Source organism: Desmodus rotundus, chromosome 2 (assembly GCF_022682495.2).
Source record: "Desmodus rotundus isolate HL8 chromosome 2, HLdesRot8A.1, whole genome shotgun sequence".
NCBI classification, from domain to species: domain Eukaryota; kingdom Metazoa; phylum Chordata; class Mammalia; order Chiroptera; family Phyllostomidae; genus Desmodus; species Desmodus rotundus.
This window is the reverse complement of record NC_071388.1, coordinates 174,612,268-174,684,356: the sequence shown is the minus strand read 5'-3', so window position 1 is coordinate 174,684,356 and position 72,089 is coordinate 174,612,268. Positions and strand designations below refer to the sequence as shown.

Genomic DNA, 72,089 nt, shown 5'->3' with positions numbered 1-72,089 from the left:
GCTCGGACGAGGGGATGGTGGCATGGATGAGGGGTATATTGTGTATGTGAAAATCGTCAGGATAAGAAAGGGTTGAAAACAGCATTTACAGGGAGCATATTCACAGCCTAAATTGACCAAATCTTCCCTCTTAAATAAAAAAATGTTTAGCCATAGAATTTCAAGTTCATTTTGACCTTGATAATCATATTCAAAATGTACAAACAGTAAAATCAGCTGGGATTACTCAGAGGTCCCAGCTAGAGTGTCAACTTCTCCAAGAAGATGAGGAATGAATTGCAGCTAACTTGACCGATAGTCTTAATGCCATCGTGGCAATGGACTTTCTCACCCACAGCTGTGGGACTCCAGTTTTTCCTGCTCACAGCTAAAATGGTTCCTAGGTTTAAAAACCAACTGCATTCTTCTACTCCTCTGGCTAGTGTGAACTGTTAAGGGTGATAATGTGGTCTGTGTCTAACAGCCACATCTCTTCTTTCCTAGTAAGTCCAGAATAAACCTCCTGCAAGACGATAGATCATAAAGTGGGTGGTAGCAGGTGCTGTCCAGGCTGTCAAGCAGCCGAGAAGGAGCAGGCAGTGACCGATGGTCACTTCCTCTCCATAACTAGTGCTGCCAAAAGATCTGTTCGTGCCACATCCTTCCACGTGACTTAGGGATACAGCTCTCCATAGTGAGCCCTGGTGCTCTCGCCCTCACCCTCCCCCCTTCAGGGCACCACTCTGATTTCTATTTTTCCTGCATCTCCTATCACAGCCTCATATTATTATTAACACAAGTCATCATGTCATGGGAGAGGTGCTTGCTTGATGGTTTGGGGAGCTCAACGGTCTCATGATTGATAAGCTCTTAAAATCACCCAGGTGAGAACAGCGGCAGCAGCTGCCTCAGATTGAATGGAACAGACAAGGAAGACCATATTTCCAAACGCCTGAGGCAACCTCTAGGTCATCTTCCTTCTCTGACCCAAAAATAAAAAAAGAAAGGAAAAGAATTCGCCAGCATAATATGACAAGAAATGCAAGGCGATGTGTCAGAAATAACAATGCAGGTCAAGCTGGCATTTGTTGTTACTGAACGTGATGAGCGGTATTCCTTCCCCTATAAGTGCTTTTGCTCCTCCAGGAAAAATAATTCTGTCTCAGTCATTATCTTCCCAGAGCAATACAATGAGAGGGTTTTTCCCTCCCATTTATGAAACGATGGCCCCATTGCAAGATAAGGATGAGCATTCTCTCTTGGTATGTGACATTGTTTTTTAAAAACAGCAATTATTCACATAATTCCACTCTCAAAAACACTTTAAATGATTCTCAAGCTTTAATGTACATACAAATCACCTGAAGAGCTTGCTGAAAATTAGATTCTGGTTTAGAGAGCCTAAGGGTTGGCCTACGATCCTGCCTTTCTAACACACTCCGCCGGGGTAAAAGTCAATGCCTTCAGTCTGCCAATCACATATCAGTTAGCAAGGCATTGAAGAGTACCTTCAAAATTATATTTCTGGTTACTCTGTATTTTGTTTTGCTTTTAGAATATTCCAGTTTCTGCTAGATTTGGATTTTGCTCAGGATTTTTGTTCTCCTAGTGCTTGGAAGCTGTGTCATGGCAGTATTTGAATATCTCGGCTTAACAACGATGGTTGGCCATGGATTACTGTTCTCAGTGTCAGCTGGATTCTTTGTGATTCATGCCCTGCATTTTATTGTTAGTATGTAAGTCACTATGCGGATAAGTTGAAGTGGGGAAATTTTCTAAACCTTTGAGAAAGTTAGTAATTAAATCCTTTAGAAATCCAGTACCCAAGAGTCAGATTGTTTAAGAAACACTGTATTTCCTTGGAAAATATTAAAGCTATAACAATCACCTTTCTAGAGGGCAAAATATAAAAATAAAAATAGTACTTTACTTGCTGCTTTGTAGGGCAAAAGCTATGAAAAATCTCAGAAGAAAACAGAATAAAAATAATTTTATTTTACATTTTGATTCAGATCCTGTAATTTCAAAGGAAGCCTTTGAAACATAGATTGATTTTGATAATTTCCTGCATTCCACTTAACATCACCTGGAGCCAATCAAGAGAAATCAGAATACCTTGCTCTGACATTTGAGTGTGAAGCAAAAACAACACCTTTATATTTTAAACTTCACTGTTTCTGAAAGTGAGAGGTTGAGAAGCTGAGAGGCGGAAAGTTCTGCTTCACCCATGCACCTAAGAAGGGAACACAGCATTGGGCCCACAGGCCAGTTCCAATCGGATTTGCTGAGCAGTAGCTCCATATGAAACCTCTTAAGTGGAATGTTGATGAAGCCAAAGTGTGTCCTGTAGTGCACAGTGTAGATAAACATCCTCTAAAGTCTGTGGCTGAGAATATTTCTTTTCCTTAAAACCCACGCCAATTTTAAGATTGTCAATTTATTTTCAAATTGCAGAGTTGGGATGGTATTTGAGTATGCAGGAGGATATATTGCTCAATTGTCATTTAACCATAGATTAAATGTCTGCATAAAAAGGAATGCATTTTACAATTTTCAAATTGATGAAAGTTTTATGGGGAGATGTAATGAGAATGAGGATGTATTTTATGCGGAAGGAAATGCTTTCTGGCTCTGAGAACCACAGACAGGGATTTAAGAGTCTAGGATGAAATTGGTGGCATCAGAAAAGATGCCTTTAGGCATGGATGCTCGAAGGTAGGTCAAAAGAGCATCCACTAAATCATAAATGCTCACTGCCTCCTTTGTAACCTCAAAGCCTTTGTGGCTCCCAGGTGAAAGGAGAGTGCAGAGTCACTCCAGATCTGGCTCTGGGAAGCCGGGCACAGTATTGAACGAGTAGAGCCTGGAGCAGAGCTATCATCACATGGTGGTCAGGGGCATGGCTTCCCAAACCGCACGACCTGTGTTGGAACCCACTCACTAGCTGTGTGACCTTGGGCAGGTTATTTAACTTTTGTGTGCCTTAGTTTCTAAGCTGTGGAAAAGGAAAAGTTTCTACCTCTTAAGGTTGGCATGAAGATTAAGTGAGTGGCATTTGATAATGCTCAGATCATTCCCTGGTGTAAGTGTATGCCACGTTATGTTTGTTGAACACATCGGGTCCTCGAATAACGTCATTCTGTTAAACATCTTTTTGGTATAACATTGAGGAGATGCTGTAGGAACTTAACTCTTGTTTATGTCAATTAGCCTATGGTAAAATTGGTTTTGTTATATGTCATATCACTTAAAGTCACAATACCTATCAACGACTTAAGTGATGACCTACTGTAAATGAAGAAATAATAAAACAAAGTGGTTGAGGCATACATTCTCTAGTTCACATTGGCTTGTTTCAAATCTCAACTCTCCCACCCTACCGGAAACGTTATTGTTCTAGCTGAAGGGTAGGTTACTCATTTAATACTATCGACCATTATACAGTCTTAGGCAAGTTCCTAGCCCATCTGAAGCTTGACTTATTCATATAGGGGAATACTTCCTAAGGTGGTTGTATATTAGCTTCACTCCCCCTTACTAGTCTTACCAAATTTGTTAAGTATCCCTTTAACTCCCTGAAAAATAGTTTAAATAAGAAAAACCAAAGAAGCAAAATAGAACAAAAATCCCCATAGTGGTACCCCAGCGGTACCGTCCGCGTCAACACACCCGCCCTGATCGGCCCTCTCTGGGCACCGTCATTGGTCAGTTTGACTCGCGCCATCACGCAGCCCATCTTTGACTATTCAGTTCACAAAAACAATCTCTTCTCACTGTGTGTTTTCTAACAGGACACAACAATGATAACACCTTACATTTATACAGCATGTTAATGTTTTGCAGAGCCGTTCACATCCATTATTTTATTTAACTAGGCACATTGTAAAAGGGTCATTTGTCTTTGAGGAAGCAGTTTTGAGGAAATTTCAAAATGTGATTTAAAACCACACCTCCACTGCTACCAGCAGTTACCGCTGGAAACAGTTACTGCCATCGGGGTTCCTGGCAGGCGATAGGCAGTAGTGACCGCACTCTGGATGTTCGCTGCGGAGGACGGAGCTACCCCCACAGGCCAATCGCTCTTTGTCCTGTCCTGTCCTCTCCTCTCTGCTTTGGTTCAATACTGTACTGCCTGTTATTTCGAAACATCTCTACTTAAAATTAAATTCTTTGTTTTCACTTATTCAGCAGCTCCGTATATTTACCATTACTATAGATTAGTCTCTAACTACCTTTTCTTGAGGCTAATAATCCCAGATATGTCTGTTGCCTCCTCCACAATTAGTTATTAACAAACATTGGTGTTACCTCAACATCCCTAAATCCACTTCCTCTTTAGCCTGAGTAGGATCTCCTGGCCCAAGACTTGTTTAATTATTTCCTAGACATCTTTTTTTTTTACTTCATTAAGTGAGTAAACATACATAGCCCACCTACTTTTAAAAAGCACCTGAGATGACTTAAAAACATGTGCAATCAGGATTTAATAGGAACAACAAAAAAGGCGACCTCTTGAGATCCTTCTCTCGTTGTCCCTCAGCTTTACCGTCTTACTCCTCACCCACATCCTGCACACAGAAACCGGTCACTTCACTTGGGTAATGTTAGTCTTACACTCACTCTATGAAATGAATATAAACTTCGTGGATGGTGAGATCTTCTCAAGACTCATCTTCTCCATCCCAGAACCCTCTGTTTCAGACAAACAGGTCTCTGGAGATTCCATGTGTCTGGTTCTGCCTCTCCTGCCTTCAAATCTTTCCCAAGAAGTTTATTTTATTGACTTAACAAAGATTTCTATCAAGTTCTTATGCTGTGCCAGTCTCTATCTGAAGAGCATTACGCAGGTTAGCTCATTTAATCCTCATAACAACACTCCTGGGTAGAATTATTATCCATCTTAGAAATGAGGAAACTAAAAGAGAAGCTAAGTGGCTTACACAAACTTTCAAGCTGAGTGGCAAAGCCAGGGTGGGACCCTGGCAACTGGTCCTAGAGTCTGTGCTGGGCGCAACTCTGTGTCCACTCAATTCACTCTGTGATATGTATTGATCTGCCTGAAGCCCCGTTAAGATGGGTATTGATCTGCCTGGGCACGGTTAAGCTCCTACAAGGTCAGAGCACATGCTTCTCTGATATCCCAAGCACTTCTGAGGCAGTTGTGTTCCTACAACATTCACTTCAGTAGCTGGTGACCCACTAGTATGGAAAAAACAAACCTTGAATGTATTGAAAATGAGTTTAATGGACCCTGGTATTTCTGTATTCTGTGAAGAATGTAATTTTTGCATTGATCCTCATGAACAACATCTGAATTTAGAGATGTGAATGCATTGTCTAGATCTGGAGAGAAGCAGAGATGAAATAGAAAAAAAAAAATGACATCCCAGACTTGTAACAAGATAAAATAGTTTTCTGAGTGTTTCTTTTGGGGGAAAAGCATAACTCCTATAGAAAAATACATAGGGAAGCAATTTAAAAAGAAATAAAAATGTCTAGAACTACTTAGTAACTGTGTTGTTCTATTCCACTAACCTATTATAGTAAAACTCTAGAAAGTTCTAACACTGATAGAGATAGACCTTCTGTTTCCCCAGTCTAAGTGCTTTATCTCTAGACTTTTATATTGTTTTTATTATTTTATACTGCCTAATAAATTACCAGCAATGCACTAGCTTAAAATATTTATTATCTGGAGCACCACATGACCAGTGTAGGATGGCAAATTTCTGTCAAAATAGCTCACTTCCATTGATTTTGCATGAAACCAAGCTTTGCCTGTTATTATCTGGCTCTGAATAAAAAAAAAAAGTTTAATACTTCCCTATTTCTCTGTTTTTCTCCACCTACGCCACTATCAAAAAGTATAAACTGTTTCTCAAGGAAATCTTTCCTGCCTACACCACTATTACAAAAAAAAAAGCACTGTGCTTCTTTAAATGTGCCAATTTATATAAAATAAATATATATTAAGACATTAAAAGACTAGTATTTTAATAGATTACCTCTGAGTAATGAGATTGCAAATAAGTTTTATGTTTTTCTTCACCCTTTTCTGCATTTTTATAATGTATTACTCTTACTATGAAGAAAAATAAGATCCTATGTAATTTTTGATAGGAGTATACCTAAAGTAGGAAGACTAGCTTTCTCGGATGACTTGGAATATCATCAACAACCTTGGAATATGGCATATTCCAGAGCAAAAGGCAGACATGTTTACTGTCTATTGTGAAATATTCCGTTTCACTCAGTCCTGGATTCCTCCCTTGTAACACAACCCACTGCAGGCACGGGTGCTCTCTGGCCCTTTTGCACCATTCTGTGAGAATTAGGGCCAAAATCTGGCTACATTGAGATACATTGAAATATTACTGTGAGATGTAAATTATCCTATATCTCTATCTTTGGCATCTCCGACCATCTGCCAGCATCTATGAAACTGTGACCAGCTAACTTTTTAGTTTGCTAGTAGGGTCAAGTCCGGACTCTTCACAGTACTTTGGCTTTAAAAGTTTATTTTCTGTTACAATGAACATACATTTAAGAGAAATAGTACTTAAACTTTATTAGTTACTGTAACTTATTATGTGAAAAAGTATGAGACTCTCTGTTTAAACCATATTTTTACGGGGACTCTCTGATGAGAACACAGCCTGTGCCTTCAGAGTGGAGCTCTTTGGATAACCATACTCACAAAACAGGAAAGTAGAGACTTTTGAAAGGGGAGTGAGGAAAAGCAGACAGCCAGAGAATACGGTGACCATGTAATTTATTGTCACTTCAGAATGTGAAAGGGGTGTTACTAAACAACAGAACAGAGTGTGAGATTTATAGCCTATAATAAATTACAAAATCACTGAGGAAAGGGTGTTCAGACTACCCTACACTCCACACCTAGTTTCGCACACCTAGAGGTACTTACTGTACTCTGACCCAAAAGAGCATTTCCAACAGGGCCCCAGCACGATGCCAAGCTCAGCAACACTGATTGATTGACAAATGTGGGGATTTCAGGCAACATATCACAGAGACTGGGAAAATAGTTTTTTTATAGTTCTTGACAGGGTATTTTGGTACTGGTCACAGCTTGGATTTTTTTCAAAAGAGGACACAATGTGTTTTTGAGTAAAACATTTTTCCCAATGAAGAAAGTTACAAGGAAAAGTAGTAGGGCTTGCTTAAAAGCAAATCCATTTCCATTTTTGTTCTCCAGAATTGAATGCTCTCTACAGCACAGAAGTCCCCACCTGGAGAGCCATGTGGGCCACGCCCATGACGATTTCCAGCTTGGCATTAACTGAGATTTCTGTTAGACTTGATTACCCTGTAAATGCTCTTGTGGTTTGCCGTCCTAACCTATATGTTCTTTTCAGTTAAGTTTGTTGTCTGAGTAAGAAAAAATAGCCATAGATGGATACAGTTTTTTCTTAAAAACTCCTCCAAGAAATAAGATTCAAATGATAAAAGAATGAAGGAGAAATAAAGTGGCTGATTCAAACGCTTGTATCACAGAGAAGAATCACATCTTTGTTAAGTGGTGACAAGCAGATAAAAAGGAAATAGCATGCCTGAAGACTGCAAATTTCAATTCTTCAACATTCCACAGGTACTTCACCTTCTTGTAATCTCCAAATAGGGGAAACATGAGGCTTTTAAGAGAGTTCTGCCCTTCAGAATAAGTGGGAAGTAAAATCAAATTCAATCTTGATGAAAATCCCACCTATTTGAATAGAAGAACATCATGTCATGGGCGAGGGGCCGTGAAAGCAGGTGGAGACACCCCTGTGTCTAGTCAGTATCCTTAACCACGGCGCTCTATCTGCATGATCTTGGATAAAGCCAGTTGCGATGCTGAATTTCTCTCGCCCACTTTGAAGCTAGCTAGCTCTATTTTGTCTCTTCTTTGCTTGAGGGGGAAAAAAAAGAAGAAGAAAAGCTTCTGGATTCTTACATGGTGTGTGAATCCACTTAACACAATTACGATGCCCAATTAATCTTAGCAACATGAGTGATGAATCATTTCGCCAGGTGTCTCTTCAAAAGAGTAAATTTCGTTCCAACATTTGACTATTGTTTTAAACCAGCTATAATCTTGCTAGATTAATGAGGAAACTAATAATTGAACTCAAGTCCATATTGAAAAACACCTCTCCCCAGGTACCACCGTAACAGCACACTGACTACCCTGGGTACCAATTTTCTCAGGTAATACGAGGAACAATGACTGAATCTTGTCATTTGCTCCCCTTTTTAATCTTGATTTGATGGTATCTCCTGCCATCTACTGATAGATAAAAAATATAAAATCAACTTTTCTGAATTATTTTGCCATTATACCATAGATAATCAATTGCCACCTTTTGCTTGAATGTGAAAAATCACCTAATTTTAACATCAGTGTTTTCATATCTAGAAACTAGCAATATGCTTGTTTCTAGTGGAAAACCTTTGGCTGTATTTATAATATTTTACATTTAAAAACATCATTGTATAAGAAAAAACATATCACTGGCTTTGGAGTCACAGACTCTAGGTTCTTACGCCCCACCCCAACGCAGGGCACAGACCTTGCTCTCTTCAGCTTAGGTTCCTTATTCTAAAAGTGTTGAGGCGGGGGCACTTCCTCCCAGCTTCAAGGTGCTCAGACTTACAGGGCATTTATTTGCACTCTTGATAAACACAGCTCCTAAGACCAGGTCACTCACAGTTTTATAGACAGCTCAATTAAAAACAAAAACAAACAAACAAAGAAAACCGCGCTCCATCTCTTGGTCATGATCCCAGAATCCCTCAACCACCCTTCGCAGAGGCTCTTCCCCACTTTGTCTGTTACGTCCAACTACCCTTCCAGGCTGGCCCAACATGTAGCATCTTTAGGAGTTGTCTGCTCTTCCTCCTCACGTTAACACAGCGTCTTCACTGTGGAAGGCGTCTCTGCATTCATTCAGAGAAAGTCAGCATGGGAATAGCGATTAAGCTGTTGAATCTAAATGGCTTTCCACCTACAGCTGACTCCAAGTCCCTGTTGGGCAATAGATATATTTGAGTCTTCTTTTTTCACCTTTGAAGAACAGTCAGTCCAATGACCCCTTCTTATCTGAGGTTCACTTAGCTGGTAACTTCAAATGTCTAAGACACCACAGAAAACCACAGATGGATGAAAGAAAAGTCCTCTGAGAAACATCTTTAAAGGTCTCCAAGAAGCTGAAATGCATGTCACCAAAACTCATTTCACTGAAGTTCATGCACTTGGCATAAGAGTTTCTTCTGCCCCATTCAAAGACATATATCATCAAAATTTCTAGTTTATCCATGTTGAATTTTTAGCCATTGCCATTTAAAAGCAGCAAATTGGACATGGGGAGAAAGTATACTAGAAGCAGGAACGGAAGCCTTGAGAAGTGACAGCCGAGCATCTGACAGTAAACAGAAAAGTGAAAATGTTATATTATCTTAACTAAATCTTTTAAGAAAGAAAAGAAATGCATAATTCATCTTAGAAAGATTAGTGTTAAAATTGTTCAAAGTAAAAAGTAAAGTACAGGTTAGAGAACACAGTCAATAGTACTGTAATAACTATATATGGTGCCAGGTGAGTACTAGACTTACCAAGGTGATCACTTCACAAGTTATATAAATGTCTGATCACTATACTGTACATGTAAAACTAATAAGATATGGAATGTCAACTGTAACTGAAATATTTCAAAAATTATTTACAAAGTGGTCAGAAGCCTTAAAGGTATAAGATTTAGATAAGAAAAATTCACTGTGTAGATTTCTGCATTCCATTTCTAAGTGATTTTAGAAAGGTGAAGAATTTCTGTAGAATAAAAAAAAGGGATTGACACAGTTGGGCTCTCCCATGACACATTTTTCTATTCGTACTAATTTTTTTAGGAAATTTTCCCAGTCTGCTCCCTTACACCACACCAAAATTTTCGGATTCTTAAGAAGACAGTGGGTGCGACAAAACTTTCCATGATAGTTCAGATTCTTCTCTATCAACATCATGGGCCAAATAAAGATAACCTTAGGGCTGACTGAGTTGTAGAATTGTGCGGCCTGCTACAGCAGTTTCCTTGGCCAGGACTTTGTTGCAGTACTTGCCTGTTTTGTCTCGGTTTATCAAATCGAGTTCCAGTTTGCCCAAATGGCGAGGATTCACAACTTGTAATGCGGTCTTCTTCCCTTAGGGTCTTCCCCTGTAACTAAATTATTTTCCCAAGCCCTCAGCGACACCTTCCTCCTCTTCTCTACCATTCTAATTCTATCAAAGCTCAGGGTTTACTCCCCCTGAAGTTTACAGAGCCACGAAAGGCAGACCAGGCAAGTCTTTCATCACAGTTGACCTTAGTTTCCACCATTAGTACTGTCATGTAAAGCAAATTGTGTCAAAAAACAATAATGTGTAACAGATTGCAGGAAAAAATATGAATATGCTTCTGCTTCCGTCGGATTTGCCCTTTTGCTGTCATGCACTGGGGTGTGAAGAAGCACAGCTTGGGAAGAAATTGACCTACTCTGTAAAGGTCACAAAAATTTCCAACAGAAAGTGATGACTCATGTTCCATACATCCTGATATTTCAGAGTGCTCAGGAAAAATGCAGTCTAGGCCAACACACCCTTTCGTTCCATCATTTTCTTGCCAGGTTGCTGTACTTGTGAATTTCACCACAAAGGGAAGTTCAACAACCAAGGTGAGGGAAATTGCTTAATGTGAACAAAAGTTCAAAAGCAGGGCAAGAGGAGTCAGGCTTCTCTGTGCCTTGTATTTAAAAAAGAGACAGGTTTCATCCAAACATACAGATCTTTCCCATATAAATATGTGGCTCAGTGTTTTGGCATCTTTCAAAGCAAAGTCTTAGAGGCTGCCTTTCCTCCCTAGTTCTGTACACACGCAGATGCACGCACACACAAACACCAGCTTTGAAATCGGCTGGTATTGTCTCAGAACTTGAAACATATCCAGCGTTTGACCTTAACTTTCCAGCACTTCAGGAAACAGGAATTCTCACACCCCAAGGCCTCTAGTTAAATGAGCCCATGGAAATCTCTCCTAAAAGATGCTTATTTGAAGACACTGTGTATATATCATTTTCCATTTTTACTGAAAACCAATAAGGTCACACTCCGAATGTTGATATAAACTTCTCATTTAACAATCAAGCAATATGGCTACATAACTAACGCACAACTTGTGAAATCAATTGCCATCTATTTGCATGTGGATCTAGGTAACGAGGCCTAGAAGACTTTCCCTTCCCAAGACCCTGTAGAGAAACAATGAGTTCCAGCCTTTCTCAGTCCTGTGTCACAGTACTCAACAGTCCAATTTCAAGACAGAGTCTGATTGGCCAAGTGTGGGTCAGTCCCCGCCCCTTAGCCTAAAAAAGTCAAGGATCTTTGATGGAGGGAACTACCAAGACTGCATGCAGTGGGGAAGGCAAAACATTAAAGGAAATGAGAAGGGATACCACGTGGGCAAAATCCACAGGTTAGCTTTACAAGCAGGGAAGTAACAAGATATCAAAACTCAGTTAAAAATCTTCGGAGGATGTTCAGGTTATAATGAGTATCCATGGGTACCCAGCTGAGGTTGTAAGTTTTCCTTAATACATGATTATGTACTCCAAAAGAGAAAATAAATCAGAAATTAAAAACGGATGTAAGGCCAAGTTTGTTAAAGCCACGAAATAGCTTAGTTAGCTCCATTATCTTCCCCTATTAAGGAATATAGGAAAAGAGGTCTTTTAAGCCTCTGTCAAAAAGAAAATTGAACAAGAAACTCCTAATTACGAAAATTATAAAATATTTGAATGGGAGGTATCTTCACAGGCCAGACCTAACTGTTTATTCAGTGCAAATTCTCTTTACAAGATCTTACTGTTTTTGCTTGCACATATATATTCCATCATTGCATAGCTAACAAGCAGAATGAGATTCCTTATATAGAATAAAAGTCTGTACCCATGAATCCCACATATTGATTCTAGTCCTGCTGACTAGAACTACATGGAAAAAAGAAAGAATAATTTGCATTTCCACATGACAGCCAATCCAACATTTGGATCATGGCCACTACCCACCCCACCCCTGCCCCCCCAAAATAAATAAATAACTGACCCTTCTAGGTTGAACACCTCCAGTTTTTTTTAACAGTTTCTCATAGCATTTTGCTGACTCTTCACCGTTCTGAGAGACCTCTTTTGTGCAGATACTAGTTATGCATATATGAATGCAATTATTGCTGCTCCTGTCTTGTTTCCAAAAAGGATTTCTGGTGGCTGACTTTCAGTTTGTCAATACTCCTTTAAAAAATATGATGCCCAAAATGAAACACAATACTCCAGAGTCAGAAAGTAAATGGACTGTGTTCAGCACACTTCACAGATAGGCTACCATATGTCACTAAGTGTTTTGGGATCTGCCGTCATTGAGGAGGAGGAAGTACAAGACTGCAAGGGAGTTAAGACAGAGTCCTGGGTTGCAGTTCCAGTATCATTCAGTGTAAAAAAATACTCGATATAAGGAAAACAACAGATGCAATGTGCTGCTTGTCATACAAAACTCTGGCGCCCAGGGAATATCTTATCAGAACCACAATCTAATGTTGCCTCACACCCCCTAGGGGAAATTCCCCCGGGATGTGTTAGAAGAGGAAACTGCCTTGAAAGAAATTTTTCAGGCACATTATAGCTGACAGAAATCGGTTCTGATGTCAGGACTGGGAATGTGAAGGATCTAACCAGAAACACAGCCCAGGTGCGCTCAATGAGCCATCACTGCCCGTGCTGTAAACCACCTCCTCGCTGCTCCCGGCACTGACGGTGTCAGCTATCTCCAATATGGGGTAAGAAGGGGAAATGAAGGTTTGGAAGGTAGGAGGCTGTAATCATGGACAGATTTTGTTGGCAAAAGCACGTTTTCACAAGTTTAATGCACTCTCCGCGCCTGCTAGAACTCACAATGTATAGGAGAATCTGCTTTGATTTGCAGTCAGTTGTAAACTGTCTGTCTGCATGTGATTTTACTGTTGTTTGTGCTAATTCAGAGATTTAAAATTCCAGCCCAGGGAGCCTCTTGTGCATAAACAACTGAGAGATTACTGGTTCAGAAGCCAGGTGATGCCTTGCATTTAGTTCCCCAACTCACAACACATTCACACACACACACACACACACACACACAACCCATGCTGATCCATGCCCTGTGCGTGGTAATAGTCTCTTTAAACAAAAAATCTAAGCATAATTATTTAATTTTCAAATCTCCTAAGCAATGACAATCAATTATCCATGCTTTATCTAAAGTATATTTCTAACTTCTTATTCTTACCACTGAAAATAGTAGTTACTACTTTTGGAAACATAACAGTGAGCTTTGTTTTATTTAGCTGTTTTTGAACTCTGTCTTGTCAAAAGAAAAATAAATGAGAGCTCTGTATGGTGACTCGGCTGACTCTGACTACGCGTGGCTTATGCAAACCTGGGTTGGGATTGCAATAGCATTTCATGACCAGTGGCATAACCCTGCTTGAAATGAAAGGCATGTCACACCGTACAAGCATAGAAAAGCATCTCACACTCATATTTCAAGAGAAGCCTGCCAAAGCCCATCCTGTTTGAAAAGTCACCCTGTGGCATAACTTTCACTGTGTAGGGAGTCAGACGGTTTCCCATAGAACACAAACAGCTGCATCTCAAAGGCAAAAATACAAGGAAAGCTATAGGATGCAAGCAGGTACAAAAATCTACCTGTGTTTTCATATAAAAACATGTTATATGTAAATAAGCCCCATGAGGTCAGGGATTTTTTTGGGGGGGGGTCTATTATATTGAATGATTTGTCCTAAGCACCTAGAATAGTACCTGGCACATACTTGTTGAATAAATACGACTGAGAATGATTTTCTAAGTTCAAGTCTAAGTTCATGGACCCAATGCTCTGCTCATAAATTTGAAGAAGTAAACAGTCCCAGGCTGGCAAATATCAGCATGTAGGCTAACGTGGTGATGGGCATCAAATGAGCAGCCTTGGTAGATGATATCTGGATCCATGCAGATATTTTTTAAATTGCTTTGATGTCTTACTGACCAACAAAATCACTCTTCATGTCGTTCCACGTTATACAAAAAGAGTTTACAAAGAAAAGACTGGTAGTCACCATATCAGGGGTTTTCTTCTCTCACACCTATAGGAAATTACCACCTCACTCTTTTTTAACTCAATGCAAGGTGTTAAAACAAAGAATAGTGCAGATACATTGACCCCTGGGGCTAACAGGAATACCTCCTGAACAGGGTAGGGCCAACAAAGAGGGACTGCCAAGAAGGAACTGGAATGTTGAGGAGCAAGTGTAAACAGGGATGTGAAGCTCAAGCTGAAGGATAAAGGTGTGGATACCAGAAACCAGCAAAGCAGAGGGCCTGCAGGCAAGGCACAGAGCCCAGAGGAGGACTCCCCAGCCTCTCCCTTGCCCACCTTGAAGGATACAGAAGAGAAGGGGAGAGGCCCCCTTGGCAGATGTGTGTGGCTGTCACTACAGTTCCCCTAATTATTCTGTTTTACTATTTGCTCATGGCTTTTTAACAAATAGCAGATCTGGAAGATGGACCAGGAATGTCCTCACGAAGATCTTACAAGCAAAATTTAGCATCTTTTTTTAGTCATACAACATTAGCAATATTACTTCTGATAGATATATTAATCACCATAATTAAAACCATAAGATATTCATAATCTCCTTATAAATAAGTGACCTATTTCCTCTAGGAACTTCCAAAATCTCATTTTATTATTTGTGCATAAATAAGAACTATAGGTTAAGTAACTTACCTATGCTTATTGTAGCCAATAGCAGAGCCAGGAAAAATCTATTCTAACCCATGTCCTTCACAGTTGTAGATTCTGTTAGGCTGTTACATAGTTTGTTTTGATGGTTTCACAAAATTTTCATAATTGTGCCACCTTTGAAAATGAGAGAAATGAGAAAAATATTTACAAAAGGTTGTATTGCTTTTCATTCAAACACGGAGGCCAAAAATTGAGAGCCTTGAGTCAAATACTGTTTATCCTTCACACCGTACTGACTTTGAGGACCAGCACCTTTGGGTGCAACACCAATGATGCTTAGACCACCCAGCCCTTATGAGCAGGCCAGAATGCGTGTGGTGGGTCACTGACAAAAAGTTCGGGTATGTTGGAACCAACATCGTCTGTGTTCTTAACGTGTTACAGCCAGCCCCAAGGCACAGGTTTCTGCTAGGGTCTGGAAAGCACGGACAGATTCTCACATTCGTGGGGCCGTGAGAGAGACGGAGAAGAGTCAAGTTCTGTCATCCGGCACGAATTTCCAAGGGGCAGATTGGAGCCCTTGGGACCGCCTCCTGAGACCTTTCCCAGGAAAATCTTCTAATGGCCCTGATGAAATCTGCATATGTGGGAACTTGGGAATCCCTCCCAAAAGAGATTGCATAGGAATTTCCTTGTTTCCAAGTTATCATTTCATCCCAAATGTTGATAGTAACTTCATCTTCCAATTAGAAATGATACAAATTTGAATTTAACGAATATAGATTTTTATTTTGTAGACCTTAACCATATTAGCTATCTATAAAAATTAAAATAAAACTTAGATTCAACCAGACTAGTATGTGCCTTTTTTTATAATAACCATAGAGTAGCTATTGGGTGGTGAAGATTATGATTATGCCAGTACACTCTTTAAAGATATGAACCCTGGGGAAGGACAAGTACAATAGGCTGTCTCTATAGAGCCATGGAAAATGCACAGACCAGGAGCCAGGAAGATTACTCTGGCCCAGTCTCCCAGCTAACGGACTGTATGATGCAGGGCAAGTCCTAGAACAGATTTTGTCTATTTCCTCATCTGTAAAATGAAGGGAATGAGTAATGATGATGACCCTGACAATAATAACAATGACAAGAATAGTAATAGCTAACAAGGAGAGCTTATTAGTTGCAATTTAATTTAATCCTCTCAATACCCCTATGATTTAAATATAATAATTATCTCCGCTTTACATTTGAGGACAGCAAGGCTCAGAGACGTTTAGTAATTTGCTTGGTTGCATGGAAGTGGCAGTGAACTTGCTGCAAAATAAATGAAATTTAAGCTTCAGAGCCCCTTATTTGCATAAGCCCATCCAAGACTCTGAACCTAATTTTGTATTTTCTACGTTAAAAAGGTCTTCCAAATTGTATAGAATTTCCAGGCCCCATAAAAATTGACTTTTCCCCTTATGCACACAAGAGGTAGAGTTGAAATTCAAATAGAGGTGACCCAGCCCTGGCTGGTGTGGCTCAGTGGATTGAGTGCTGGCCTGCAAACCAAAGAGTCGCTGATTCGATTCCCAGTCGGGGCACATTCCTGGGTTGCACGGGCCAGGTCCCCAAGATGAGGTACAAGAGAGCCAACCACACATTGATGTTTCTCTCTATCTCTTTCTCCCTCCCTCCCCCTCTCTAAAAATAAAAAAAAAAATCTTAAAAAAATATACAGGTTATCCAAACCCAAAACCTGAGTTCTTCCTTTGGTCTGTTTAACTGGCTCACTCTGTTCCCCAGAACTTCCTAGGCTGTCTGTTATTCACTGAATTGTACACACACCCCAATTCATATGTTCAAGCCCTCACTCCCAGTGTGACTGTATTTGGAAATAGGGCCTTTAAGGAGGTAACTGATTAAATGATAGGCTTGGTGTCCTTATAAGAAGAGGAGGTGAGAGCAGAGCTTGACCTCTCTCTCCCCAAGCCCACGGACTGGGGAGAGCCCATGTGAAGACATGGCAAGGTTTCTACGGCAGTCTACAAGTCAGGAAGAAAGTTCCCACCAGAAGCAAAATTTGCTAGCTCCTTGATCATGGGCTTCTAGCCTCCAGAACTGAGAGAAAATAAATGCCCATTCTCTAAGCCACCCAGTCTGTGGTATTTTGTTATGGAGCCGGAGCAAACTAACACACTCTCTCATGCCTGCCTCATGCCTGGAGTTTATGTCTTATATAATAGGACTGATGACACTTCCTTAAGAGAGTCATTCCATGATGTAGTATCTTAGATACAGCCCACACAACATCTTTCTGAACCTGATTTTAACTCATTTCTTATAGGAAAAAAAATGCCTTCTTCCTCTCTGATTTCGGGGAAACAGTGCATTATTAAATCTTGAATGATAGACAGCAAAAGTTGAAGTTCCAACCTCAATTATTCCTGGTTTGCTAATAATATGCTGGAATTCCATGTGTAAGCCACCCTGCATCCTTAGGGTTAATGATTTCATCAGCATAGGATTGCTGGGCAGAGTAATTCATCAAGATTGTACTGCGGAAACTGTACGTGTATAATAGTCACAGGCTTCTCAGTGAGGAAAGTGAATTAAATGGACAATCAAATCACATGCTGTTTTGAATTCAATATAAGACACTAAACATACATTGTAATGTATAAGCAATAATTTCTTTTTACTTCTTCCTGTCTCCCTGGTTCTTACTTGCTGCATTGTCATTCATTCATTCGTTCATTCATTCACATGTATTAAATACCGACTAAGTGTCAGATGCCCTTCTAGGCCTTGGAGGCTCAACAGTGTGGAAGGCAGAAGTGTATATTGGCCCCCAAGATTCCTACCCCTCGTATACCTGCCCTGTATACTCCCCTCCCCTTGAGTGTGAGGAGGACCTGTGAATATGATGAGTTATCCCTCCTCTGATTAAGTTATATTATATAGGAAAAATGACGAGATTGTGTAGATGTAATTAAGGTCCTTAGATCAGTTAGCCCTGAGTTAATTAAAAAGGGACTGGCCTGGGTGGGCATGACCTAATCAGGTGAGCTCTTTAAAAAAGACCTAAAGCTTGGAGACTCTCTTGTTGACCTTGAAGAAATAAACTGCATGTTGGGAAAAGTCTCGTGGCTAAAACCTTGGGAAGCTTCTAGAAGTTGAGAATGTCCCACCACCAGCTGACAGCCAGCAAGAACAGAGCACCTATATCCTACAACCATAGAAATAGATTCTGCCACAATCTGAATGAGCTCTGCAGAGGACGCCAAGTCTCAGGTGAGATTGCAGCCTGGCCAACACCTTAATTCCTGCCTGGTGAAACCTGAAGCAGAGGGCCCAGTTAATCTGTGCACAGGCTCCGGATGCACAGAAGCTGCTAAATGTGCCTGGAAAAATAATGCAAAGTGAAAGTTATAGACAAGATTCCTGCTCTCATGAAACTTTAGATCTAGTGGGGGACATAGGCAAAAGCATCTCACAAATAAACAGCATTATTTCAACCACTGATATATGCTATGAAAAAATGCAATCGGGTGGTAGGTGAGAGGGTATAAGGATGATCCCCATTAGGTACAATGGGCAGGAAAGGTTACCTCTGAATGATGAGAAAAATGCCAGCCATGTGAGAAGAAATGAGAAGGACATTCCAGGCACAGAGAACAGCATGGGAGAAGCCCTCAGCTTCATTGGCCATGTCATTACAGAATTATCTCGAAAAGCCAAATGGAGACATTACTACATGAGCTAATTTATTCAACAAATGTTTAATTTAATATAAAAGTATAACTGCCTAAAAATATGCTTCAGTAGAATGGGCACTATTGGATATTAATCAGTTTAAGTGCCATTATCAAAAGTTCTAATTATAGCAGCCTTTCAAATTTGACTTTTCTTTAACTTTTGCTAGGAGAAATTTGCCTTATAGGACAGTTATTGAACTGGAGTGAATTCTTCAACTTTATTTGAAGTTTTACATTTGGTTCTTTTGGGGGACAATGTTGTTCCTTTTTAGGAAAACGTAAAGAGAAAGGGCTACTAAATCGTGCTTTATCTGAGACTGCAATGTATAGCTCAAGGTCTCAATATATATTCAGAAGACTGTATTATTTGAATAAATACAAAATGAGGACACGTTGGTAATTTTGGCTAGTTCGCTACATTTTTGTATGTTGGATTTAATAGGCCCTTTGTGGTGTCATTAAATCGGAAACATTAAACAACGCAGCAAGTATTATTGTTAGCAGTAGTGGTATAATTTTTTAATAAAGACACTGAGGCTTAAAAAGATTAAGTAATCTTCCCAATATTATACAGCTAGTAAGTGAGAATCTAGGTCTTGAATCCAGATGACTGACTCAAACTCAGCCTGTAAACCACTGGCTGTATGATAATTGCAATAATAACTAAAATGTATGTGTTTACCCCATGCCAGGTTCAATAAACATGTAAATTCACTTAATCCTCATAGCAATTCTACAACGTAGGTACTCTTAGTGTTTCTCATTTTATGGATGAATCTCAGAGAGGTTAAGAAACTTGTCCAAGGGCACTTTATGTCTGGGGCTCAGTCCCCTCATCCTAAGAAGGGACATCATAGGACCTACCTATGATGTACAGGGCAGTGGGTGGGTTGGATCCCAGACAGCCTGGTGTCACAGCCACACTCCGAACCGTCACACAACACTGCTGCACTGGCAGCGACCCTGGGATCCAAAATAAGAGAGTAATGACCACAAAACCTACCTGGCATATTTTCTGTTCTTCGTTACTCTGGTGGTAGGTTTACCTAGGCAAACTAATTATAGCTGGACATTTTAACTTAATCATCCATTTCTTTCATTTCTCTCTTCCTCTCGATTCTCTATTTTATACTGCTTGATCACTTTTTAAGGGCTAGAGTAAGGTGTCCCTCTGTCCTATCCATCCCCAAATTTTGAAATTGAGTACTAACTAAAATGGCATGCTCTGCAATTGAGGCAAATAGAATTAATCAAAACAGATGGGAATTGCTAGCCTGCAGAGTAACCTGCTATAAGATGCACTGTGTAAATGTGGGGCTAATGAAGGTTCCTTCCACTGTAAAAAAAAAAAAAAAAAAAAGAGCACATGGCCTCTGAATCCAAAAAACGAGAGAATATTTCTCAATTTAAGCAAGGTGGCAAGAGAATATCCTGAGGGCCAAGACATGACCAGCATAAAGAAAGTTCTTATTTGATCAACTGTATTGTAATCTTTGCAGGACGACAAATGTGCAACAAGAGGGACGTAGTCTGAGGAGAGCCTAGAAAAGGAGATCCAAAAAGGAAACACCTGTCGGTGTTTGTTCAGCTCTGTCCTGCAATGAGAGAGCTCCGGGTCTAGAGCAGTGTTTTTTAAATTGTGGGTTGTGACTCATTACTGGGTCATGAGATCGAATTGTTGAATAGCAACTAACATTTTCAACGAGTAAGATAGATCAGACTGGCAAATTCCACCTTAAAATAAGTGTTGTTTTGTGACGCTTTTAATTCTATTGGTAAATATTTATATATGCATATTTCTGTGGCTGTGAGTTGCATGTACTTTTAGATGTGATAATATGTTTTACTTTGTGGATCTTGGTCAAAAGCTTAAAAGCCACTGGTATACAGATCTCATTTCAGTTTTCTAAATCAGTGATACTCAGACTTTCGGATTTCATGGAACCACAAATCACCCTCTAAGAAAGGAAAAAGCGGGACCTGTCATATAGGGTTGCCATATTTTCATTCTGCCAAGTTAAATAAAATTTACAAAGATAGTACTATATTTGGTTTTACAGTAATTTCATTTGTACTACCCTTATTTTTTTTTAATTTTACTACAGATCTGTGAAAATACCCTCATTACCAGGCATTGGAAAACATACAGAAAAATGTCCAAAATACGCGAGAGCAATACATACAGTTACTCTCACCTCAGTAAAACACACCGACCTTCCCTTGCTGTATTTCAGCACATAGGAGCTCCCCTCAGGTATGTAATTTTGTACCTGAGGAGGCACGACCTCCCCAACAGTGAGCCAGGACAGAGGGAATGAGCACTGTGGTTTGTTAGTGCCAGGTCAGCCTCCTTTACTAATTACTACACATACTTTATAAATCACTCTCTGCTAGGTTTAATAGCATGAGTCCTTTTCCCCTAAATCTTATTGTCTAAGAGTAAGTGGATAATAATACATTTCTGGACTATAAACTGGAGAATTGGCTATTTCAGACCACATGACTCTGGGGAACAGAATGGAAGGTCAGCCCATGACAATTCCTGCCATTTTAACAACCCTGTGATAAGTGCCTAAAGCGGATCCAGGGCGTTTACATGGTGTTTCCCATGTTTTCAAATGCTTTTCAAGAAAACAACCCAGTAGCTTCCTGCATCCAGACTGCTTCCCCTTTCAGGATGTTTTGGGGTTATTGTTTTGTTTTTGTTTTTTTTCAATTGATTGGACAGAGAAAAGAGGTATGGGGGAAGAGAGAGAGAGACAGAGAGAGAGAGAGACAGAGAAAGAGAGAGAGAGAGAGAATGTTATCACACTCATTTATGCATTCATTGGTTTCTTCTTTTGTATGTGCCCTGACCGGGATCAAACCCACAACTTTGGTACAGGAACGACATTCTAAACAGCTGAGCCAACCCGCTGAGCCTGGGATGCTTTTCATACTTTGTCATCTCAGCTTCTCCTTACTTCTTTCCTGGATGTGACTTCCTTCTTTCCTGACCAATAGCCAAGCTTGAGCAGACTCTGTGAGGAACTCTCTTTTCTACTTTGTTTTACTTCCATCTTCCCAATGGCTGTCAATGCTTTTGTGCCCAAGAAGAGCTTCCAGAAGCTGGTCCACCATGCCCTTCGCATGGCATATGACAATAGCCAGCTGGCCTCCCTTTTTGATAACTCTTTTAACAACAGCTTTTTAGAAATGACAGTTTCAGATCTGATTCTAATAAAAGTGCACCATTCCTAGTAGACAAGAATCACAGTGAGACAGCATTTTCCCAGACCCTACTGATGTGTAAACTTTTGAAAACCAGAAGTCTAGTTTACCTCTGGACTATTTATGTGAAAAGAAAGGTCACTAAACAAATGAGCAGCATGAGCAAAATTTAGTGAGCTTGACTGGTCATTTTGTTTTAAACACATTAATACATAAATAATGTGCATTTAAAAGATATTCCTAATAAATCAGAACTTATTTATTCATTAAAAGAAGATTCCAATAGCACTTAAACTTAGAAATGCTTTTGTAGCAATCAGTTCAACTTACCACACATACTTGAAAATAATATAATTGCATTTAAAAATGATTGTATAATTCAGGTAATTTAATTGGGCGTCCTCCCCATTGAACTAAATTAGTTCAATTTTATGTCAGGGATATTTACACCAGTGTCCTCTACCGGCTTCATTACCCTCTCCCTGCCCTGATTCTTTTAAAGGTCAATCCCTGAACTGGAAAAACTCCATCTTCCCACGTTTTCATTTCTCTTACACCCTGTAGAGTGCAATTAGCAGTGAGAGTAGACATGCCTAATCACCATAGTAGATTGTGGTTCTAAGTAGCTGCTGCAGTGAACTGTATACATGAGTTACAGTGTCTGAAATGCAGACCAAAAAACACCTTTCCTTAAAAGGCTCTGCAGCTATAGGTGAACATTAGCTTTCATAATACTTGACTCCTCTGTGCTCCTAGAGCTTCGTGCTTTGTTTTCCCTATTACAGTGCTTAACCCTGTCTTTTTTCCCATTGGGTATGTACTTCATTGAGCGCTTCTCCACACCTTTATCTTTGTATTTTCCCCAAGTCCACCCTCATGTCCTATTGAAGGGTCCTAAATATAGGAAACCATTAATAAATGTTTGCTGAACTGAATTATTAGATCAGTCAAACCCTTCATGTTTCACATGAGGAAACCCATTTCCTCCAGGTTGAGGGATCTCATCCAGTTGACTGTGTCAGAGCTGAAACTTCAAGTTCAAGTCTTTTACACTCCCAGTCCACAGAAATACCACACTTTGCCAAACTGCCTTGACTCTGACCAGAGGTGAGATGTGGTACCCAAAGGATGCTGTGTTATGTTTGTTTCAGGTTTCTATTCATATTTCATCTTCCTGGTTTTTTGTTTGTTTTTGTTTTGTTTCAGTTTTCATTAAATAAAAGGAACAGAGGGAGGTGGGCACCTACGGTCTCTTGGGCTCTGAGAAAGAGCCATGGGCCCCTCCCTCCCTCCCTTTAAGGTGCACTGTGTGCTGGGCTTGAGGTGTAAGCCGGGCAGGGAAGGCAGCTGGGAGTTCTGAGTAGAGGTCAGAGGTCAGGACCTGTGACCCATCCACCCCACCCAGGAAGGCTCATGGGCCAGGAGGAAGAATCCTGAGATCCAACTACAGCTCATCCTGAGGGCTGAGGCAGCCTGACCTAAGGCCCAGCCCAGGCCCCTTCTTACCCCAGAAAGAGGAAGGGGTAACAACAGCCTTCATTCATTAGAGGCAGCAGAGCTGTGGGACAGTGTGTCTAGCTCCAGACTGGGAGACATCCCAGATCCACAAGTTTGTCGATATTTTTTTAAAGAAAATCTGACATAATACTAGCAAAATTACTCTATAAAGTGAGTTTAAGTATTCACTAAATTATAAAATGTTCTCACTAGAAAAGGCCTTAGAAATCAAGCGGACAAGTTTTACAAATGAGGAAAGTAAGGCCTGAAGACCAAGTTTCCTTTGCATTATAACACGGTCATGTTTGCCATTATTCAGGCCTGGTATTATGAGCGTGTCTATGCAACAGCTTAAAATTGCTGCAGAAAGAGATACTCAAAACATGTTTTAATAAAGCAGTCACGCACATGAGCACAGCCAGCCAGACCCTTACTCCCTCAGCACTTGTCACCTGTGCTTGTTACCTGGATTTCTGGCTCACTTAGGAGTTATTTATTTTTCCATTTGGAGCCCAGCCATAGCTTCAACTAAGACAACAGTTCTTTGAGGCCAAAACATGTGAGCCCGCCCAGAGGGAAAGGAATTTAGAATCACACATTTTTAACATTCAGAGATAATTCAAGATACTTCAAGTGCTTTCTAAGTGTGAACCACCAGGCAAGTGCTTCTTGCTACCACCACTATTTGCCTACAAAAATTTTTATTGCAAAGATGTGTTGCATTGCCAAAATATTTTTGATAAAAATATTTTATTTCAGTTAGTTCTATATAAATACAGCTTCAATAGGGATCCTAAATTTTAACATGAATATGTAGAAATTATAGAAAAATGATTAATAGGTAATTAATAAAAATCCATTATGTAGATGTTCATTAACTCCAAAAACAGAACAGAATGAGAGGAAATGGTTTTATATAGCTATAATAAGGATTTAAATTATCAATGAACTTCCTGACAAATACCAGACTTGGTTACAGAAAGCATTTTGGAATTTACTTCTTTAAAGCTTTCAAGTTAATATACCTTTCTTTTAAGACAGGGTGAGGAGTTTTTGTTGTCCTTGATTTTTTTCTTCTGAAATAGCAAATACAATTCTTAGTATTCATTCACCATACTTCAAGGAACAAATTCACAAAATAGACCTCAGAATGAACTACTTAAAAAGGCTTATTAAACTCTGAAGCAGGTGACTAAAGGAATCTCTAGAATTTTCTTCCTAGGAGAGAGTTAAGACTCAATAAAGAGCACCAGGGTGCCAAGGAAAGGGCAGGAAACAGAGGAGGAGGCTGGAGAAGGTCTTCCTTTGGAGGAAGGAAGTGCCAAGTGAGTGTGCTCATCTCACAGAGCCCTAGGCCTCTCCAAGAGGCCATGTAGTCATGGGGGGGGGGGGGGGGAATGAAACAACAAAAAAAAATAGCAAATTCCCACCCACTTCCTTCAAGTATTGTTTTTCAAGGTCTAGCAGTATCTTGAGACAACATACATGAAAAGTACTGTATTATAAGAACAGCATTATTGCTAAATTACTCTTCTAATTTAAATCTCTTTGCCTCAATTCCTGTTTGCTTTAGGGCTCTGTAATGAGAAAAGCAAAAGCTGAGGTTATTGTGAGGTTAAGAGGTTTCCTGAGACTGAAAAGGGACAACTTCAACGCCTCATTAGACATTGCCTTGTATTGTCTTCTAATTGCTTCTTGTGCGTAAGTCTCGCCTTTCCCAAAAGATTTTAAACTTCTTCAGGATGACGACCTTGTTTATATTTTTTTGTGTTGTCTAAGGTTCTAAGTCTATGCTGAGCATGTAGCAATTCACTTAAAGTAGGTGATTAATTTATTGGTAGGAAAGACTGAGACACCTCTTCATATTTCCCCTGGGTGTCCCACAAAGTGTCAGAAAGAGATAGCATAAGAAGTATGCATTTTGAATAGGGTGTATGTACCACAAGACCTGCAAATATTTTTGAAAAAAAAATGAAATTACTAAAGATGCTAAACAGTTATGTTAAGAATTTTTTATTTATTTAATTTATCTATTTAACACATATGCTACTTACCATGTTACAGGTACTAGTCCAAACATTTCACCTGTACTCATTTTAACCTCCTAACAAACTCTAATAATAATAAGATAAGAATAATTATGATGATGATGATGATTTTGTAAGAAGAACCTGGAGCCAAGAAAGAAAAAGCAATCTGTCCAGTTATACAGCCTTGCTGGTATTTGAACCTGGGATATTTGCCTCAAGAGTCCATATTCTTAACTATTACTCTTTATGCAAGCTAAATCCACTGGGGCAGGAGCAATGAGAGTGAATGAGAAAAAGAGGACAGGAGAGGGAGAGATCTGAGGGAGCAAGAGGGGCTGCCATCTTCAATCTTCAATTCAATAGTTTCCATGTCAGCACCCAGGTAGGCCTTGCCTCCTCCTAGGAAAAACATGGGGAAAGAAAACTAGTGATCAGTTGGGGCCCTCACCTAGGCCTTTGAAGGGCAGCATTCAAAAGCAGCCCATATCACTTCTGCTTCTATCCATTGAACAGAATTTGGTAATACTCCTATATCCATACCTAACTCAAAGGGAGACTGGAAGTGAAGTCCTTAGCTGGGTGTATATGTGCCTACCAAAAACTCTATCAGTGGGTTAAACACACTATATTTCTACAGAAGAAAATCTCCTCTCACCTGGATTCCTGCCACATATCTCTGCTTAAATGGCCCTATTTCAAAGAGGACTTCCATGACCACTTTATCTAAGATCACACTCTTGTCACTCTCTAACCCATTATTCAGCTTTATTTTTCTTCATAGTAACTCGTCACTGTCTAAAATTACATTGCATTTTTATTTTCATCAGTCTCTACCCCCACCCCTCAAAGTATAAGCTCCACACAAACAGGGACTTTATGTCTCATTCTCTGCTAAATTGCCAGCACCTACTTGTTGCTCAATAACATTTGTTGAATGTGTGAATGAATAAATGATGAATGAACAACATTCTAACTTGTGTCTCTTTCATCTTGACAATAAAACAATATGTTAAGGAGTTTAGTTATCTTACTGGAACAAGAGTTTTGTTTCTTTTTTAGGGAGATTGGAAATGTCTTTTATGATAATAATAGTTTATCCCCTTGATCTAAAGGATAAAACATAAGAGCCTGTATTAGAATAAAATTTCCCTTCATCAACTAGGAAATGGAGGTTAAGAGAAAGCAGAAGACAGGAAACTTGGAAGAGAAAAACTAGAAAGATGTCAGCCCTGTCCCTGACTCTGACCCTGAAGTTTCGTTAACATTCCCTACACCAAGCGAACACTCTGTGTGAGTGGATTCCATGATGCTTGCAGCAAGGGTTGGGGCTCACAACTAGGAAGGCACGGAGCAAGATGGAAATGGCACATGGGGAAATTGGAGTCCAAGAGGCAGAGGAGTCCTTGAAAATGCAAGTCCCTTTAGAATAATTTAAAAAAAAATACATGGCATTTCCTAAATGACAGTACTCGAGGAGTAATGTGGAATCTACCTTTTATGTCAAAACTGTACATTATTTATGCTTTGTCACTCATTTATATATAATTTCCTTATAGCTTATATGGAGACTTTGGTTGGAAGAGATTAGGGTCATAGAAGCACATGCCTTTTATCATTAATATTTCTAGTGCAAGTGAACACTTAATTTGTATCTATTACCTCAGAAAAGGACAAGGAAAAAGCAGGACCTTCTGAGCTCCTACAAACTGCGCCCTCACTTCCATCTGGACCCACTGCAGGATGCGCTGTAGAGTGAAGCCAGGTGTGGTTACACGATCCTTCCACTCCGCCTTCCTTTCTGCCTAATTCACGTTGTCCTAGTTTATGCTTATCCCACCACTTTTGGTATCAATCTCAGAGTTAAGTTTTTCTTAGGGTAAGAATAATTAAACACCGTCTTTTATTTTCTTTTGTAATATTACTTTAAGAGTTAAGTTTTGGGACAGTAGGACACATAAAAAGTGTTGAGTGCAGGAGTTCTAGGAACAAACCTAGACTGTTCATAATAATTCTTAAAGAACTGCATTTGCATGGCGAACTGCCTGTTCACAGTTATCCATTACTGCATCAAAAACCATCCCCAAACTTAGTGACATCAAATCAAAATCACTTCATTACACACTCAGTTCTGTGGATTAGGAATCAGGGCAGGGCGCGGCAGGGGTGACTCTCCTCTGCTTCACGATGGCCAGGACTCACACGGGCAAGTAACGCAAAAGGAGGTGCACAACCAGTTAAAGATAGTTGACACAGCCAGGACTAGCCGCGTATTTTTCTCTCTTTGTAGCCTCTCCACGTGGCTATCTTGGGCTTCCTCATAGCATGACAGAATCGACATAGTCAGTTTTTTTACACAGACCTGGCCTCCTCCAGAGTTAATGTCCCAAGAAACCCAGGAGCAAATTATAAACCTTCCTATGTTCCAGCTTCAGAAGTCCCAGCGTGTTATTTCTGGCACATTCTTGTTGACCAAGCAAGTCACTAAAGCTATTTGAGGTATAAAAAAATGGGAATTAGATTCTACCTCTCAGTGGGAAGAGTAGCATATAATTTGCAGCCACACGACATATCCCTGGAATATAATCTCAACGGGAAACACACATTCTATATCTTCCTTTGCTCATTGAGTTCTATAAGGACAGGGTATATATATGTTACTCAGTACATTCAGGAAATGGACACATTCCTTTTAAATGATTGGTGATCAATAAATATTCAATAAAACTATAAATGAATGCATTTTTAGAAGCATGATAAATGTGGGTAGCAAATATCCATGCCACTCACCAAACCTAAAACTACGAAGCAAGAATATGCACGTGGAACTTTATTTCTTTTGATAGGAATTTTCCTCAGCCTTTAAAATAAAAGCTATAACCACAGAGATGTCATCATACCTACTGAAGACCTTGTAAGTAGGCTGCTGGGGACACTGTTCTGATGTAAAAGCTTGCCCTCAAGCACTGAGCAGTGAGCATGCCCTGGCAGCAGAAGCCCCTATAGTGCCAAGGCATGATTACCACTAAAAACCATCTCCCTATGCACATTCTATCTCCATGCAAGGTTCAGTCCACAATAATACAGATGCAAGTGCCATTTGAGATCCCAGAGTTAGTCAGACCTCTGGTTCCAGTGTCTTTAAACATATTTCCATATTCTCATTTATTCAGTGAACTTCATTCATGCAAGATGTTATGATTAGGTTAAAAATGATCAGTGTCAAGAACAGTGAATGATCTGATATTTTACCCTATATGCAAGCAAACAAGTTAACCTGCCACAGTTTCATGGCAGAAGGTATGAGACTCCTGTCTCAGAGACAAAGACTTTACTACTCACGACGGCCCATAGGCACATAAGCTTCATGTTCAACACAGAGGTGGGTGCAGGTGGATACTGCACACGCCATGGATTTGTATCTAAGGAAGCTCAAGTTTAGAAAACCCCAGGTTTTTACAAACAACCTGCAAACAACCTGCCCAAACTCTGCCCCAGAAGGAACATTGTCCTTACTATAGCAGGTGACATATCATCCTACCTCTGCTCCTTCTCCATTCTTTGTTACTATCTCTGTTTTCCAAGGCTGTTCACTATAAAAACCTTCTTGAAAAGACAGTCCAAAACAAAAGACTCTCATTGTATCTGCTCTGAAAGATCCATGGAGATTTGCCTCTCAATAGCCAAAAGCTAAGGACTTCGCAAGTGTATGAGAGGTGGTGGCATTTTCATTAAGAATAATAAAAAGGGGAAAGATTCTTCTCCCTTCTGTAGACACCATCCTTTTCTTTTGTTTCCTCTCTCTGTCTCCTCCTTTCCTTAAAAAAAAGTTATTATACTGTTCCTCTTTCCTTCCATGTGGTTAACATATTCATATAACCTCCTGCTAAAGAGGCAACCCAATCTTTCAAAGGCTTTTGAATTCCAATATCAGGCTCAAAAGAACAGATACATGGAGTACCCAGCTTATTCTTTTCTGCTTGAAGAAGAGCTTTATTCTTCTGTGAGCTCATCATCCCCACCTTCTATCACTGCCACAGTAACAAGACCTACAGTGTCAGGATCCCCATATAGGTTTAAATGGAAAAAAAAAAAAAGGAAGCAATTGAGTTGCCTCTGGTCTATAAGTTATGCTAATAGGTTAGCCAAGCCTTGGAGCATGCTAATGATCCAGAATGGGAAACCACATAAAGATTGAGACAGATGCTCTAGCCAGTAGAAAAGTAGGCATTTTCCTGGAGTGACCTCTGTGTTTATATAACTTAAGAGACCTGAGATAGCAGTAGACAGCTAGTGATTAGACAGAAGATTCAGACTCCTAGCTATACCTTGTGATTAAAGCTCTCACGTTACCCCAATCCAGTACCACATCTGTATACCTAGACCCAGTATATGTCAACATGCCTAGTTCCAGTATAGTGGGGGCCTTTAAAGGTTAAATATACGTCACTCATCTTTACATCCCCAGTGCTTAGTACTTATTTGCCAATCAAGAAATATTACCAACTGAGAAACCCCTTGCTACATTTTATTGCTGTAATACTTCTTAACACATCACTTTCATGTCAAAAACCTCTAGAAGCCTCCTAACTGCCATTGTATCAAGTCTAAGTTCCACTACCTAATTTCTAAGGATGATCATAATCATCTAAGGATGATCATAATTAAATAAGTATATTTAATTTTTTTTAATTCTTTTAAAAATTGCTGAATTTCATCCATTTCTCTCAGACAGAAATAGAACTTAATTTAGGTCAATTAAATGGTGAGTATGCCTGCTAAGAGTCACCTCAGATTCTAACCCATTGACAACGCTCTCTTTTATTGCCTTTGCTTCCCCCTTGCATAAACTCTTGACGCCCTTAAGTTTGTGTCATAGTATATTCCTTAGTTACAGGCATCTTATACAGGACAGGATCCCATTCTATAGTTCCTCATAGTTCCTATGGTTATGAAGTTGTGCAATGAAGCAAATTACATGACAACATGACTATTCACTAATGAATTAATCATTTGTAAATATAAGTTCTAAAGGATAGACTTCAAATCCATAAAAATGATTACTCTGACAAGAGGTGAGAAGGAATAGAAAGAAAATGGTGAGGCTCTCTGGTCCTCCTGTTCCACAGACAGCCATGTCTTCCCGTGCAGTGCCAGCCGCAACCCTGAGACACGATGGTAAAGGTCGGAGTGAATGGATTTGTCTGTATTAGGTGCCTGGTCACCAGGGCTGCAAACCCTGACAAAGTGGATGTTGTCACCATCAATGACCCCTTCATTAACCTCAGCTGCATGGTCTACATGTTCCAGTGTGATTCTACCCATGGCAAGTTGAAAGGCACAGTCAAGGCTGAGAACAGGAAGCTTGTCACCAATGGAAAGTCCATCTCCATCTTCCAGGAGTGAGACCCCACTGACATCAAAAGGGGCGATACTGGTGCTGAATAGGTTTGGGAGTCCACTGGCGTCTTCACTACCTTGGAGAAGGCTGGGGTTCATGTGAAAGGGGGTCACTATCTCTACCCCTTCTGTGGATATCCCCATATTTGTGAAGGGTGTGAGCCATGACAAGGATGCCAACTCCCTGAAGATTGTCAGCAATGCCTCCTTCACCACCAACTGGCCAAGGTCATCTGTGACAACTTTGGTATCATGGAGGGACTCATGACCATAGTCCATGCCATCACTGCCACCCAGAAGACCATGAATGGTCCACCTGGGAATCTGTGGCAGGATGGCCAAGGGGCTTCCCAGAACATCATCCCTCCTTCTATTGGTGCTGCCAAGGCTGTGGGTGAGGTCATCCCTGAGTTGAATGGGACTCTCAATGGCGTGACCTCCCATGTCCCCACCCCCAATGCGTTGGCTATGGATCTGACTTGCCCCCTGGACAAAGCTGCCAAATACAATGACATCAAGAAGGTAGTGAAGCAGGAATCAGGGGGGCCCTTCAAAGGCATCATGGGCTATACTGAGGACCAGATTGCCTCCTGGTATTTTAACAGTGACACTACTTCACCTTAAATGCTGGGGCTGGAATTGCCCTCAGTAACCACTTTGTCAAATTTACTTCCTGGTATAACAATGAATTTGGCTACAGCAACAAGGTGGTGGAACTTATGGCCCACATGGCCTCCAAGGACTGAGAGCCCCCTGGACAACCAGCCCCAGGGAGAAGAGAGGCCCTCAGCTTCTGGAAAGCCCTTGCCCCAAACCAGTCCCCAACACACTGAGAATCTCCACAGTTCCTATCCCAGGCCCCCTGAAGAAGGGAAGGGGTTTAGAGAACACTACCTTGTCATGCACCATCAACAAATTTCACTGTACCCAGCAGAAAGGAGAGAGAGAAAGTGAGGGAGGGAGGGAGGGAGGAAGGAGGGAAGGAAGGAAGGAAGGTAGGAAGGAAGGAAGGAAGGAAGGAAGGAAGGAAGGAAGGAAGGTAGGAAGGAAGGAAGGAAGGAAGGAAGGAAGGAAGGAAGGAAGGAAGGAAGGAAAATGGTGATTGAAAAAGGACTTTAGCTTTATCTGTAGTAGTGTTTTGAAAGAAAAATGTATTTATGTTGAGATAGATTATTTTCAAAAATGGCTATGACAATCTCCTGCATGCTGCTTACCCTTTATCATGGGACTTGGCTGTTCCTCCCATAAAAAAGGTTGGGGTCTATTTCCTGTCCCCTTGAATCTGAGCTTGGCCTGTGACCTGCTTGGAACAACTGAATGTGGTAGAAATGACAAGAGGAGAGTTCCAACCTTACAAAATCCTGCAGCTTTTGCTTTCACTGCCTAGTCTCCCTGAGGCACAATGTAGAGAAGTTTGGCTTCCGTACTAGAGAGATCAGAAGGAGAGTCCCTGGAGGCTGAAAGACCAAGAGGCGACAAATCCCACATTCTAGTGCTACCAGCTAAAGAGCCAGCCATGTGTTTAAGACCACCTCGGATTCCATTACAGCTGAGCGAGCATGTCCATGCCAGGTGAGCCCAGCCTAGCCAATCACACAAACATGAGTAAATAAAACTCACGATTGTTGTTGTTTTCAACCTTGGAATTTCAGGCTGGTTTGTTACACAGCAATAGATAACTGTTTATGAGACGCTACTTACGTTACCCAAAATTAATTTTTAAAAATAAATAAGCCCACTTGCAAATCTGTCTTCCTGTTTAACAATTAGCCTGTCTCTTTTTCCCACCTCAACCCCATGTCTTTAAGGTTTCTATTCATCTAAAGGATTATACGATATCTAATGATGCAATGCAAAAATCAGTGCAAATCAATGCAAAATCAGGGCACAGTGATTATAATGTAAAACTGCAAATCTCTCAGAGTACATAAGAAATCATATCACCTTCATCAAGCTGATGAAGTTAATGTTAGAAAAGCCCTTGAATCATGGGCAACTCCTCTGACAAATGAGAATCTGCAGCTGGAATAGTTAACATTTCCAGAAGAAAAAATCCACCCAGATGATGGCACAGTAACTGCTTCAAAAGGGAATGATTTGAATGTCAAAATTTAAGAGAGGCTCTTGAGAAACTGATGAAGCCTTCAAATATTTTTGCAATAATGACCCTTTTTATGATTTGCCCACAGAAGTCAAATGTAAAAGGATATTGTACCATGATACCATATAATTTTGTTAGAAAATTATGCTTCTCAGTCAGCACTTGATTCATCCTTTGTTCTAATATTTAACATATCATTGACCACCTAGAATTGTTAAATGTAAGGTAAATGAATTTTAACAATTTTCTTACATTTTTAATAATAAATTTCCAAACAAATCTTTTCACTTCTTTTGTTCCTACTTTTAAAATTTAAAAAATTCACATTAAGTGGGTTTGGTGGGGGGGGTACCAAATACCTGAGAAAATCATTGGTGGCCACTGTAAATACCTTTCATTCATCTGCCTAACCAGCAGGTATACTCACTGAGGGCAGGGGCAGGGTCTTAGATCATGCTGTATTAGTATCTTCTGAATAGTTCATCGTAGAACTGAGTGGACAGTGGAAATGCACAAATTCAATCAATGTGACAACAAATGACCCACAGATTGATTGGCTTACGTGTAGATTTTGCCACTGAAGAATGGCGCTTTTCCATTATCAACCCCTGATCCAATATGAGCTGGCATTTGTGCTTCTCAAAATTGTTCATAGAAGGCCTCTTACAAACTTCCTGTTGAAAGCACTTTCGAAGGCTGAATACATTTAAAACCAATTCAAGCATGTAAGTCGTTTTAGGAAATAAGCCCCACATCCCAAGGGCTCAGCTTAGGAGGGCCACATTTGAGAACAGGTGTGCCACTTCACTGAACAAGAATTTGGAAATGTCAAACATTAGAAGTACTTCAGAAACTCCAGCTCAACCTTCCTAACAGTCACACTTCTGGGCACGTGTCAATAAATGCCTTGCAGAGATGGGCATTTGAGAAAATCTCTCAGCAGGGATTAAAAATTAGTTAAAACAGATAAGCATAAGTGCTTAAAAAGACCAGACTTTATTTACTGGGGAGAAGGGGTTTCCTCTTTCAATTTTACTTCTCAAAAGAAACTATATATTTTTATAGGTACAGAAGCCATTGGTTTATTAAATTTTACGTGTTCACACATTTGAAATGGTATACTGTGCAGACTCATACTTCTATTTATTAAGCTCTGGCGTGGTTTTCAGATAGCGTGGCCCATAATGGAGGACATGTGTTCTAGTTGTGATGCGCATTTACTTTTCCAAAGTTGCCCTTTTAAATATGATTCTTCAACTTTTCTTTTATCTTTTTTATCATTTTTTATTAACGTTCAAATATAGTTGTCTCCATTTTCCCACCACCACTTTCCCCCACCCCACCCACCCCTACCTCCCACCCTCAGTCCTCCCCCCTTTTGGCTTTGTCCATGGATCCTTCATGCATGTTCACTGACGGCCCTTTACCTTCTTTCTCCCATTATTTCCTTCATACCTCCCCTCTGGTTACTGTCAGTTTGTTCTTATTTCAATGTCTCTGGTTATATTTTGCTTGTAATTTATTTTGTTGATTAGGTTCCACTTATAGGTGAGATCATATGGTATTTGCCTTTCACCCCCTGGCTTACTTCACTTAGCATAATGCTCTCTAGTTCCATCTGTGCTGTCAAGAAGGGTAGGAGCTCCTTCTAGGAAACTATATATTTTTTAAGTGGTCATTTAAAAATTTTCCATCTATTACAAGATAACAATCCATAACAACATTACATGTTTTAACATCCCTGAAGTTCAGTCTCTTTTGGTTTATCTTGTATCCCCATTGAAAGGGTAATTGTGGTTGTTTACTTTGTCATTATCAGGCTTACTTCCATTCCTTCAAAAATTAAAAACTAACAAGACAAGCTTGTCTTCAAGCACCCTTTAAACTTGGCCCCTCCCAGTGGGACACCAGGCCGTTCTGCAGCTCATCAGTCAGTTCTAGGGCAAATGCAAACAATACTTTCCTTTAGAATAAGTTGTATTCAGGAAAGAGGATGGGGGAACAGGCGTTTTGTTGCATCTGTAGCATAGCAGCCAGAAAAGTTTACAAGCTTTAGCCAATTGGAGGCCGTGGAACTGGGCCAAGTTAGCATGTTTTTCTCCGCCCCTAGATGAAACATGATTGAAATATGGCATTGAGCTTATTTTAAAAAGGGAAGAGGAATAGGAAAGAAAAGCTAAACCTGCAGGAAAGTGCCCTGTGGCCTGTGCCAGGGAGAACGCATTTAGGAAGTGTGTGCATACTTCTGAACCCTGAGTGGTTCTCAGTTCTGTAACCTTCACCTCCCACTGGGTGGAGTAGGGCTTTAAAAGCAGCTGGAATGCAGTTCCCCAGATCAGAGTAGCCAGTTGTTGCCTGTCTGAACCCCTGCCAGTCCTGGAGAGCGGTGCTCTGAGCTCAAAGCAGCCTGCCTTGCTCTGCACCCCTCAACGCCGTCCTTCTCACGGGAGCAAGGAGAGCACAGGTTCCCACCTGTTCAGCCATGGAGGAGGACGCTGCCCAAGCTGAAAAGTTCCAGCACCCGGGTTCTGACGTGCGGCAGGAGAAGCCGGCCAGCCACAGCCCGGTACCCTCCTCCACGCCCAGCCCCAGTCTGAACCTGGGGAGCACGGACGAGGCCATCCGAGACAACTCGCAGGTGAACGCCGTCACGGTGCTCACGCTCCTAGACAAGCTGGTGAAGATGATGGATGCCGTGCAGGAGAATCAGCACAAAATGGAGCAGCGACAGATCAGCCTGGAGGGTTCGGTAAAGGGCATCCAGAACGATCTCACCAAGCTCTCCAAGTACCAGGCCTCCACCAGTAACACAGTGAGCAAGCTGCTGGACAAGTCCCGCAAGGTCAGCGCTCACACACGGGCGGTCAAGGAGCGCTTGGAGAGGCAGTGCGCACAGGTGAAGCGGCTGGAGAGCAACCACGCCCAGCTCCTCAGACGCAACCATTTCAAAGTGCTCATCTTCCAGGTGAGTGCCCCCTACTCCTCCTGCCACCCAACTGGGAGGAGGACTCCTCAACATTCATGATCTCAGTTGGCCTGGCTCTCACAACCCCTTGTACATCTGTCCTGCCTGTTAGGGATCAAACACACAGACATTGTCCCTGTCTACTTTCAGCAGGCGAAGGTGAAACCTGCACACACGGGTGGGAACTTCCCAGGTCACTGTAGCCTAAACTCAAAGTCCATGTCCTAGAGGTTAGTAGGCTGGGGTCATTTGTCAGGGAGCACCTGGATGTACTCCGTCCGGGTGCAGAAGGTGAGCAGGTGCACAGCACCCTAGTCAAATCTGTTTGTCTCTGTGCTTTATGAACTTGGGGCTCTGACTGCAGCTGTTAGCTGGACGGGGCAAATTAATTCAGTGGCTGTTTGTTAACTCTTTGTGCAAATGAGGTCATCATGTGAGGGTTTTGTTTGTTTCTTTTCTTGTTTTTTAAATCAAAACGTTTAACTCATAGCCATTTTAAGTATCCCTTTGTCCAAAGATTAACAATGTTTCGGGGATGAACCAAGTATTGAAGACCGATTCCATTAGAGTTGAACTAGCCTCTTCTTTTTAAGACTCTTTTGGCCAAAGCAATATTGTTGAGGTCTTTTCTAGCAAATGATGCATTAAAAAGATAGAGCATAACTCTTTACAAACACACTAGAGATGTTTCTCATTGCTCAGAGGGACCACAACTGCAAAGTAAAATAAAAGCAGTGTTATCAGTTATATTTTCAAAGGCTGGTCTTGACTATTTTCTGCTTCAAGTGGTTGCCTTAGAATAAAAAGGCCGCTTAATTTTTTTAATGCATCAATGATGCAATTAACATACCAAGAGGCTATCTGGGGACAGGGAGATTGCAGGGGGGCTGTTGTTCCACCAAGGGTGGGCATTTGTGAATCCAAAGGCAGCCCTGCCTAATGCTGGAAGCCCTTCCGCCCAGTGGAACCCCGCCAGCACAGAGCCCAGGAAGCAATTGCTATCCGTCCCTGCCCCAGGGCTGTCTTGTTGTGACCATGTGAATAGGAGAGGATTTCAGAGCCTTGGAGGAGAGAGGCTATAACCTACTGTTTGATTGTGAAAGGCACACAAGAAGAGCCTTCATCTCCCAAGAGGGATTTAGAAATTGGGATTTAAACCAAGGGAGCCTTCTTTCTCTAAATGAATCTGCTCTGCCAAGTTAGAACCTAAGCCTCCTTCCCCCTTAAAAGGAAAGACTCATCTGGCTGCTTTTTTGTCCTCCCCAAATTGCACTTGACTGTTGTGAAGCCTCAGGCAGCTGATGTCCTCCTATACCTTACAGGCTTTTTGCAGCCTGGAAGTTTTTTAGTTTTTGATGCAAATGGAATAGCTTTTCATGTACCAGATGAACTGAAGAGATAGAGTAACTGCACTTTTCTTAAACCATATAATATTAGCCTAAAAGATATTAGAAATCTTAGCTCTCAAGGCATTTCTAAATTAAATACTGATCTCCAAACAAAACTAAACATGTACAGACCTGTTTAAATCTGTCATCAAAGGAAATTTCCCTTCTTCCGGTATGAATCAAAGAGATTATCTCTGTCCTAGTCCTCAGTTCAGGAGGGGAAAAAACCAAGTATTTATCTAGTACAGGAAAATCGCATTTCTCTGAATCAGTTTTTGTTTTGATTTGCTACGGATGTTCTGTAGATGTTGGGGGGATGATGGAGAAGATATGTGACTAAAAATTCAAGAGAATTTTAAATCTGACATTTTAAAAAAGAATTGTTGGGGCTCTTAAAGACACACGCTGCTGCTGAAGCTCTGCCATGGTCTCCTGTTCTGTTGCATTGGATTGACAGGTATGAAATTGCAGCCAGAAATGGAAGAAATTCTCCTGATAGTGAGTGAAAGGTGAAACAGGGGTGCTCTAGACCAAGGGGGAAAGGAAACTATGAGAATCCAAGGCCATGCATTTAGGCTCCATTCTGGGTCTCTTAGTAGGCAGCCCCCAGGAACACTTATTTTTAAAAAGAGCGCTTTAGGAGGCAAGGAACTGGACCTTTCTTAAGCTATATAAGACCCCTTATTAGCCTAAAGGACATTAGAAATCTCAACTTTACAGTATTACATGATGATTATTTTGAAGAAACAAATGCAAGTGCAGTTCCTCAGTGGAACGGTTGCTCTTTCCCTTGATCTTTCCTAAAGCAAGGGTTTCCAGGGTAGTAATTACGCCAGTGGATAAAATAATAACTTGTGTTAGAGAGTGCTTTAGTACAGGACTTGAGAAGATACATTTTGTCATCAGACACTGGTTCAAACCCTAGTTTCACTGCTTGCCAGCAGTGAGCACATTTTATAGCCTCTCCAACAAGCTTCTGTTTCCTCATCTGTGCACTGAGAATATTAAAAAGAGCAAAAAAAAAACTTTAAAGCTTTTAATAAGCCTTGATTACTCTACTAAGTATTTTTCTGTGCATTACCTCAATTTACAGATGAGGATGTTGAGATGTTTGTATCTTGTCTAAAGTTATTTAGTAAGCAAGCAATGAAGCTATGGGTTCAACTCACATTTAATTGATTATCCAAAGTATGCATTCCTAAACATTAATGCTTCCCCCCTCATATCTCTCTCCTAGGGTGAGAGAGGTATTTCCTAGGAATACCGCATTTTGCCACGTATAATATGCACCCCATTTTGTGCACATTATGTGAGGGATTATTATACCCGTTATTCCACCCATGGAATGTAATCATTATACCCATGTATAATGCGCATCTTTATTTTTCCCTCAAAAATTTGGACAAAAAAGTGTTCATTCTACATGGCAAAATGTGGTAAATGAAATAACATATTTAAAATGGTTAGTGACTGGCATGGTGTAAGAACTCAAGGAATAGAAAGAAGCTCTTCCTGGGTATATTTGAAATGCATTTGCACTGAGGGGAGCCTACACTTTTGCTTAGTTAGATATATGCCTCTTGAGGAAAAACTCACCCCACCTTACCCAGGATCTTAAAACAGCTATGCTTATGATTTTTCATTTAGGACTTATTAAAACTTACACTCACACACTCCTACTCCCTACCATACATTGTGTGACACCTACCATGTTGAAATCAGATTCATGTCACCGGCAATCCATGAAAGCAAAGGACACCACCCAAAGACCCTTCCCTAAATAGACCCTTTTGGTAGCTGCACAGTCTTTCCCGCGCAGCGGAGGGCTGATGTTTCCTGGACCTTAAGAAGATGAGGAGGGAAGATCCTGTGCCAGGTACCACTGTACATCTTTAAGTTATTTTTGTCACTTTCAGTTCCCTTGAACATTATGCTAGTCTTTCCCATGCTAAATCCATTGGTTTTCTAGTCTAGGACAAAAAAATTAAAGTGAAAAATAAAAGAACTGAGTGAGGAAAGGAAATCTGTCGCCTGACTTGAGCGTATTTAGTACTTCAGTGTTTAGAAGACTACGTTCTAGTTTCTTAGGTTCAGCTACAGCCTCCAAAATCTACAGGTGCTGGATGGTTGGTTGGTTGAATCTAGACACTTACACATTTGCATTTTCTAAAATTCTGAACTTTGTTCTTAGTTCATCCTGTTTAAATCATGTCATTTATTTATTTAAATCTGCCAAATTTACATTGTTGTAGCTGTTAAGCCTCTCATGCCTTAGCAATTACTTCAAATTATAACCAGCAGTATCTAAAACTGGGGAAAATTCATTTCCCTTTAAGTAATAAACTAAATTGTCAAGTCCTTGTTAAACTTAGCAGCTTTTCTTTCTATATTTTTTTAAATAATAGCTTAAGATCAATGTTCAAATTCAAAATACTGTGACAGGAACTCAGTATAAATGGAATAAGATTCAGAGGGGTTACTGATCCAAAAGCAAATGCTAAAGAGTAATAAGGCTAATTCTTTGCCCATAAGTATGGCTATCTTTTTACTAAAACTAGAATTTGTATGGAAAGTCAGTGAATTTACAGTTCAGAGGAAATTTTCTCCGTTGATTGAAGAAACTAGAATTTCATAGGTACCTGACCCTGCCTGAGGGTGTGATAGCCACTTATATCCTCTTAAGGTTCTAGTAGTGATCATTTGAAAAAGCAGTTTGAGAATGATTTCAAATCCAGAAAAGAAAATGAGAGTACTCATGGACAGCTTACACTTTCATCCACATAAAATTGTGAAATTGGGTGAAAAGAGTAGAGGTTAGATACTTGCTGTGGGTACATTTGTGGAGAATCAATCCTTTAAATGTATTCAAATATTCATCTTTCGGGTTCCTTCTATGAGATCAGAATTTTAGAAACGTGTTAAAAGGGTACTTCAGACTACTTTTTAAAATTGATTTTTTTAAAGACTGTACTTTGTCCAATGCCACTGCTTTGAAAACTGCTCAATTAATTCAGACTTAGAAGAAGTGAGAACATAGGTAATTTTTTTAAAAAATACCTTTACATGACAGTTCACGATGTTTATATCACATTGATTAATGTTCCCATAGTAGGTTATTGGTTTCAACATGCTGTATATCCAGTGCCCTTTAGTTTATGAGATAAACAAAATACTAGTCCTTATTGTTATTATTTACACTTATTGAATGTCAGCATTCCCTTGGGCACTTTAAGTGAATAACTGATTATTGTTGGTGTTTCTTCAAAAGAATCATTACTTCCTGCTCAAATATTAAAAAACTAAATTCTCAGCTGCAGCCTTTCTAAGTAAATGTTACCCCTTCTGTTTTGTAATCTATTATTTGTTTGAATGGAATGAAAAACGTTCTCAAATGCAGCTCAGGATTCATAGTTTTGATTCTTGCATAAAACAAAACATGTTTGGCATTAGTATACTATGGGATTGCTTCTGTAATTTGTTAACTAGTTTTCATAGTATTTAGGTTAACATCACAGAATTGAATATTTTAGAGCTGGAAAGCACTTTAATAATCATTTAATTTAACCTCACTATATATCAAAGAGAAGAGGCCCTGAGAAACAAAGTGACTAGCAAGGTTTCATTTTATTAACAGTAGAAATTATGGAGTTGAATTGTGCAATGAGTAAAAACAAACACCATAATCCCACTAGGGCAAAGTTCATGCGTACTGGCTTTTATACATCAGCTTTTAAATAATTCAGTGTGATTTTGTTGTATGCATGTTTTTTGTTTGTTTTTTTTTTTTGGGGGGGGGGGTTGGTGTGTAACAAAGAACACCTAACCAGTGTGATCTTAAAAAAGAATTGAACCCTTGATAACACTGAAAAATAATGAAACTTTTAAATCCTCCAGAATGTGAAAGACTGCTCAGGGATTATAACTAATGCATTTTATTCTTATGACTTGCTGATTCCACCGACAGCTGCCTTAGGGGTGCAGTTCTAATCAATGGCTTTATCCACTTGGCAATCTATACCTCAGAAACACAAATCGGAGAAAGCCATCAATGTGTAAAAGAGACCCATAAATCAGAATGTCAGGTGGGCATAGTTCCATTTTAATAACTAGTATTTAGAGATTATTGGATAAAACATTTCATGAACACAAATTTATGGTCCTCATTCCCCTCCAAGAGGCCACCACATCCCTGTGGGAATATGACAGCCTTTGCTATTTTCTTCTAACAACAGGGATGATAAGTTAGTGACAGGAGAGCAAACTGCTGGCTTGTCTGCCTTATTCAAGCCTTAAATGAGTTACTGTGGGCTAGCCATAGAGTCTCCTTCTTTTCTAAAGAGTACATATCTATATATATGTATAACCATTTGCTTCTAGGAGCTCCAACCCAAAAAGTGTCCAGCATGGTGGCAAGTTTCTCTGTGTTTCTATCTATATATATGATACACCTGGAATTATTAGTTCATTAGCATTAATATAAACAGCAAACAAGCTGAAGTGCAGGGAAAATACCACTTCTCAAGAGTTGTTTCTGTTCCTTTTCTCTTACAAGTGTGTCATTCATATATGTTTGAAGAGTTCTGTTTAATTCTCCCTTCCTTTGAAAAATTCCTAAGGGTCCTTGGGAAAGGTCAGAACCAGGAGCAGCTGCATCAGTGGTGCCTGGGTATCTTTTTGAAAATAAATCTGCAGGGCAAATAGTCAGCTGCTGCTGGGGGCTTCTACTGGGTAAAACTACCCGAGAAACAATACAACCCACAAGGGATTTTTAAAGCCATGTTAAGGAGTCACAACCCCTAGCAGATACATGAGCAGCATAAGTAAGTGACAGAATTGAAGATGTGTATTTACCCTCCCTCCTGAAAAAGCCAACAATTTTGAAATCTTCAGAGAGAGCAGATTAGAAACATTATGACAGGAGGCGGAAGTGTAGCCTCACCGGTAGGTAGGTGAAATATCAAGTGTGTCTTTGAGGTGTGTGTGTCCTGAACAAAATGTGTGTGCAGGTAAGACTGGGCACCAGGGGGACTGCAATTACAGAGGATCCAGTTGAAGTTCAAGTTGAATTTCCAACATCATAACAGTTACTTCATAGTTGAATACCATGCATACATTTTACTAAAGAGATTTTGAAGAATGTCAGTATTTTTCTCCTTCTAAACAAACATTATGAAGAGATAAGGCGAACTTGAGCTTGGACATTACAAATTCCTGTGTTAAAAGGCAAAGGCTCACCTTCAGAGTGGATGCTATAGAAGGCACAAAATAAACACCATTCAGTAGACAGAACACACAATGCTGCTTGAGTAATTAAAATGACAGCAGATGCATAGCAGTTAGCCAAGAAGACATATCTCACTTGTTTCCAGTTGCATAAAGACACATCCAAATCATTCTGGATTATGTCTGTTCCTGCTGGGTTTATTTTCATAGTTGGCATCAAAGAGTACTTGTATAAATTTCCCTGGCATTGTACGAAAGAGTTCAATTGGGTTTCCCACAATTCCTTAACTGCCCTCATATACTCAGTGTGTATCTACCACAGATCACCACTGAATCACACTATCCCAAACTTTCCTCAGACCATCCTCAAAGGACACATAATAAGAGAGATAAGAATCTAAGACTCAACAGTGACTGTGCTTTTTTTAGTAATAAAATATACATTTTTAAAAAGTATTAAATTATTAGTTTAATTATTTTAGAAGTACAGTGAATGTGTCTACCTTTCGTTGAGGTTGAAGAAAGGAAAGTTATCAGGATAATCCTTTGATTACTCAGAGAGATTATACTATGCAAATATACATCTTCTCTTGTAACCAAGACTAATTTTTTTATAATTTTCCACCTGAATTTCTGCCTTCTTCATTGAGGGCTTTTCTTTAAAGATTTTATTTATTTATTTTTAGAGAGGGGAAAGGAGGGAGAGAAACATCAATGTGTGGTTACCTCTCAAACACCCTCATATGGGGACCTGGCCTGCAACCCAGGAATATGCCCTGACTTGGAATCGAACCAGCAACTCTTTGTTTTGCAGGCTGGCATTCAATCCACTGAGCCACACCATCCAGGGCCATGAGGGCTTTTAATAACATTTCACTGAGCTTTTGGTTTCTTTCTTTCCTGTAAGCAACTTCTGTCAAACCATCCCAACCCTCTGTCAAACCTGAGAAGTAATTTTGCTTCTGGATTATCAAAGCCCTAGCTAGTTCTGCAGCCTGCCCTTCTTACAGTCACACTCATCCTCTGAGAATAAAATCCTTCCTTAAAATGGAAACCATTGCACTCCTCATACCTTAGTTTCTCCTCATTTCCCAGGTGACAGCAACAGTCAGCAAACTTCCTTCTAGACACACAGCCAGGCCCACTCTTTTGCAGTCTTTAAGCCTAACCAATGGGGAGCAGTCTCCACTCCAGCTACCCTCAGGGCTGTCTTAGAAAGCCACCTTACCCAACATACTCACTCCACAAATAGCAACGGAGCTACCAGGAACTATTCTAGTCACTGGGGCATAACAGTGAACAAGAAACAAAAATTCCACCTTTATGGGGAGCACATGCCAATGAAAAAGGGGCTAGTTGAGATCTGAAACATGGGAAAGTTGCTCTCTGTAAAAGTCCATGTCATCAGTGACTTGTGGGAATCCCATCCCCCTTCGAATTATTAACTCTGTCTTGTATACAGTGTTCCTGATAATTTTGGGCATTCACAATGGGAAGGTGTGGAGAGAGCTTTTGGAAAATACAATCTGTGATTTCTTCGGTCTACCAAGGATTCCATTTAATCAGGTGTTCTGCTTCTTACATCTACCCGAGACTTGATCCTCTGTTTCCAACTGGTTTGTGGAAGGGCTCTGGTACGAGTGCATATGTGTTGGTAAGGGGGAGACACAGGGCTGTATCTTTTCTGAGAGTATCATAATTATATTACTCAGTGGTAACCGGGAGAGGGATTTTCAAGTTTCTCTATATCAAAACTTTGTTCATTTAGTCTTTGTAGCAAGAAGTTAAAAAAATATGCAGGCTCACTCTCAGAGAACATTTTCCACTATAACCCCAATTTTTCCATCAATCAAAATTACAAAATGAGAAGGGAAGTTCTTACTCTTAACATGAACTTTGCATGAAATTTAGATCCCAGATGGACTTTTAAATTCACTAAATCTAGTTATTTTTCAAACTGAAAGTTTACTGGGCGGTCCACAATACAATCAGGTAACATCACAGCTTTGGTTGAAGCCAGGGTGGTACAGGCTGTGGAGCCTGGCCCGCCTTGGCCTTCCTGCAAAACGTCTGGTGTCCGTGGAAGTGCAGTTTGAAAGCTGCTAATCTAGATCATATCATCTTGTTCATGTCTGCAGGAAACAGACCCACGGAGATTAAGTTATTTGCTAAAAGTCACACTGCCATTTAGCAGTACGGCAAGGACTGGGACTCAGGCTTCCTGTCACAGGTTCTTTCTACTGTGCCATTTCTTTCAATGACAATGTGAAAGCATCTTGCTGACTGTCTCTCATTTTCCCACATTCAAAGAAAAATATAAAAATCAAGGGATTTTTGTGCTGCGTGATCCAAGTCTGTCTAAATTCAAGTCTAAATTCAAATCTCCCCACTTAGCAACACTGGAGAACCATTTCCCTCGCACTCTGAGACACAGCAAGGGGCAGATCTTTGCCTGCGTGCCTAGAAGCTGGAGGAAGAGGTGTGCTGGAATAACGAGGTGGCGGGGGGAAGGTGGGGGATTACTGGGTTTCTCTCCTCACTCTTGAGTGTAAATGCAAGCTGATTTAGTCTTGCCCCAGGAAGCCCTGTTTAACAAGAGGCTTAATAAGCTGCACTTGGCATCATAATTCTCCTTTACTCCTCTAAAAACGGCCATAGTAAACCACCTTCCCTTATTAATGCCCACGAAGGATATACTAAACCACAAGGCTTTGTGCGTGGGTCCCCAATAAGGCTGGCCCTTGCTTCTCTTACTCTGAAATTTTGTCATCAGAAATATTAGTGTGCACTTTTGAACAGATACCAAGGTTGACCATATCTTTACTTCTGACTTCTGGTTGGGGAGGAAAGCTGATCAAGGCTTTGCACAGTATCTGACACTTGAGGACTTCCTGGTTTTCTCCCCTGCCCCCGTCTTTTATCTTCCAGCTTGACCTCCAGGCTCTTTTTCAGTGGGATATTGGCAGGAACAGAGCTGGATAGGAGAGAAGGTTCACAGTAACTTACTTTAGCTCCTTTATCTAGGCAGCTTCCCGGTCTATCCAAGCCACAGCCCACTTCCCCCTCTGCCTGTCACTGATAGAGCCCTTGCCAGAAACCCTCATAAACTTCTCCTTAGGGAGCCCTCAGCCTTATCAAGGCTGGGGGGAAAGCCGTGACCAATTTAGAATTAACTCTTCATGTTCTCGAAAACTGAAGCCACAAAATACTTGGTTTCTATCAAGCCCAAAACACATACAGTAATTACAGCTGTTCAGGAATTTCTGGAGTGTGTTATTAACATGAAATCTACCCTGTCCATCTCTTCAGGAAGAAAATGAGATCCCTGCTAGCGTGTTTGCGAAAGAGCCCGTTTGCAGCCCCGCGGAAGGGAAGGAGGAACTTGCTGATGAAAATAAGTCCCTGGAGGAAACCTTGCACACGGTGGACCTCTCATCGGATGATGAATTGCCCCACGATGGGGAGGCCCTGGAAGACAGTGCAGAGGAAAACGCTGAAGAAAGTAGAGCAGAGAAAATAAAAAGATCCGGCCTCCGGAAAGTGGATAGCCTCAAGAAAGCCTTCTCTCGCCAGAACATCGAGAAAAAGATGAACCAGCTGGGGACAAAGATTGTATCTGTAGAGAGGAGAGAGAAGATTAAGAAATCTCTCATTTCCAATCAGCAGAAAATATCCTCAGGGAAAAGCTCCCCCTTCAAGGTCTCGACTCTCACTTTCGGTAGAAAGAAAGTCCGAGAGGGGGAAAGCGCTGGAGAAAATGAAACCAAGTCCGAAGACATGCCTAGCAATGACCAGATGCCGAATGACCACGAGGAGAGCTCATTCACAGAAGATCTTTCCCAAACATCCCTCACCAATGTCCTGGTGGAAGGGAAGGGGGCCGAGGGGGATGCTGGGAGGGCAGCCTCGAGAGGGAGTAACTCTGGCATGGACAGCAACGTGGACTTGACTATTGTGGAAGACGAGGAAGAGCCAGTGGCCCTGGCACAGGCACGGCAGGTGCGCTATGAGGGAGGCTACGCGCTAACCTCCAAAGAGGCAGAGCAGTCAGACGAGGAGCCGGTGCAGCCACCTGTGCTCCAGGTGGACCAGACAGCCTAAGAGGCACAGCCTGCTGTGCCCAGCCTGTGCCTGCAGTTAGGTGGCGGACCAGAGCCTAGAGCAAGCTCCTGCACACCCCCAGCGCTATCCATCCCCACTGTGTTATTGTCCAGGCAGTAATCATTTGCGACCTAGCAGCAGCAGCAGCACACACGTGACCAAGGTTTACTAGGAAGGCAACGTGTCAAGGGCTCCACTTCTAATTTGCTATTAAGTTCTGTTTCTGTAGAATTTTTCCAAGAGTGCCCAGAAGAAGCAATGGAGCAGTTGAAAAACACTGATCTGTTTGGCTTAGTCAGAAAAACGAGAGTCTACTTAAGATACTAGTCATGAATGTGATTTATTTTTTGTCATTCCATAAGCTTGCTTAATAGTGTACCGATAATGTATTGAATTTCCACAGAACCCTGTGAATCTAATTGTTATTTTTCAAGTGTGTTATATGCAATATACAGGTGTATTTAAGCTAACGGTGTAACTACTGCCAATTTTAAAAAGAAAGTGTTTTTTTTTTTAAATGTAGAAGAGAAAGTTCAATTCACCATCTACCTAATAGAAATCACTGTTTTATTGAAAATGAAGTAAAAATTGAAAGGTTATAACTTCTAGCTAATGAAGATATGTAGAAAGTAGGGACTAATAGAAAAAGGAAACTAAGAAAGAGATGTGGAAAAATGAGAGAAACAGGAAACAAAGAATGCCATAGAAAATTAAGGCAGAGAAAAATGTATATGCTTAAAAGTAAATATTTATAATATTAGCATTTCACTCTTTATAAAGATACTAAAGAAGTTAGTATGTCCTGGAGTAATGTTATATTTTCACAACATTTTTATTTTCTAACATTTTCAAATAATATAAAAAACATTTTACTTTATTAAAGCTTCATTTTTCCTTAAGAAATAAAAGATATTACAAATATTTATCTAAGGAAGCTCAAAAGGATGTAGTCTCTTTATCACTGGAATGAACATAAATCTTTAAAATTAATCAACACATACTGCCTTTTCTAGGAAGTTGGATCATACTATTCATTATAATATTTTTCAAATTTGAAATAACTTGTACACCCCAAATGTAGTAATGTTGGTTCAAAAGATATTAAAATCAAAGGCTTGGGAAGGGAAGCCTTCTGTCTTTCCTTTTTTAATACATAATGGTAATTTCACTCCAGGTCATATTTTATTTATACGTTAACTTCACACAATTTTAATGTTTCTTAAAACATGCTAGTATTTATGTATACATGCACATATATTTAGAGAGGGTAATTTTTACTGCCACATAACATTATACTACAGTATTGCTTTATTTTTAATTACAGAGTGCAAATGTTTTGAAAAATTATTAAACTATAGTTTAAAGACAAGTAGCAGAGAGCAAATCCCTACCTTTAGTTTTTACCACTCACTATAAGTAACCTTGTTAATAAACCTAATCCAAGTCAGTATTAGCAAGCTGCTCTGTCTTATAAAAGAGATGTTTAACAAATGTATTAATGGCTTAACCTATACAGCTATGTCCTTATTTTGCAATAATGTATCCCAAATATTAGATTGTTGAACTAACACTTGCTGTGTTAAAAAAAAAAAAAGACTAAATAAACCAAAAAGAAAAAGTATATAACAGTGTCAGTTGTTTGGTAGAACAATTTTAGAAGAAGCAGAAAGAATTGATTTGTAAACTCTCCTCCAAGTGCAGCTGTAATGTTGATTCTTTCAGTCTTGATTTCCCCATTAACTCTGCTTTCTCTTTTCCCTGATCTCATTTAGAAATCTAAGTCTCATTCTTCAAGTTTAACTTTCTTGACATCACCTTGCCAGCTCTGGAAAGCATCTGAATTTATTGCAGCTGCTTGATGAATTTGATGTTTCCATCTGCATGTGTATGGGTTGGTACCAGGACTAGTAATACCTCAGGTAGCCCTGCAAACAGGAATGTATCAAACTGTACATTCAGTTGATCCACACAGATAAACCTTTGTCTTCTGCATTGTCATACACTTGGTAGACGACTGAATTTCACTCACGGCCCTAAGCATGCTGCCTGTTCAACCTTTACAAAGTTGTTATCACTTCTTGCTGCAGAGGAGTTGGAGGATCCAGAGCTAATGTAATGTTTACATTTCCTTTTCAAAAACGCCTTATGTTGTGTAGTGAAAAACTACACTCAGGCATCTTCTTATATGTTACGGACATGTATTTATTCTATGTTCCACATTTGAAGTATTAAAACCCTAAGCAATAAACAGAGAATGAGGCCAGGTGATTGCTGGAAAACGCATGCTGTCGGGATTGCAGACAGGAGCAGCCGTGCAAACGGAAGCCATTTATTCTGTGTTATTGTTGAATTATTTGCATTCTGGTGAGGCTGTAAAGCCCCCAAATTAGATATGTCTTCTCCCCACCCATCCAATAACCCATTTCTAATTTTATGTGCCTGGAGCTCAAGGACTGGATTAGTTTTCCCCCAAAGATTGGTTATACATTAATAAGCACTGAGATCCATATCTTAGAAATATAATTCAGGAGTAAGAAGCTTGTATTACATGGATCACAAATCTCACAGAAATATAGTAAAGATGTCACTTTTCTACAAGATTTTATTGTTAAAATACATGGACATAAATATTTCAACAGGAATATTTTCCTCTTTCCACTTAGGAGTCTAGTATATAGCTGAGTGTCTGTATATATGTGAAAATAAAACACCCACACTGAGGCCAGTTTTCCACAAAGTAAAGGTTTTTCACATTTATCGTGTGATGAAAGCCCAAAGTGTTTCCACTTTTGGCACTGCTCAACCACAAGGTCAAGGTCTGAATCTCATGCATTTCAGTCCACTATCAGGAAACTAGAAGCTCCTTTGACATAGCCAAGCTGCTGCTGGTGTTTGGAAAGGTTATATTGAAAGTCATTTCCTACATTAAGACACTAATGCCCAAGCTCAGTTAATTCCTGCGCGAAAGTTTGTTTACTGCCCTACAGCCCAAGTCTAAGTGATTTTATATTGGAGATGGAGAGTATGAGGAATTGAGGTATAGGCAGCAATCATTATGAACAGTTCCATAGCAACCACCAGCCTTTTCCTAAACACCAAGGCTCTGACACCGCAAAGCAAGTTTCAGATGAAATTGGCATTGTGACCTTTGTATTCTGCTTGATCTGGGTCTTGAGATAAAGACTTCTGTAGCCAGGAACTCATTCCTAAAGGCAACTGGCAGTAATTCCCTTATTAAAGACACATTCTTCTTATTTTTGTTTTAACCAGTGCATTGTCCTGAAGTATTTGAAATACTTAAATTATTTTTAACTTTCCAGTCAAACTCCCCAATGACGAAGCCACACCTTCAGCAGAACAGCTTGATATTCATACATTTAGACTTTCCACTGTAAAATCAAGTCAGTAAATATCTATTAAGCAATGCAACAATTTGTCTGTCCCATTTGCTAAAATTCTTCGTGCCCAAAGCAGTGAGACACAAGCATGGGGGAGAGGAAACCAACATATTTGATAGCTGATGTTATACCAGGCAGGGCTCTCCAATGGTCAGGTGCTGTGTACCTACCACATGCTAGACATAAGCACTATCTGATTTAAGCAAACAAATCCTATTAAGAAGGTGCTATTTTCAAAACTGAGACCTTTTAAGTTAATTTACTCCAACTAATAAGATGAAGGAGGGAGGAAACTCTGAAGTTCTTAACAATTCTAAGTTCTCACTCATCATGTTATAATTTAACTATTTTTCCTTTGAAGGTCACAGAGTTAAAAGACTTGCCCAACTACTGAGGATCGGAGTCAATGCTCAACTCATCTGAAATCCATGCTCTTGCCAAAACAGACTCCTAATCATATCACCTGATTGTGCTTAATGATGAATCAGTTTGTAAGCTCCTAGATGGTATAGTATTAATTTCATTTGATTGCCCCTTATACAGCAAGCATCACATGTAGCTACACTATGCGAACTATTTTGCTGATTGCCATAACAATGCTAAGAAAAAGCAGCTCACGGTTCTTGGGGAGCCACAAAGAGACTATTTTAATTCATGTTTCTGAGGCCACGGAGGGCCTCCAAAGCTCCTTGGCATCGTTCACCGTCAGTAACTGCAGGTTTCACTTTGAGGTGTGGTTTAATAAGGGCGAGTTGTCAACAGAGATAGATACTGGGATTGCCTAATTCAAAGATGGCACAAGAAGTCTGCCTCACACTCTTTAAGTTAAAGGAGTCATATCCCTGCATCATGCTGGAAAAATCACTATATCTTACCTAGACATATCCTCTCACAGGCTGAAAAAAATGAGCAAATGGCAAATCAGCATGGCGGTGGGAGGCAAGGAGAGTATTGAAGTTCAGCAAGTAGGGTGAACCTTGAGGATAGGGAGACCCGGCCTCTGATTATGATTCCTACGAAATTGTCCAACTATCTTCTCAAGGGAAACAAGAGCTAAGCCAACCAAATGCTGGAGTCTCCATTTCTGTGGTCAAGCAACCAAAGAAAACCCTTGAGGCCAGCCTCTTTCATCAAGACGTATGCTGCAGGCAGACTTCTCCCAAAACTTTGGTGGTGATCATAACTCAAATGCCTACAGGGGGTTCACAATGAGGAAAATGTCTCGAGGAGGTGGCAGCAATCTGCCAGAGCTATTGCATGTGGGCTGCATCCTCTCTGATGGTTCAAGCTTCCAATTTCTCCACCCAGAAGAGGTACCTTTTCTAATGTCCAGAAATGGGTGGTACACTCTAGGAGCCACCCTGGATTGGGGTAACCTGCCAGCCATTACCCAACTCCAGTTGCCATGTCAGAAATCAGGCCCAGTGTGGCCAAAACTTCAACTTCTTTTAAGAAGGGCCAATTTCTTTTTACATGAAATCCTCCTTGCTTTTAATTTTTGGCAACTAGCTCAAATCACTTTAAATATCATGCAAACCAATTGTAACTGGTCTGTAACTCTTGGGATGTAGCCCTGACACAGACCACGGTTTCTGACTCCTGCTCTATAGATGTGAAGGCTCTTGGTTCCCTTTCCTCACCCTGAGGTACAGACACAAGACTCAAAGCCAGTAACAGGATTGGATTTGCCTTGAGAAAAAGCACGGTAACCTTCTTAGGGGAATATAAAATGCAAAAGAACTGTTGCCAGAACTTACAAGAAATTTTCTCTTGCTGCTCACTGAATTTGTGGAAAGATGGTGTTAGTGCTGCACAGTTAATGCCCTGAGCGGACACAGATCACACTGAAAAGTGGCTAAGGTTGTGGAGTAGAAAAGCACCACTTGCTGTTATTAGCATTGTTAACTACCTGTGGGTTACCTGCAGAACCTTTGGCTGTCAAAGGGATTGGTATTTTGGGGAAATTGAGCACTGGATGTAACTACTCTGTTTCTATATTCCAGCTGAAAAATATCTATTCCTGTCAATAACCTAGAGGTCCTACAGATGACAAAAAAAAAGCAAGTTTGAGTTGTGCTCTGCCATATATCATAGCAAAATTGCCAGCCAACACTCTATTCTTCAACTCTTTATTGTTTGTAATGAGGTACTAAAGGGAAAAAACACAGTTCAGTTTTGGGGGATGCTAAATTGAGCCTTCAGAGCTCAGAGTCTGGGGGGAAAACTGTTACAGATTTAGTACAAGAGGCAAGATGTCCTTTGTTAAGGAGAAACATGTTTGCAAGCACTTAAAGCTCTACAGAAGCACAGAGGTTAGCTGTGTTCTCTGAAGTCCACTGTTAATTGTCCCCAGAATCTCAATGACATGCAAGAAAAGACATTGTGAGCGTGCCCTTATTTGAAAAATCAAATTTCCTAGGGACTTTAAATCAATAATTTAAAATCCCTACACAATAAAATGAAGCCCTCCTTCCAGGAAGAATGGAGAAAAGTAGTATCTTAGTTTATAGGATTGCCCTTGAAATTAACTGGAGAAAGCGAGACTGCTGTACACTGGGTATAATTTCATAATAATCTTTAGCTGTCTCTCTTTTTTTCTTTCTACCACCACTTTTTTATTGTCAGACACCAAAAAATATCTTTCCCAACTACCTTGTAACTAGACTTTTCAGAGATTAAATAAAAGCAGGTAGGGGTAAATTATCCAATAACCACAGGCAGTTTTTATCTACAAGAAGTTTCCCCAGTAAAGGCATTCCTTTTGTTTCATCAACCTCCCTTACCCTGATTGGGCATTCATCTGTGCCAGACCCCGTGCTGGGTCTGTGGCTGTGACAGAAGACTAAGAGAAGAGTGTTTGCCGTCTAGAAACTATCTATTGAGGAAGGAGAAAATGCTAGGAATCCCCTACATAACGATTTTAAACTCATAGTGACAAAGCAAAAGAGAACAAGTAATCTGAGAGAAAAATAAACCTTCAGCCTTAAGAAAATTGTTATTTGAGAAATAGTCACTCAAGATAGTCAATGGAGGTACTATAGCTGGGCTGTGTGACAATATCGTAAGTGTCCAGGACAGAGATGGAAGGAAGCTCAACTGTGGAAGCTGTAGGTGTGTGGACTTCAAGAGCACATAGGAATAGAAATTTCTCTGCTCTAAAGTACAAAACAAAATGGTGGAAGGGAGAGTCCGAGTAGAAGAAAACCTATAGTTTTTAAAATGCAACATTACACAGGGATGAATAAGCAGAAATATACAATGGAAACCAGTGAGCAAACCCAACTTTCTTTAGGTACGGCAACTTTGTATTGCAACTTCAAAAGAGCACTTATCCTTAGTAGGAGTTGGGATTTTTTAAGAACCATTTTTTAAGGTTCTTAATTTAAGTAAAAAATACTTAAGTAAGGAAAAAAATGGCCTGTAATCTTAGTGCTTAGATACTCTCTACTATAATTGTTTATTTTCTTAAATACAATACAGAAAACTAATAGCAGTGTTCTATAATTGTGTAACAAATTACCACCAACTCAGCAGCATTAAGCAGCACCCACCTATTAGCTCACGGTTCTGGAGGACAGAAATCCAGCATGTGTTGCTGGGTTCTCTGCTCAGTGCATCCATCACAAGGCTGAAGCCAAGGTATTGGCTGGGCTGAGTTTTTGTCTGGGGGCTCATTCTCCTTAGCAGAATTCAGTTCCCTGCAATTGTAGGACAAAAGTCCCCATGTCCTTGCTGGCCATGAGTCGGGGACTTCTCTCAGCTCCCAGATGCTGCTCACATTTCTTACCAGGTAGTCCCCTCCATCTTCCAGCCAGCAATGGTGTCTGCAGTGCTTGCACCTTGAATCTCTGACAACGCAGTGACAGTGACTTCTCCTCCTCCTCTTCCTCCTCTTCCTCCTCTTCCTCCTCCTCCCACCTCCCACCTCCCACCTCCCACCTCCCACCTCCCCCTCCTCCTTCTTCAAGCTACCAAAGAAAACTCTGCTTTTAAAAGTCTTCTGTGATTAGGTCAGGAACACCTGGATAATCTTTTTTTAATGTTATGTTATATAACGTAATAAAATCACAACAGTAAAATCCATCATATTCACAGAAATGAGGGTCAGTCAGAGCATGTACTCCAGCAACATGGGAAACCCTGGGTCTATCTTAGAATTTTGCCTACCACATAGTGCCGTATGGTAAGGAAATTCAAACGATGCAAAGGATATTGAATAAAAATTGAAGCTATCCCTTTCTTACCTCTTCTAACACCATGCCCCAGGAGTAGCCACGGTCAAGAGTTTTCTTACACATCCTTCTAGGATAAAGAAATATTAAAAGGTACACATGCACCTCTATATTTCCTCTTTATATTTAAATAACCAGGATCTTATTGCAACCAGCTTTTCTCATTGACTCTTTCTTGGTGCTCCTTCCTTAGTAGCAAATGTGAGTCTGTTATTCTTTATCACAGCTACATAGGGGTAGCTCTTTATTTCTTTAAGTTACATAAGAATAAGTGAAGAGATCATCACTGAATTATCCCTAAGGCCATAACAGATTATTTATTAGCCCAAGGACTTTAAATTGTGGAGAGAGTTTGCATCAGACCCATTGCTCTACCTGAAACATTCACTTTTCTAAGAGCAAATGGGTTCTGCAGGACTCCCTGTTTTAGAAGGAGGTCAACTAATTTTTCTCCAAAGTAAATTTAAATAACATCTGGAGAAAGTGATCTATTGAGACACAAAAGGATTTTAATATAAATTATTCATGTGTGAAGGAAGGGTACCAAAAAAGAAGAAGAAAGATAAGAAGGTAAAAAGGGGGAGAGGGAAGGAGGAAGAAGAAGAAAATAGAAAAGCCAAAAAACTCAATTAAAATTAAAATGAAGTCGAGAATTTATTTATACTTCAGAACGTGAGTAAAGTTTTACCCTCTGACCATTGCCACATCTTTTCTCCATAGCAACATCAAAGAAATAAAAGGTATTTTTATTTCTTTTTCCACAAAAGATGCATTTTTTAAATGCATTTCTTTCTAATTATTGTCATTCTAAAGTTTTTAAACTACATTGTTTGATCTATGGCTTTGGAATACCAATTTTTCATATCTGTTTCTTCTAAGTACAAAAAGACAAAGAGACTTTCAGTACTTTTCATTGTTCTTTGAATTGGACTAGACGTTAAAAAATAGATTTACATTACTAGTCATAACTTGCAACTTCTGAAGCTCCCACAAAACTCATATATTCAATGTTTTGTCTACTGAAGTGACAAGTTGCCCTGCTTTCATCAGTTTAAAGGAAAACACAGAAGCCATGATAATAGCCCCAATTTCCATGAGCAAAGTTTTCTCTGTGTAAGGAGTCCATGAGCTGAAGTTTTCTCTTCAGAGGTTGGTCCGCTATTCTGAAATGAAAATGAACTATTAAACATAATATGAATGTTTATGAAGTTATGAATTTATACTTGAATGATGTGTGATTTGCTCTTAAAATCTTAGAAGTCCTCAACTTCACTGCAGGGCGATGTCTTGTAAAAGAACCTCTACATGTTGCCTACTGGGACATGGTGGAGGGCACTTTAGTAGTAACTTAGCAGCAATTTAAAAACACACCCCAAACTTGAATGAGGCAATTGCTACTGAGACAAATTGCAACAGAAGCTATGAAGAAACCCCATACTACTCTGAAACCCAGAAAAGCAGGGACCTTTCACTTTGCTCCTTAGGGAGTCCCATGCCTTAAGGCACCTCCCAAAAAATGTTTCAAATTTTCCTTCCAGTGCCTGGGACCAGCAAGGGCTGGCAGTGTCATTGGACAAGAACTCAAATTAACTCAAGGCCCTACGGGCCCTAGTCTCCAAGTTTGGGGTGTGTTCTTAAATTGCTGCTAAGTTACTACTAAAGTGCCCTCCTCCATGTCCCAGTAGGCAACCTTTGGAGATGCATTTTTGACATCGGCCTGCAGTGAAGATGAGGAAGTCTGTCATTTTTTCCCTTTCAGAGTACTATCTAACCCTGTACCCCATACAAGGGGTAAACCAAATGTCTTAAAGAACCTTCAGGTGGAAAACTCATGAAGCCACAAGAGTCTGGATGAAATTGGGCATATGGAATGGTGCTGACATGCTGAATTGTGGAAATTCACACTTCTGAGGGATACAGGACAAATTCAGGGCTCCGGGATATCAATGGTATGCTGCCAATCCCTAGGTTTCAGTCGCATGTGTGGGCTGATATCAGAGTTCTTAGGAGAGAGGCGTCACCTCCAGTCAATAGCACCGAGGCAGCAAGGTAAATGCAGGTTTACCCGGGGCTGTCACTCCACAACCTCTTCCTCAGGTTCCACATCACATGTTAGGCTATTTTCCCAGGGTTACCCCACCCTTCTCCAAGAGCTTTCGAGACCTTTGTTTTCCCTATGTCCAGTGATTCTTCCAACCATGTCCTCTCTTGTCTCACATCATGTGTTGATGCTGTTCTCTGCCAGGCTGATCTGAAGTCAGGCTGGACAAGGGATGGAAATTCCTTGAACAAATGTAGCTGCTCTTCTTGTCTCCTATGGTTCTCACCTATCTTCCTGGTGAAACTGGTAGAAGGCGGGATAAAGCCAACATGAAAACAGGTAATATTTTAAGAAGGCCATCTGCCTAAAGAGCTCAAGAGAAGACATAATTGGAAGATGTATCATTCTATGTTGATACCCTAAAATTCTGAACACTAAATTTGACGCGACCAGAAAACAATGTGTTATTTACATTTTCCTGCATGTACTAGATGAGACTTGCATTTGTGGTCATCATCAAGTAAGCACAGTAACAACTTTTGAGACAGTCATGGAAAACCAGTGTCCATGACATGAGGAATGATACAGACTCATGAGTAATGATGTAACCAGCATTAAGTAAATGGTGTTAGAAACTACAGGGGCAAGATCTATATTGTTTCAATGTAAACAGCATCCAAAGGGCCATGGCATTGTGAATAACAGCATCACTACCTTTTTCTCACATGCTGAAAGATATGAAATTAGCCAGGAACCATGCATTTGACAATAAAGAACAAGAACATACAGTGCCTAGCTACTAGCTACTAGCTACTAAGAAGAATATTTATGTGCAATGATTCTACAATAAGCAAATGCAACATAGTTCTGCTTTATCCATTATTGAAAAGCTTGATTGAAAATTACCATATCTTACATAGGCCCATGAATTCTATAACACTTTTTAAAATTAGACTTTTTGTACAGACATAAATCTTACCAAAAAAAAATTTGCCTGGAACCCTGTACATGTTAGGGATGGCCCCCAGGAAAACTGAGGAAAGGTAGCAGGTATGTAACTTGCTAATATGCAATTCATTCTCTCTCAGTACAACCACAGTAGATTTCATATTACATGATTTCGGAATCTACCTGACTTAATTTAGTAAATACTATATGCACCCAATGAAATAATTACCATTATATGTTACAAAGACAGGGATTTTTGTACTGTTTTGTTTTGTAGCTATACTATTTTTGTATTTTTTTTTCCTGCTTGGAGATAATTCTCAATTACTGAGATGTGGCTTGTTCACTTAGTAAATTAACTGCATAAAATTAAAGTTTTATTTCTAGATTGTCTGACCTCCAACACTGAGCATTTTTATATGGCCCCACTATATCATTAGTTGGTGGAAACTCAGAGAATACAAATTAACTTTGATGTTAGTTTTAAACATTTTAATTATGGAAAAAACATGCTCTGACAATTATAAAATGCATGTTACTATATCAGGTCATTTCTGAAGTATCTGTCTCTTCGATTACCTTTGCCTTTCTTATGGACACATATAATTGGCGTTTAACTATTTTAATGCTTCCATTATATCCATGTCTGTCTTTCCATACATCACCCATATGTGTATCTACAAAAATACTTACTTATTCAGAGGTGATCAATTTCTTAATGACCTAAAAATTATTTATCTGTCAAACAATTGCCGGTTAAACTCCTATAAGAGATAGCAAAGTTCTAGCTTCAGTTCAAATAATTATAGTTCATATCTAGAAATGGGTGAGAAAGAAATAAAAAGAGAAAATCATTAAATTTTAAATCAATAGATTAAACCAAGTCAGAAATTATAAAGTCACTCTATAAGTACTCTTACCACTAATTTCTTACCCTACCAACTTCCGACCTAGAAAAATGATACTAGAGATATATGAGCTAGTCAGTATTTTATTCTGAGATTTTTTAAATTTCTAATTCCATTGATTTTCTTTTTAATAAATATTGCAAATATAAAAGTTAGAAAATAAAACATTCTAACAGTACATTAAAGTATAAAATTTGAAGTCCATTTTTCTATTCCAGTTTTCCTAATGATACAATTTTAGACAAACATTTTTTCAGTACCACCATTCCTGATTTCAAAAATTTAACAGATTTTTTCATTTAGACAAAGATGGCTATAAAATCCATGAAGGCCATAGGGAAAATAGTAGGGAATAATTCAGATTTTCTGAAGTAATTCTTTTTCTCTCTTTTTTAAAGATTTGATTTATTTATTTATTTATTTTTAGAGAGAGAGGAAAGGAGGGAGAAAGAGAGGGAGAGAAACATCAATGTGTGGTTTCCTCACACACACTCCCCATTGGGAACCTGGCCTGCAACCCAGGCATGTGCCCTCACTGGGACTCGAACTGGCTATTCTTTGGTTCGCAGGCCAGCGCGCAATCCACTGAGCTACACCAGCCAGGGCTAATTCTTTTTCTCTCGCCTCACCAAGGTTTGCTTCCCTTTGATCACACAGGATATAAAGTGCCTACTTTCAGAGATGCTTCTTATGATATCTAGCCCTTTCAAGTGTCATGCTAATCATACAGCAAGCAGGGAAAGATTTTGAATAATCATCTCCACTTTCTTGGTAATGAATGACAAGTTCCCAGCTTTTTTTTTTGGAAATTCAACAAGAAAATGGTTTATATTTCCTTAAAAAGCAGTGGGTTTTTTGAAACAGAATCCCTGGGGAAAGTCTCAGAACATAAAATTCTGTGATTTTTTCACACATCAGCTATAAATTATATAATATTAAAAATCATTACCTGACGTTTTAGTACTGATCTTCAAATGGATGCATCCCATTCAAAGATTAAATGCTAACAACTTTAGGTCCTCCAAATACAGCAAAAATTACTTGTGAACATTAGGAAATTAAACCAAAATAAACATCAGATGGCTAAATAGAAAATAACAAGCACCTGCTTGCTTTAAAAAAGAATGTTTTAGATTTAATTAAAAGATACTGATTATAAATAAGCAATAGCATGGTGGAAACAAAGAACTAATTTTTTAGCCCAAAACATTATACTGAGAATCAGTAATATCCAACTCGCTGCATCAGTCAGCATATTTGGACAATACACTTGGTTCAAAGCACAGATTTGATGGCCATGAAGGATTCACACTTCCACTGTGGAATCATGTATATTCCTACCCAACAGAAACAATGCCTTTAAAATGTTTGTTCCCTATGTCCTTTCTCATCACCTCTATTTATGCTCTGTTTTACTAAGCAGCAGGGTCAACCTGACATTTCCTCGAGGACTGCGGCTGTCAGCTAGAATCACCATTCATCCAGTTGCTGAATCAGCCCACCTTTACACCAGGAGCCGGTAGCAATACAAAGAGACCTTCAAATTTTGCTCTTTTTTTTTTTTTTTGGTCTGGATGGGAATGGGCTCCAGGCCAATTCCTTTAAAACCAGTACAGATTTTCAGACATTTGCACAGTCACATTGCTAATTACAGAGGACTCTGAAAATACAGCCCATTGCAGACTTGGATGTACCGTTTCATTTCAAGGCAAAATCTTTTGCTGTGTCTCCCAGATGACTACCACAATCTAAGGCCATAATAATTGTTCCTATTGTGGCAGGACATCATTCTACCTTGAAAAACCGAGCTTTTAGAAGGAGTGCTATAAATAGAATTAATACTAGAAAAGTACCTAAAACTGGAAGGGAGTAGAAATCAGCCATTGAGTTCAAATTTCCTTTTGCCAACCATGCTCCTGTGTAAGCTGAAGGATAAAGGTCGCACAGAGAACACTGATGAACTGAAGGAACTTTCCTTCTGTTACAAAGGCTTATTAAGGGTTAATAGAACAGACTTCAACAACTCAGAGAGAACAGTTTATTGTTTTCCAGTGGAATTCTGGTTAACAATTGTACTGTATTGTATAATACATCAACACAAAGTACGTTAAAACACATGGGCAAACTCACCGTCACAGGTCTAGACACCCTAGAATCAAAGCCTAAGAGGGTAGTTCTGGTGTGTGAAGTTATTGAAGGGGTGCTTTTCAAGGAAAGCCCTTCAGGGGAGGTGTGACAAGCAGGAAAGGGCTGAGCAAAGATGTGGTCCTATATACAGGCTAGGCTTGACCGGCTCCATGGGATCACATCACAAAAATAATGATGACCCTCTCCTCTGACGTGAGGTAGCCCACCATTTGTAGCTCCATATCCATCACTCACTGCCTGGTTCTACTTGGTGGACCATAACTTCTAGGGAGATGCAGCTGGCATCAGCAATTCTGTGGAAGAGGAGTGGGGGGCCAGTTGTGGGTCATTAGCAACCAATACTCACAACAGCCAAAGAAGGGTGGATGGGCCTGATAAAGGGATCCAGGGAGGACACCCACAGCATCTACTGTACTCGCTAGTTGGGATTCACTCAGAAATTAAAGACACACCTAGGACTCTGCCATATTTTAGACGGACTGAAAAGGGCCACTTTGGGCATCAATGGGGGATGTCAGGGAGATGGAATGGCTGGCATTCTTACCCAGTTGCCTTTAATTGTATTACACCCTATGACTTGTGCTTCCTTTGCTTGTTAACAATCTACAGCCTCTGACATAATGTATCCTTAACCTATTTTGGTGCTCTTAATTCAGAATTATTCCGTCTTCCTGCATGAAAGAAAAGCTGCCAGTTTTGAGAATATCCATTAAGTTAAGGGCACAAGGCAGAACTTTAACATTCAACTTGAAGAAGAAATAAAATAGACTTTTTAAATCACAAAGCACAATTCTTTTTTTAATGGAAGAATGAAGTTTTCAATTGAGAGATTTGGGGGAGTAAAAAAAAAGATCTTCTCTAAGGTGCAAGTTTTATTGGCATTCTGTGAGTCCTATTACGTGGAAATCCTTCACCCAGTAAGGAATCTACACTCAGCTCTGGTTTGTGACCCTCCCTATTTCTCAATTAAAGGCACTAGAAATTCCAAACATGCTAGGAAGCATTTTTCCTTCTTTCCTCCCAGACATTTTGCTGGAGGTAGAGTGGCGTGCATTTTTATTGTTGCTCTGTGGTATACTGAAATAGTAGAACAAGTCTGAGCTTTTATTATCCAACAGGTAGATAGAAATAAGAATCTGATCCTGGATAGCCATAAATTTGGTAGTTTTCACCCAGATGGGTGTTTTGAAGGAAAAAAAAAAACTCGTACATAAAATATTATACTTCCAACTTTCCCCCTCTTCATTTTGAGGTGATTAATTTCATGTGGATGTCTAAAGAACAGACAGACTTCATAGTTGAGCTCATTATTAAAAGAGAGAAAGAAAGAAAAGATTTGCCTATCTCTATAGGAAAGTCCATTTCTTTCTCTTTTGACTTAATCAAGAAGAGGAGGCATTAAATATGATGGTTTCAAAATCTCAACTAGAAACACCAGTTTGGCCAAAAAAGGCTTTGTCAAAAGGGCACATAGGAATCCATGGGGAGGATCATCATTATAATAATCCACCCAGAATGGCTTGATTTTTATACGTCTGAGTCAGATATTTGTCCTGGATTCGGCAGCCAGACAAGGCAGTGGGAGATTTTTTTTCTGAAGCAAACAAATCTCCCTGTTTCATACTGATCCAATCTAATTCTAGTCATCCAGCCTACATATTATATATTTCCTATTTTGAGAAAAACATTCCTGGAACAGGGAGTGGGCAGTGGACTCAATTCTATTTTCCACTGAATTAAGACACCTTACAGATAAGGAAAGTCACATTTTCTGTGACAGGGAAGAGGCAGTGAAAAAAAAAAAAAAACCTCACAAACCAAGACCCAGCAGATGAGAGGAAAATGGCAGGCTGACTTCCGGTTAAAGGACAGCTGTGAGCTATTACAAGGCTCCTTCTGGCATTCTCCCTTATTCTCTGGCTCTATCCACATTCCCCCAAAAATTATTTCCCAAAAATAGAGCAGAACTTGCAAGGGATTCTAACCCTGGCCTCATACAATCAAGGCAATACCCTCAAGTTATAATTAGCTTTCATTGACCCTTCCCTCCGAACATGTTTTACCCTGGGGGCAGTCGAAGCTGTCAGTCTGACCAACTCACTGCTATTTCTACTGGGGCTCAGTGGCCAATCCTGCGGCCACAATGGTGACCTGACCTTCTCCAGAGGGAGTACTGGGGGGTCCGTACAGTGTTGTTCCTACTCAGATCAAGTGCATAGATCATCTATGGAGATTAGAATCCTGATTTATGGAGTAAATGGCAACTTTTGGTTTTATTATTGGTGCACAAGAGTAAGGCTTTGTTTAATATTTGTGTTTAGTTGGGGATAATCAGTGAATACACTTATAAAATGTATTCATAAAGTGAGAAGGAGAGGAATGTGCAGAAGAAGGGAAGGGGTAAAACCTTACTAAAATTTTCTAGAGTTTACAGGAATCTAAGATTAGACTGGTTTTCTAAATTGCCATTAATACAAATTTACCTCTGTATTGAGGCTGAGCTCAGTCTCCTAACAGAATTTTACCCCTTCAGAAATTCAATTGAGCAAATTGAAAACTAGGTGGACAAAACCACTAGAGACAGAGTGTAGCCTCCTTGCTAATAGAGTTAACTGACATTTATTTGGGCTCAAAGATGCCAGGCCCAGTTAAGAGTTCAAGACTTATATGAAGTGTTGCCACTTCTAGAACGCAAACTAGTCAGTGGGATTGAAGTCCAGCAGGAACATTTACTAGTTGCGTACCCCCAGAAAATGTACTTCTGGGGGGTTTTCCCCTACTTTTTCATTTGTAAAATGAGTGTGAGAAATAATCTCCACCTCACAGGTTATTGTATAGTTAAATGAGTTAGTACATGTTAAACATTGAACACAGGATCTGTCACATGGAAACAGTTTAAATAAATGTTGTCTGTTACTGTTATCCATTTACCAGAAATTTAAAAATGGAGGTTTAAAAGGTAAATTACTTTCTCAAGTTTACACAGTGAAAAATGGGCAAAGCTAGGATCTGAGTTCAGGTGACCTATCTGCGAAGTCCATGTGCATAAGTAGTAAACCTGAACAACTCCCTGAAAAGGACGTTCCCCAGGACCCAGTGTGACTTGAACTTGGTCCTTCCTGACATGGCAGGAGCAGCACAGCAATAAGATAACAGTGGGCATTTCGGGCCAAAAGCTTGTGGCAAGATCATGAGTCTGAGAATAGAATTATCAGTCACTCCCAAGGCTAATTGTGTTAGGTATTATAAGGCATCTGGGAATGATTTAAAGAACGCAAGAGGATATGCGTAGGTTATATACAAATACTACACTGTTTTATGTAAGGGACTTGAGCATCAGCAGATTTGAGTAAGGGGTGGTGGGGCAGGGGGGCGTGTCCTGAAACCAATACCCTGCAGATATAGCTGGATGGCTGTATTTCATTTCCTACCTTTGTCAACATTGTCCAGAATAGGTGACCAAAGGATCGAAAACTATAATAGTTTCTACTAATGTAAGTGGTTTGTATCAAAAGGCAAAAACTCCAGATGTTCATACAGCCATGCCAACAACATTTCCACAGCCAGAGGTTTGAACACATGAGGCTCTCAAGATTGATACACCTTTGGGATCTACCTAAAGATACTGATTGCTATATGTGAGTTCCTGATCTCCTAGATCTTCTGCGAATATCGTGTGGCTTACAGGCTCAAGGTAGCTCAATGACCAAAAGTGCTTCCCAGATGTTAGTGGGTGGCTGTTTTCTGACTATGAGGAGATTAAAGCAAAATCATGAAAGGAAAGGAAAGGAAGGAAGAAAGGAAGGGGGAAATGAAGACAACTGTACTTGAACAATAAAAAAAGGAAGGAAAGGAGGAAGGAAGGAAGGAAGGAAGGAAGTTAGACACAACCAAACATCTGCCATACAGCACACAATGGCAAGCCCCCGAAGACAGAGCCAATTGTACCAACATCATTAGCCTTAGCTTTGAATTTAAAACTCAAGATTCAAAAAACAACAACATGCCTGATATTCTTCTTTCTTCTCTCTACAGGACTGGGAGATAAGAAAGACAATCTTGCAGAAAGAATAAAAATGAGAGAAGCTTTGATTCCCTGCACATATTTATTTATGCAGATGGAAGAGCACTGTGTGCCAGCCAAGAACTCCTGCCCATAATGGGCACTCAAGAAATGCTTATTGGATGAGGAGCCTGGGGCTCTCAAAGTGATGGAGACGACATCAGTCCTGCCCAGGAGGGACTTGCAATTGAAAACTTCTGACACTAACCCAGACACAAGTGGACAGGCAATCCAGATAATGCACTGAGAACTCAGAGCAATCAAATAAATATGCAGCCTGATTTATTTTATTTTATTTTTTTACATCACTTATGTTATAGTCACAGATGACTCAATTCCAAACCATCCTGTGCATAATCTGAGACCACAGACTATTAAAATGAAGTCACAATACATTTTGAGAAACAGCCTTTAATAACACAACTATGAGGCCATTTTTGACTGGAGATGAGTAGAATGTTTTTAAAGAACATTAAAAGGTATTTGTGAGTGAATCTTGCATAAGATTTTTTTTTCAACTCTTATGAAAGGTAAGTAAGATCGGCAGCTAAACTGGTTTCCACTTAGACATAAATTTGATTACTCTGGCTAGCTCAGAAGAGATCTAATGATTCTAATGGATTTCTTAAACTTCCCTAAGCATTTCTCCACACTTGGCTATGTCCACAGTCGCAACAGATTCAGTCATGTGCGGATGGAAACGGAGTCAAGTTGGGCGATGTCTGACAAGTTTGCTTCCTACATTCCAAGGTCTGCCACACCAGCTGATTTTAAACCCTAATGTGCCTTTTATGTCCCTTTACGTTAACGTCCTTTAATTTCTCGTTCTTCTCCTATAGTGTTTCTAAGGCACCTTTCAATGGAATTCACTGCACAATCACGTAGGATTATTTTCTACTGTCTGAAACTCTCTTGTGAAAGTCTTCTGGGACTGCTGCACAGGGCCTACTTACAACTCGGCAAAAAGCCCTAAAACACAAAGAGACAAATGGGCTTGTAAATGCAGTCTGGAGAGGTCAGACTAAATATTTTGTTAAAGGTGGTCTCAGGAGTAATATTCGTTGTGAGGCAGACATGAACATTTCCGCTATGAATCAATAGCGGACCCATTTGCACTACGCTTAGTGTTCAAAGGGTTTCTGTGCATTTATCCCACCTTGTGCACTTTCTCTCTATAAATAAATAGCGGTGGCTTCTGAGTTTCAAAATGCTTCTGCTGGTCGTGTTGTTATCTTTGCTGGAGAGTAGAGTTGAAAGACGGATGCAGTGCTATCCTTCCTCCATATCCTGTATTCAAGCAAAGATTTTCCTGCTGTGGTCTTTCTGACGATGCTTTGTTTGCCTGCCTTTAACTCCACAGTCTGTCTGCTGCTCTGAAGCCTTTGCTCAGAACAAGCCACCCCATTTCTGCTGGCTGAACCTCCAGGCCATGTCTGCTGATTTTCCCAACATTGCAAAGCTCTGCGGACCATATGATAGGACTCCTCAGGGCCCTGAATATGCTACCTTGTGCCTTCTGACACCTCTACAACTGTCATGGTCTCAGCGCAAATCTTGGGGTCACTGTCTGTATCTCTCTTCCATACCTGCTCTAACCAACAGAGAGCAGTGTTACAGCAAACAATGCTTAGAGGAGAGAGAGTTGCGGCATAGTGGGAAGAGCATGGACAGACCTTTATTAAATTCCAGGGTTGGCTATTAACCAAGCAACTTAATTACCCTCTTGTGTCACTTATATAAAACAAGTATAAAAATGTCTTTCCTGAACAAGGGTTATAAAGATCAAAATAATAGCTGGAAAGGGCCTGGCCCATGTTGAGCATGCTGTAGGATAACCATTGTTACTTAATTCTGATAAAAACCGGCAAATTCCAGGAGAAGGTATCACATTACTTAGAAAGTTAGAGGGATAAACATTCTGTAGACTCAGATAGTTTGGCAGGAGGCTTGAACCCATGCTCACTCTGTCTATTCAACATTTGAAAACACAGGCTAGCCTATAATACTGGCTTTGGGGACTTCTCCCCATCTCTCGGTACTTCCCTAGAGAGAGTGTGAGCTGGCAGCGGAATTCAGAGACAGACTTATGACAGTGTGTTGCTGATGGAAATCTTTGACTGGGACAAGCTGGAATATCACCCCTTTCTCCTTCAAGCTTGCCATCAACCAGTGGTGCTCTGCCGACTCCATAAAGAGGATCTTAATGTCTTTTTGCCCTTAAACGTCAAGAAAAGATTAGGAGCAATCAAGTTTCTGCTCAATAAGTTTGCACAGACGTTCCAGCACTTGGAACAAGAGCAGACACCTAGTGGGAACTCAATAGCATTAGAAGTGAGGAGTTACGAATGACTTCATATGACACGTTAAGTCTCAGCGAAAGAATTTCCTATGGATCTGGAAGCATTGCAGTTGCCCACAAGTTCCTCTTTACATTTTCACATTTTGGACATAACTCTGTAGGATAACGTTGGAACTCACCTAACTCCATTTCAAGGAGGTCACTATCAGTGCTTCCCTGAATGACTGCACCTGAGTAAATGTCGAGACATTCAAATTTCCAGCTGAACAAGGGCCTTAGCGGTTTGCCCTTATCTATTTTTCCTGCACACCTACAATATTGGTCATGTAGCAAAGCTCATAGCCACTTTCCCACATTTCATTCTAAAGACAAAGTGTGTTTCCCATATGCCTTTAAGGAATCATTCTCGATCTCAGCCATAAAATTGGAAAGCTGCATAACTGACAAGGTGATCCCCGAAGGCAGCTGAAACATGGGGCAGATTGAAACCGACAGTTAATTTGTAACAGTAAAAAATAATGATATCATCATAAAACAAGTTTAGGATCAGACTGGGCTCAAACATGCTATACCCACAGAATATATATATGGGTATTGTCAAGCTTAAATAACAAAGCAAAACGAAACTGAACCTTCCAGCTTCACCAGGCCCAGTTTATTTGCTTTTTTATAGTACACTAACACCATCTGCTGGCTGCAGGAATAAAGTGCCTAGCATTCTCTAAGTCTCGGAATATTCCATTCTGCAGACTGTCGTTAATTACTATGCACAGAAAACATATTTTTAGCTTCACAGTATCATTGAAATAGTACAAATAAATCAGATCTCCCCAGAACACCAAACAAATGAAATTGCCCGGGGGTGTCCTAGGCTGCTGTGCCTAAAAAAAAAAAGCTGCACTTGCTGAGTGCAGAAGTCCTAGAACATTCTCTTTTTATTCCAGAGCTCTCTCCTTTACACTCAGTCACTTTCCGACTTCCTCCTCTCCAGCTGCCTTCTCTACCAGGCGTCCTACACACTGCAGTGATAGGCAAAGCAGCAGCCCTCAGCTAAAAACAGCTTCCTCCTGGAGATCGGAAAGGAAGAAAACCATCGACACATCTTCAAGAAAAGCAAAGCTCCCATAAGATTCAGCAAGGAAAGAAAGGATATCATTGGTTCTCAAAACCCTGAAAGCATTATTTTAGCACGTTTTCCTCAGGGTTAAATGCTTTGCATTATAGCTGTTTTTCCTAACTTGGCAACCAGTTAAAAATCTTTGGAGGGAGAAAGAATAGAGCCTTTATAACCCCATAAAATCTAACCACCTATAAAGCCTTATCTAATGTGTTCAGTCGTACCCTTCCAGACTCTTGTTACTAAGATCCCAGGCCTCTGACCTTCTGACCATCGCGAGGATAACAAAGCTTCAGGGAATATTCCTTCATCATGAATTACCTCTTTTTTTTTCTTACCTGAATCTAAAATTCTTATTCAGTGGTCATGTAATAGTTGTGTAGTGCAATTCATACAAACCATTTAAATTTTTGTCTATTTAGAGAATTTTTTGTCACTAGTATTTTTACAATCATGAGGAAGATGAGGTAACACTTGCTCTCAGATAAAATACCTAGTCCTTATTTAGCAATGAGGTAAAAACATCATCAGATGTTTTTCCTGGGAAGAAGACTGCAGACTGGTAGCAACAGCAAGTGGCATTCTTCAGCTCTGACACGTATCTACGTACAACCAATCTGTTCCGGTTTGAAGGGTGTACTGACTCTGCACACGAAACACGCTGGGCCAATCCGTTTCCTCCTTGCATCTGTCTCAACAATTAGCTCACTCTCCCAAGCACATTCTGAGATGTGAACTATAGTTCATGGCATTCTACAATTTAGTCCTCGTCAATTTAGGCCTGCAATTTCAGAAAATTATCACAGGTTAGGTGATTTCTACATAGCAAAGTAAATCCCTATGAGAAATAGAGTGTTGACTAAGATTTCTATTTAAACTATTTCCTTTAGTACAAATGACCAGTGAGTATATTTTAAAATGTCCAAGTTCTGGAGAACAAATTTTTTTAATCACTGATATCTTTGGATAATTCAGAGGCAATTTCTTACATTAAAGCCTGAGACTTTACAATTGCGAAAATTCTGTCTGCACAACCTATCCAAAAAAGGTACATCTGATGTGAGAAAAAACTTCAAAGTCATTGAAAGACAAGATCCTGCATGTTCTCATGCATGTTCTGTACTGTAAACTCTAGTATCCGGACTAGTATGCTGACTTGATAATAAATCCATTTCTAGTTTGGGTCGGGTTTAAAACAGCAGTTTATAAGCAGGGGTCCATAGAAACCTGGAAGCACACAAGACTTTGCAGGGCACAAAGTCATGGGCACTTTGAAGGGAATCAATTTCCAGACCCTCAGCTTCTACATGCAGTCTTTCCTGAAACTAATCTCCCAGAGAGAATGGCTGTGGTGGGCCAGTTATCTTCCCCAACTGCCTTGCACAATCACTCTATTCTATACGAGAAAATTGTGCCTCCCACCCATCTCCAGTCTCACCACCGTGAATAGCAGTGATGTTGAGACTGCCCGCCTTGGCTCCCGGGGGGGGGGGGGGGGGAGGCTCCTGGAAGACGGGGCAGAGGGACGCTGATGAGAGTTCCTGGTGCGTGCGGCACTTTATTTCCATATCGTTTCAGCAACAGACTGGTGTCTCTCTGTCTGAGTCTATCTCACAAGGAATTTGAACTTATAGGTAAGGAAGAATGAGATGTGATTTATCACGCTTATTAAAATAAACATGGAAGTCAGACATTTTCTGTTGGAAACTGAGTCTGATTTGGTTGATTGGCTTGACAGAGAAGACAGGCTTTGCCAATTAGTTCGATGGCAGACATGTTCTATAAATCATTCTGCGGGAAACCTGTTTGCTTAATGTTTAAAATATTTCATTAGTGCTAAATCATTTTCCTAGTGAGAGGTTTGGGGGGCTATTTTCATTCTCTGGGCTGCCACACATTCTCTTATTCCCATCAGCTAATATTTTAAATTCATGAGCTTTGGAGAAACTATGTAGCCCCTCTTACATTTTTTAATTGACTTCTAAAGCATTTACTGTAAATTTAAATCATTGAAGAGGATGTATTCACCAATATATTTTACATTGATACATGCTTTAAACATATATTTGTCAAAACTTTGGAGCTGAAAATTTAATTTAATAAATTTATCAAACATGTCTGCCATCGAACTAATTGGCAAAGCCTGTCTTCTCTGTCAAGCCAATCAACCAAATCAGACTCAGTTTCCAACAGAAAATGTCTGACTTCCATGTTTATTTTAATAAGCGTGATAAATCACATCTCATTCTTCCTTACCTATAAGTTCAAATTCCTTGTGAGATAGACTCAGACAGAGAGACACCAGTCTGTTGCTGAAACGATATGGAAATAAAGTGCCGCACGCACCAGGAACTCTCATCAGCGTCCCTCTGCCCCGTCTTCCAGGAGCCTCCCCCCCCCCCCCCGCCCCCGGGAGCCAAGGCGGGCAGTCTCAACATCACTGCTATTCACGGTGGTGAGACTGGAGATGGGTGGGAGGCACAATTTTCTCGTATAGAATAGAGTGATTGTGCAAGGCAGTTGGGGAAGATAACTGGCCCACCACAGCCATTCTCTCTGGGAGATTAGTTTCAGGAAAGACTGCATGTAGAAGCTGAGGGTCTGGAAATTGATTCCCTTCAAAGTGCCCATGACTTTGTGCCCTGCAAAGTCTTGCGTGCTTCCAGGTTTCTATGGACCCCTGCTTATAAACTGCTGTTTTAAACCCGACCCAAACTAGAAATGGATTTATTATCAAGTCAGCATACTAGTCCGGATACTAGAGTTTACAGTACAGAACAAGCATGAGAACATGCAGGATCTTGTCTTTCAATGACTTTGAAGTTTTTTCAAACATCAGATGTACCTTTTTTGGATAGGTTGTGCAGACAGAATTCTCGCAATTGTAAAGTCTCAGGCTTTAATGTAAGAAATTGCCTCTGAATTATCCAAAGATATCAGTGATTAAAAAAATAAATCTGTTCTCCAGGACTTGGGCAATTCAGCTTTTGAGATGAATATGTAAATTATTTAGTTATCATTCCCATTTATTTTCCCACATTCCATGCCTGGATTTTCATCATACATTGAAGGCCTTCATGAGGTTGTAGTCTATAGCACAGAAATTATTTTTATTAAATTGAACTTATCAACCAGCAATTTTTTTTACTGCACTCCAGGCAGGCACTATGCTAGAGTATAAGAAATGTGTTATCAAACCACGCCTTAAAGCCCATGAAATAGAGAAAGTGACTAGATATGGATAAAGCAATGGTGAACATACTTTGTAATAGTGTCCTGCTGCATTTGAATTTACAATGTTATAACAAACTACTCTTATTCATTAAATCTATCTAATGTTAACCTAACTTGAAAAAAAATTATCTAAGGCCTCCCCACCCCCGCACCACCCCTCCATTCCCCACTTTGTGTACTTGCTGGAACCACCACCAGCCCAACTGTTAGTATTAAGAGAATTCTCCTTTCCTCTTTGTAGCTACCTGCTTGCCTACCCTGCCTGTATAATCTTATCACTCTTGCCAACATTCTCCGCAGTCCAACCATTACAGCTCTCTGTCTCTCTAACCTGAGGAATTCTCATAAGTTGACCTATTTCTGGAATGTGCCTCTCTCTCCCACTCCCTTACTAAATTCTATTCTTCAGACCCTAGCACAATTGAGAGGCCTTGTTCTGTCTTACAGACAGAACTAACTTCTGATCTCAGTTTGTAATATTACTTTTGTTTCTTTTATTTTTTGATTAATGTCTGTCTCCTTCACTAGCCTCAAAACTACATAAGGGCAGAGTCTAAATATTTTGTCACTGTTATCTTCACGGTGCCTGGAACCTAAAAGAAGCTACATAAATATTTGCTAACTATTGGTATGAATGGTCTGCTTGAGAAACCCCAGACCTGGATCATCAAAATATACTCAGAAGGACAACTCTCTGAATGTAGTCTCCAGTCCCAACCAGTGCCTTCAAGGTCCAAGGAACCTGCGAAGTAGGCAAGGTTCCAAAGACGTTTTCAGACCCTTGTCTGGTTAATAAGGAGCTTCATCTGGATTAACGAGATAGAAACTGAGAAATGTGCTGCCCTCCTAGTCAGCACTGCAACTGCACTATCCTGGCCTTGAGACTTCAGTGATCCTTCCTCTGGGTCCTGTCCAGTTGGGCCTCAGTTTCATCTGCCTTGTTCACTGCTGAATTACCAGCACTGTGCAGAGTGCCTGTCACCTATTAGGTGCTCAATAGATATTGATTGAATAAATCAACAAGTCATTCAATCTTTGACCTATACCTTCCCTTGAGTACAAAGCCCCCTAAAACTGCATAAGTATTTGCCACATACGCACCATTTGGCATCTTTCCACACTACTCTTACTCTCTTTTTTTAATCACCATTTATTTATTTTCTTCTTGCGTCATTAGTTTCAGCTTCCACACACAAACTGCCACTTCACTTTGAAAGGTCAGCAGTAACAACTTAAGTTGACCAAAAGAGCTTTGTTTTTCTCA

The 72,089-nt window shown here is 40.1% G+C and overlaps 1 protein-coding gene and 1 pseudogene across 1 annotated transcript; both read left to right on the top strand.

Annotated features, from left to right (window-relative positions):
- Positions 1-30,434: 30,434 nt before the first annotated feature.
- LOC112307644 (glyceraldehyde-3-phosphate dehydrogenase-like) lies at positions 30,435-31,405 on the top strand (annotated as a pseudogene).
- A 3,535-nt stretch (positions 31,406-34,940) lies between these two features.
- CAVIN2 (caveolae associated protein 2) lies at positions 34,941-46,732 on the top strand. The gene is made up of 2 exons (XM_024564040.4): positions 34,941-35,725; positions 45,646-46,732. Exons 1-2 carry the CDS (start codon positions 35,243-35,245, stop codon positions 46,435-46,437), a joined length of 1,275 nt encoding a protein of 424 aa, XP_024419808.2. The 5' UTR covers positions 34,941-35,242; the 3' UTR covers positions 46,438-46,732.
- The last annotated feature ends 25,357 nt before the right edge of the window (positions 46,733-72,089 follow it).

What these genes read in the sequence shown, in the direction of transcription:
- CAVIN2 (XM_024564040.4), top strand. Translation starts at nt 35,243, where the DNA reads ATGGAGGAGGACGCTGCCCAAGCTGAAAAGTTCCAGCACCCGGGTTCT. An exon ending in TCAAAGTGCTCATCTTCCAG is followed by an intron (nt 35,726 to 45,645) that starts GTGAGTGCCCCC and finishes CCATCTCTTCAG; the next exon opens with GAAGAAAATGAGATCCCTGC.